The following is a 64924-nucleotide window of genomic DNA, read 5'->3' on the forward strand; positions in this document are numbered from 1 at the left end:
GATCAATAGGTAGTGCTCCAGTAGGAAGGTAATGACACTCCATGCAGTGATGCCGGCCACATGGCCTTGGAGGTGTCTATGGACAAAGGCGGCTCTTCGGCTTAGAAATAGAGATGAGCACCAACCCCCAGAGTCAGAAATGACGAGACAATGTCGGGAAAACCTTTACCTTACCTGACATGGAAGCCACCAGTTCCAACTGAATGCAATGGAGGACACAGTTGGTAAACCACTTTCTCATATAATGTCCAGTTGTTTTTCAATTATTTTTCTCATACTTTGGCAAAAAGATGGTGAAATTATTTAAAAGGCCATTCAGATGACTAAGAGAACTGGACCAGCACTCTTAGCTTAAGCCTATTCTGTACAGTTGTCCAGTTGGTACTGAATGTGGCTTGGAGTCTGTATATATTTGTGTATTCATCTGAGTGTGAATGGAAACTATGTTTCTGAGCTTTCCTAACATAAATGTTACCTATGCATTGCTCTCAATGCAATCTCCATGACCTAAATAGAGAGTGTCATTCCATTGGTTAGAACATCAGGGGTCCATTACATTTTCCATCCCCATCAAGGCAATGGGAGGGTTTGTTTTATTTTGCTTCCATCAAAATCTGTATGTAAATATAGTATAACAGTTTATCAACATAGGCTGAAATCCTACATCATAGCCTACATTTTATATCTTTGCAAATCTTTAGTTAAGTTGCTGGAATGAAATTAAATCCTTTTAGTGAATTGTGAAGATGTCAGTCAGTGGACCAGTAATAAAAGTGTTTCAAAGTACATTAAGTCCCTGAGCATATCTGGTATACATTTGATACACATTGGACATTTCCTGTGCTCATGAAGCACTTTTGATGCACAACAGACTCTTTTGAATCGCATCTGAAGTTCTCGTTGTGATCTGGATGCATATTGGGAAGCTCCCGAATAAGCATTGGTGTCCATTGCACACTGGTTGACAGTGTGTCAGTCATTCTACTGGGTACCATTGTGCAATGGATACCTCTATACCAGTGGTTCTCAACCTATGGGTCCCCAGGTTTTTTGGTCTACAACTCCCAGAAATCCCAGCCAGTTTACCAACCATTAGGATTTCTGGGAGTTGAAGGCCCAAACATTTGGGGATCCATAGGTTGAGAACCACTGCTCTGTGTTGTAACATCATGGCATTAACTGCCCCAGGGAAATACAGATGTTGCAAAACTTTTTAATTCAATTGTGTTCACATGTAAGGCAATTTACAAAGATATGAATCCTGAACAACAGTAGCATTACTCATCGCCATCTGAAATGACATAATTGAATCAATTTCTCATATATCTCTCTGTTTCATAGCACAAATCTTTCCACTTGTCTCTTGCTATTGAAAATTTAGGCAGCGTCGACATTAAGGAAGAGCAATGAGACAAAATAATATGAACTTTTCCATGTTTCTTCTTAAGAGTATATAAATCCAAATATGATGCTCATGAAATGTGTTGTTGTTTTGTACCTTCAAGTCACTTCTGACTTCGGGTGACCCTAATAGGGGTTTCATTGGCAAGGTATGTTCAGAGGGGATTAAGTGTGACTTAAGCAATGGGTTTCCATTGGGATTGTACTCTGGTCCAGAGCCCAAAATCCCTATACCACACTGGATCTCCATTCGCAAACTAGACCAGCACTATATTTGGGGATTTTGGCTGGACAACATTGCATATTCACTCTGTAATTTATGTCCATCACCATTTTTGCCCTTTAATCCCAACATAAAACTAGACATTACTACAAAGAAATGATTAGACTGAACTTCAGTGTTTTACCTTCATCTATCTTAATGCATTTTAGGCCAAAAAATTTTTTAAAATACAAACCACTTGTTTTTGTATTGTTTCCTATTAAATGTTGCATCTGATTGTGTCATGTCTGCTCCCAGCCTCTCTGCACAAAAAATATAATCTAGAGCAACACTGAAAGATTGTATTACCTTTTGGTTTAAAAAAACCCTCAGAAGAATTAAAAATTTATATTGATATTAATTTTATTTACAAATATACAAACACATCAAACAGACCACCGTAAGATGATGGCTAACAATACTGATTTTTATTGAATCCCTTCATATTACTAAACACTATATTCAAATTTCAAATTGCAGTATCACACACACACACACATGATATCTATGGATTTGATATCCATGGTGTCACAATGTGGAAGAGGTTAATTTTTTTTTAATCAAGCAAAAAAGGAGTGGGGAGAAAGAGCATTTTTACTGCTTGGTGCAAGAAGCATGTGCACTTTAAGGAAAATACATGCATTTTTAATAAGAAACTATTCTTGGAATGAAACAGCAAGGCAGGATCATGCTGTGGTGCAAAGCAAAGCCATCTCCTTGTCCATACGTACACTGGATACATGAATAAAAAGGTGCTTATCATTTATTAAATGAAAACGACTGACCAAACCCAGATATATACAGATATGTAGGCTTCCAGCGCATACAATTTACATCTAATTGTTTATTTTTCTTCATACTCTCCCACACATGCAATTTTATACAAACATTACAAATGAGAGATTGCTGTGTTACATAATCATCTGCATCCTTACTTTACCTCCCTTTTGGTGTGTCAGCAACAGTTTCTTCCCATTTAGTTGTAGTATGTTGTTTCACACACTTTGGTTACTCTCTTTACATATATTATGTAAACATTTTTGTTTTTTCAGTGTTGTGGCCATCTAGGATTTGTCTGGACTTGGCATTTGTGGTTTTGTAATTGCACAGGTCAGTCCATTTTTGAAGTCCATTTTTGAAGCCCGGTGGTGCAGTGGGTTAAATCTTCTGTTGGCAGGACTGCTGACCAATAGGTCGGCGGTTCGAATCAGGGAAGAGCAGGTGAGCTCCCTCTGTCAGCTCCAGCTCTCCATGCGGGAACACCAGAGAAGCCTCCCACAAGGATGGTAAAACATCAAACATCCGGGCGTCCCCTGGGCAACGTCCTTGCAGACGGATGATTCTCTCACACCAGAAGTGACTTGCAGTTTCTCAAGTCACTCCTGACACAGACAAAAAGCATATTCTTTGTCGTTAAGAAAACTGAGTACTCTATTTTATTTTATTTGGGATATTTAATCAATCTAAATCACAACTAATAAGCTTGTGTCTTGTGTTCTCTATATTTTAATCTTTGAATATTTTAATATATGTCTTCTACAGTTTTAATATGCATATTTTATGTTTAATGTTTTTGATGATTATGTTTTTTATCCATGTTGTAACCTCCTTTGAGCCACAAGTAGAGGCAGGTAAGAAATACAATTATTATTATTATTTGATACACAACAAGATTAGTGCACAGCAAACAAGATCACCATGCTGGCTGTTGCATTGGATCATATATCGGATACTTCCGAAGTGTCTAGAATTGTGTGATGTATCGGCAAATAATGCATGCAGATCCAAGTAGGGTGGCCTTTTGCAGATGACAGAAGGTAATTTTGTCAGCATCGATTGTTTTCAAGTGCTGACCAAGGTCTTTAGGCACTGCACCCAGTACGGGACCACCTTTATGGGCTTGTGCCAGAGTCTTTGCAGTTCGATCTTTAAATCCTCATATCACATAAGCTTTTCCTATTATTATTATTATTATTATTATTATTATGCTAAATAGTATTTACTGAGATGTGTAATGAGAGAACTGAATTTTCTTGATGTAGCACCTGGTTAATGAACACAAACTGAGATCTTCAATTTGGGTAAGTGAACCACACGAAACAAAGGAAATCCTGTACCCCAGTCCCAGATTCAAAATAAAGTGATGACAACTGTACAAGTGGGCTGTTTGAGTTGGATTTATTTAATTGTTGTACAGAGTTGGACCATTGTTTTTTCTTCTGTTGCATTGTTTACACTGTGCCTTTCAAAAGCATTGATCTCATAATTCTCCTTAGCAATCTGCCCATTGCCTCTTTGACCTGGTCATTCCTCAGACAATAGATTAATGGGTTCACAAAGGGTGTGATGGTAGCATAGAAGACGGTTATGGCCTTAGTGATCACAGTTGGTCCTTCTCCACCTGGAATTAGGTACATCCCTCCGACCGAGCCGTAGAAAAGTGTCACCACCAAAAGGTGCATAGATATGGTGGAGAAGGCCTTCTTGCGGCTGCCTTGGTTGGAAGATTTAATCAAAGTGAAAATCACCTTGCCGTATGAAAATACAACAAACAGGACATTGCTTACAAAGATAGCATGCATGATAATTCGACAGACCAGAGGAACATTTCCGACTGGAGGACAGGCCAAGGACAAGACTGGTCCAGGATCACACAAGAAATGGTTGATGATGTTGGGTCTACAAAAGGACAACCTAGAGATCAGAGTCACTGGGACAATGTACCCCAGGAAGCCAAGGATCCAACAAGTGGACACTAAAGCATAGCAGAATTTAGGGGACATGATTTGCAAGTAATGCAGTGGGTGGCAGACAGCCAGGTACCGATCCAAAGCCATGGCCGAGAGGAAGAAGAATTCAGTGCTGCCAAGAGAGAATAAACTGTAGAACTGGAGCAAGCAGGCCTGGAAGGAGATGGTCCTATGGGAGGCAGTCAGGTCGAAAAGCATTCGGGGCACGGTGGTGGTCACGTAGCATATCTCCAGCCAGGAGAAGTTGCTCAGAAGAGTGTACATGGGGAGCTGGGACAAGTGGGCATCCAGGAACACCAGGAGGATCACGATGATGTTCTCCACCAAAGTCAGTATGTAGAGAATGGCAAAGAAGATGAGGAGCAGGAATCACTTCTGTGCTGTGACTCCAAATCCCAGCAGGACAAACCCCTCAGTGGTGCTGCTATTATCCATCGCCATCTGGAATCAACAGGTCCAATAACTCTCACACAGCATAACAAGTTATAATATTCTTAAAGGATCTTTATCCATCTATTTCCATCAAAAGACCAAGGGTACATCTACATCATAAAATTAATGCAATTTACCACCACTTTGCAGGGACATGAGAGAAGCCTCCTACAAGGATGGTAAAAACATCAAAACATCCAGGCGTCTCCTGGGCAACGTCCTTGCAGACGGTCAATTCTCTCACACCAGAAGCAACTTGGTGCAAGTCACTCCTGACACGAAAAGAAAACACCACTTTCACTGCCATGGTAGGGGATTGGCCTGGATGGTCATTATGTTCTCTTCCAACTCTATGATTTTATGATACTGTGACACTGTGTTATGACAAGGGGCACATCTACACCAGTGGTCCTCAACCTGTGGGTCCCCAGGTCCTTTGGCCTACAGCTCCCAGAAATCCCAGCCAGTTTACCAGCTATTAGGATTTCTGGGAGTTGGAGGCCAAAACATCTGGGGACTCACAGGTTGAGAACCACTGATCTACACCGTAGAATTAATGCAGTTTGATACCACTTTAATGTTACAAGGTTCAATGCTACAGAACCCTGGGATTTGTAGTTTGGTGCGGCACCAGTGCTCCTTGGCAGAGAAGGCTAAAGTTCTTGTCAAACTACAAAATAGTCCCAGCCCTGAAATTTGTTCATACATAGGCACATTCATACATATGTAGATAGGGCCATAGAGTGAGGTTCCTATTGAGAATTGTTGTGTGTTTACTTGTGTAAGTTTGTGTGCTCACATCCATGCTGTTCGATCTGTGGTTTGCAAAGGCAAGCATGGTTGAGTCACTAGAAATAGCCAGGAAAAAAAGTAAAATCAGAATAAATTATATTTACAGCCAAAGGCATAAATTACTGCTGCCTTCTGATGCTGATTGCTGGGCAATTCAATTGCAAACCATCCAACTAGAATCAGTTTCCGGCTCTAGAATAAGATAGTTTCCCAATGCCACAACAAACTGCTTCATAAGAGAGCATCACAGAATTATAGAGTTGGAAGAGTCTCTAAAGGCCATCCGCTTTGACCCATTCTGCCATGCAGGAAAACACCATCCAAGCCTTCCTGACAGACAGCCATCCAGTCTCTGTTTAAAAATCTCCAGTGGAGGAGAGACTCAGATCAGATTAGGATTCAAATAGACAAATATGCTTGTAAAATGGCATTTCATAGAATCACAGAATCATAGAGTTGGAAGAGACCTCGTGGGCCATCCAGTTCAACTTCATTCTGCCAAGAAACAGGAAAATTGCATTCAAAGCATCCCCGACAGATGGCCATCCAGCTCTTGTTTAAAAGCCTCCAAAGAAGGAGCCTCTACCACACTCTGGGGCAGAGAGTTCCATTGCTGAACAGCTCTCACAGTAAGGAAGTTCTTCCTAATGTTCAGGTGGAATCTCCTTTCCTGTAGTTTGAAGGTTTGTAGTTTGAAGGTCAGACATGCCACACTCTGGGGCAGAGAGTTCCATTGCTGAACAGCTCTCACAGTTAGGAAATTCTTCCTAATGTTTAGATGTTCTAATGTTCAGTTAACTCTCTTCACTACAAGAAAAGGAAGGCTATGAATATTTTAGTATGGCTTTAATTTTATGAATAGCCAGAAATTGTCCAGTTTATTTTAATATGTTCACTGCTGTATGCATTAAATATATAAATCTGTCTCTACAACTGTGCATAAACTCCACAGGGAATAAAAAATAAAACATATTGTTCTGTCTAAGGGTGAAAGGGAGGACTAGACCGAAGATGAATTGTATGGACTAAGACTGGTTTGCATGTGTTTAGTAGCCATCACCTGGGATGGAAAAGGATGGAAAAGTCTGGTGAGGTTTAGCATGTCTGACCTTCAAATTACAGACCTTCAAACTACAGAAAAGGAGTTTCCACCTGAACATTAGGAAGAACTTCCTTACTGTGAGAGTTGTTCAGCAATGGAACTCTCTGCCCCTGAGTGTGGTGGAGGCTCCTTCTTTGGAGGCTTTTAAGCAGAAGCTGGATGGCCATCTGTTGGGGGTGCTTTGAATGCAATTTTTCTGCTTCTCTTCCAAATCTATGATTCTATGATTGCAACAAATATTTAGGTAGCCATAAAAACGATGACTTTTTATAACCTTTTCTGAATCTCAATAACGATAGTCTTTCCAAACACAATGGGATATAGTAGTCATTGAAGGATAGGAGTTCCTACATTACAGATCACATAAGAAATTATTACATTTTTTTGTTTATTGAGCTAATTCAGGAATGTAGATGAGAGGCATGGGAACATCCATGGCCTACACTTCCAATTCCAAACTCTCCTTCTTCACCTTTCCTATTCTATCATTAAATTAAAATGGAGAATCAAATTTTCATTGAAACGGGTATTTTTCTTCCCTGAGGAAATTGTCAGAAACCTGCATTTTCCACCCAAGTTTTCTTAGCTTTGGGGAAAAAATGCCTCCCATTTCCATACCTCAGTAGGAGTTCAATGATTGATCAATCCCGCCAAAGTTTACTCAAAGAGTTACAAACAGATTTGGAAGGAGTGACGCCGTGGTGTTCAACTTGCATTGGTGTTCATCAGCAGGACTGAAGGAGCGAAGAAATGAAGGACCATGCTGGGAGTTTTGTGGGTAGTAAAAGTCATCATGTCGATCTGCAGATTGGAGCTGAATTCATTATTTTGACTGCAGTTTTGTATCCAAGGCTGAAATGAACCTTGGGAATGTATCTCACTGGAACAATTTCACTTTGAGCTATGGTAACACCATCTCCTGGGAGACAGGATCCTCCTGTTACATATCTCTCATTTCTTTCTCCCATTTTGGAACTTGGTTTCTATCTACCAAAATATTGTTTCTTCCTAGTGTTACTAAATGTGGAGAACAACACAAATGGCACAGGCCCAGAGAAACCTGTTGGGGAGCTAGTTTGAATCCTATTGCTGGTAATTCTGCCAATGCTGTTGTTGTCATTCTTTTGATAGTCACGGCTCCTATTTGTTAATGTTGGCTACCTAAAATGTATCGAATGCTATTGACTAAAGAGAGTTTCCTCACCTTCTGCCTTTCACTCATCCATAGGAAGAATCCAGGGAGAGTGGGTGAGCTCCCTCTGTCAGCTCCAGCTCCCCATGCGGGGACATGAGAGAAGCCTCCCACAAGGGTGGTAAAACATCAACATCCAGGTGTACCCTGGGCGTCATCCTTGCTCACCAGAAGTGACTTGCAAGTCGCTCCTGACAGAGAAAAAAAAACCCTTAGAAAATACCTTGTCCATTCTTTCCACACTGAAGCAAATCTCATCTTAAGACATCTCGATGTACTGGGGATGTACTTATTTAAATTATTCAATACTGCAGGGTAATTTAAACAAACTTTTCCTTGCTGCAGGAATGTCCAGTAAAACTGTGTAGTTTTCCATTTACTTGCAAGGAGGAGAAGTTCTTTATCCCAAAACTCACTTTTTTCTGGTCTTCTCCATAGACATTTAATCACCAAATGAGAACAGAGCGGGGCAGACAGCCAAGATGACCCATTGATGGTCGTCATAGCCACTGATGGACAGGTCTTACTCTATCTCTTGTGTTGGCAAGAGGAAGCAAGACCAGATGTAGGTCAAGAATCACCTGTCAATGGCTCATGTAACCAATGGTGGGAAGTCTTCATTTGACTATCTCCCACTTCCTCCCATTGGAACAGGCCTGTAATGCCCAGCAGGAGGGTCAGGCAGCAACTGGATAAGAAGCCATTTGAGGAGAATCAGCCATCAATGCCTATTGTAAGTAACTGGGATATGATGATGCAAGTATTCTCCAACAGCTCCACTTAATCTCCTGCAGGTCCTGGAGAACAACATTATGTTCTACTCTCTATTGCAGTGGTTCTCAACCTGTGGGTCCCCAGGTGTTTTGGCTTACAACTCCCAGAAATCCCACCCAGTTTACCAGCTGTTAGGATTTCTGGGAGTTGAAGGCCAAAACATCTGGTGACCCCAGGTTGAGAACTACTGCTATAAGAGGCAGAATTGTGTAGTGGTTTGAGTACTGAACTACAACACTGGGAGATTAGCTTTCAAACCCTTGCTCAGTGGCTTTGAGCAAGTCATGGTCCCTTAGCATTCAAATAAAATAATGGCAAGCTCCTCTTAACAAACCTTGCTGAGATAAACGTATGTCAAGCAGGCTGTGGCGCAGGCTGGTGAGCAGCCTGCTGCAATAAATCACTCTGATCTTGAGGTCATGAGTTTGAGGCCAGCCCATGGCGGGGTGAGCACCCGTCAATTAAAAAATAAAGAATAGCCCCTGCTCGTTGCTAACCTAGCAACCCGGAAGATAGTTGCATCTATCAAGTAGGAAATAAGGTACCACTTATAAAGTGGGGAGGCAAATTTAACTAATTTATGACGTTGGAATGAGGAAGTGCCATCACAGTGGATGATGAAGCAGCTGCTCCCCCCTGTGGCCAGAATCGAACATCCCCTCAGGAGAAGGTTAAATTGCCTCTGTGTCTTGTCTCTGTCTCGGTTCTATGTGTATATGGGCATTGAATTTTTGCCCTATATGTATATAATGTGATCCGCCCTGAGTCCCCTTCGGGGTGAGAAGGGCGGAATATAAATACTGTAAATAAATAAATAAATAAATAAATTTGAAGACACACAGTAATAACCCATATATTATCCAGACCAGTCCAATCTGACCCAAGGTAAGTATCCAATTTCCCAGACACACAAGGTCCAGGAAAATCTGGATTCAGCATGAGACAGCAAGTATCTTATGACCCACTCACACATACTAGTCACCTGAATGAAATTATGAACACGTAGATGGTGATAAGCTCAAGGTGGGATCCCCAGGTGGGATTTCTGGGAGTTGAAGGCCAAAACACCTGGGGACCCACAGGTTGAGAACCACTGCTCTATTGGGACATATTTAGTAGAAATCCTCCTCTCTCATTTGGCCCTGCTTCATGTCAGCCACTATATGCCCATGGAAGAGGGGAGAAAATAAGAGAATATGAGCTTGAAGGGAAAGGGTGTACCTGAAGCCCATCACTAGGCTACCAACCAGTTCCCAGACAAAGTGCAAAATGTTGGTTGTTACCTTTAAACATTCATGTCATCTGGTCCCAAGTTACCTACAGGATTGTTTCCTCCCATATAACACGTCCCTTATCCTCAGGTATACTCTGGGGGACAGTTACTCCTGTCAGCCAGGACTAGACTAACAAAGGTTAAACAGAAGGTGTCTTCTTCAGCCATCCCTAGCTTGTGGAAGGACCTACTGGAAGAGATTCAATAGCTGAATATGTTATCTGAATTTTCAAGTATGGAATAACGTTCAATATGTATTGGTCTCATATGTCCTTTCAAACTGAAGTTATATGTTTTTATTGGTTGGAATGCTTTTAATCAATGATATGGGTTGTATTTAGTCTGTATTCTTCCTGCCAAGAAATCCGGACAAGAAATCACCATCACCTTCATAAGGCATCGACCATTTGCCTATGAGTAAAGCTGCCTTGAGTCCCCTTCGTGGTTGAGAAAAGTGGGGTATAAATATGGCAAATAAATAAATAAATAGATGGTGCACTCACATTACAAAAACTTGGAATAGCTCAACAGAGGAATTCATCAGACAATGGAGGAAGGAAAGAACTGTGAACCATTATTCTCCTGCCTTGTGCCTTTGCCCCTTGGCTTTTGTAGTCATTGCCTGTTGTGCATTGTAGTTTAGTTGTTGCACAACTCTAGCTATGAAGCACATTCACATGTGGTCTTTGAACTACACTAAGAACTGATTGAATTGAGGCCCATATCTGCTAAATAATGCTTCAATAATTTGTAGCTTGTTTTCTCATCTTAATGGGGAAATTAATTTTAACCACAAAACTTTTTCCTGATCCACCTTAGATTTTAATGAAACTTGATTGCCCCGTATAACATACCAAACAAAGTAAATACATTTCATCCAATGAGGGACTCCGAATTGTATTTTATTAATTCTACCCCACTGATCTGTGCCTTTTTAAACTTTGGCTTTCACAAATATCCGTCTTATAATTCTCCTTAGTGCCTCTTTCACTTGACCATTCCTTAGACAGTAGATCAAGGGGTTGACAAAAGGCGTGAAGGTTGTATAGAAAAGAGTTATTGCCTTAGTGAACTCAGACTGGCTCTCTCCACTTGGAATTAAGTACATCCCTCCAACAGAGCCATAGAAAAGCGTCACGACCAACAGATGCATAGATATGGTGGAGAAGGCCTTCTTGCGGCTCCCTTGGTTGGAAGATTTCATCAGAGTGAAAATTACAAAGCCATATGAAATAACAACGAAAAAGACATTGGCTAAAAACAGAGTGTTTATGACTATTTGGCAGAGAAGAGGAATGTTGCCAACTGGAGGACAAGCCAAGGACAGGATGGGTCCAGGATCACACAAAAAATGGTCAATGATGTTGGGTCCACAGAAGGACAACGTTGAGATCAAAGTCACCGGGACAATGTATCCCAGAAAGCCAAGGAACCAACAAGCTGCCACGAGAACATAACAAGAATTCGGAGTCATGATTTGGGAGTAATGCAGTGGGTGGCAGATGGCCAGGTAGCGATCCAAAGCCATGGCTGAGAGGAAGAAGAATTCTGCTGTACCGAGAGAAAATAACACATAGAACTGGATTAAGCAAGCCTGGATGGAGATGATGCCATGAGAAGAAGTCAAGTCAAAGAGCATCCGGGGAACAGTAGTGGTCACATAGCATATCTCCATCCAGGAGAAATTACTCAGCAGGATGTACATGGGAAGTTGGGACAACTGAGCATCTAGGAGCACCACCGTTATGATGGTGACATTTTCCACCAAAGTGAGTACATAGAGAATGGTCAAAAAGATGAGGATTATATATTGCTTCGAGGGATCCAATCCAAATCCAAGCAAAACAAATTCCTGAAGTGTGGTCCCATTAGCGTTCTCCATCTGGAATCATAAGATCTAATTGTTATCACACAGCATACAAAGGAATAGTTAACATAACTTTAACTGGTCATCTCTTTCCATTGGAAGGAAAAAGCTAAGCAGGCAGGTCATCAAACAGTAGGAACAACCAATCTTTTGTTTCTGGTTGACAGTTCTAACTAAGGGCCCTTTCACATAGTCATATAACCCAGAATATCAAGGCAGAATAACCCACAATATCTGCTTTAAACTGGGTTATCTGAGGCCCCTTCCACACAGCTGAATAAAATCCCACATTATCTGCTTTGAACTGGATATATGGCAGTGTGGACTCAGATATCCCAGTTCAAAGCAGATAGTGTGGGATTTGCTGCCTTGATATTCTGGGTTATATGGCTATGTGGAAGGGCCCTTAGTCAAACTGAAATGTCAGTCCAATATACAACTCTTGCCAAATCCAAAAGACAAAATCCAGCAAAATTATCAGGTATTCATGGGAAGCCCAAAAAGAATGATGAGAATTACATTTTTGACAGAGAGATTTTGAGAAGCTGAAATGTGTCCAGAGGAGGGTAACTAAAATGATCAAGGGTCTGGAGAACAAGCCCTAAGAGGAGTGGCTTAAAGAGCTGGGCATGTTTAGCCTGCAAAAGAGAAGGCTAAGAGGAGACATGATAGCCATGTACAAATATGTGAGGGGAAGTCATAGGGAGGAGGGAGCAAGCTTGTTTTCTGCTGTCCTGGAGACTAAGACGCGGAACAATGGCTTCAAACTATAGAAAAGGAGATTCCACCTGAACATTAGGAAGAACTTCCTCACTGTGAGAGCTGTTCAACAGTGGAACTCTCTGCCCCGGAGTGTGGTGGAGGCTCCTTCTTTGGAGGCTTTTAAGCAGAGGTTGGATGGCCATCTGTCGGGGGTGCTTTGAACATGATTTTCCTGCTTCTTGGCAGGTGGTTGGACTGGATGGCCCATGAGATCTCTTCCAACTCTATGATTCTATTCTATTATTCTAAGTAAGCTCCATCATAGTCAACCACAAAATAATAATTACTGTACGTTTCCACATCATAATCCCATTGTTTACTCCAAGGCTGGAAAGATAAACATTCACTGTCCATTGTTTGAAGGCCAGATCTTTGCTGCATTAGCTATTTTATAGACATTCATTTCAAGAATATGGCAAGCTTATGTCAGTATATATGATGTTTGTATGTCATGGATTTCCCTTTGTTCTTTTCTTTCCATCTTTCTTTGTCTTTCCCTACATCATATTTTGAAAACTAATTGAAACAAAATTCTACCAGTTCTCTTAAATACAGCTATATAGTTGTATTAAACCTTGATATACGATTCAAAATATATCATATGTTGTGCATGTAAAAACTACTTTTCCCACAAATTTCTTTCAAAACATCTGGATCAAAATGTGAGTGTTTGGAATTGTCATGTTATTGCTAAAAATAGGGTCTAAACCAGGCATGGGCAAACTTGGGCCCTCCAGGTGTTTTGGACTCCAACTCCTACAATTCCTAACAGCCTACTGGCTGTTAGGAATTGTGGGTGTTGAGGTCCAAAACACCTGGAGGGCCCAAGTTTGCCCATGCCTGGTCTAAACACTTTACTATGTTCTGTATTTGGATGGCTTTTGAAATAAGTATTCAAGGGGGTCTCATAAATATTTAAAACATTTTTATCAATACTTACTTCAGCTTTTTGTGTATATTGTTAGTTCTGGATAAAATACTTGCTGAAACATGTTGAACTGCTCTTATTTATTTTGTGATGTAGAAAATTGTCTTTATTCTCTATTCTTTCCGTGTTATTTCCTCATCTGGTGATAAAGTTACTGATATAGAAATAATACCCAGAGCATGTCTATTTCACTTAACTAACCTGTGCAATTGAACTTTCAACTTGTTGTTTTGGAGGGATTTCTCTAACACCAGGATACATAAGAAACATATGCAAGCCAGGCTTTGAAACTGCAAGGCTATTCAATGCTAATCAGGGTGACGAATTTCAACATTCATGCTTGGCTCAGGCAGACAAAAGTTCTTTTTCTCACCCTGAACATTATTCCACAGATATATAAACCCCACTTGCCTAGTTTCCAACAGACCTCACAACCTCTGAGGATGCCTGCCATAGATGTGTGTGAAATGTCAGAAGAGAATGCTTCTGGAACATGGAAAACTCACAGCAACCTAGATGTAAGCATTTTGGGGGTTTAAAATGCAATGCCATGTTAGGATTTCTGCCAAGATGGGATCCAAACCAGCTTACAATACAGGTCAAAAATAAGACAGGAAAAGCAGTATGTGGTACAAAAATTGAACATGCATAAAATATCACTCCAATTAAAACATTAACTTAAAAAGTTTTTGATAATACAACATACATTACATATGGGTTTGTGTTGAGATCTAGTTCGTGTTAAAATCTGGATTGTAGGAGAGAAATAGGTGAGTATTTCAAGACTCATTTCCCCAGCTCCAGTCTAAGCCTTAGCTCCCTGTCTGCTTTCCTAAATTTAATACCGGTATGGTTCTCCAATTTTCTTTGGAAGGAGGGGCTCTTTCTGTCTGGAAACTAACAACAGTTTTCAACCTTCTCTTTGTATTTTTCACATTATCAGACACAACTGATGGCTTCTATGCGAATGAACTGGGAAATTTGCCCTACATTTATGCTTAAATCTTAAGAAAGCTACTTAAATTGCATAAGCCAAGCAGGTGAACATGTTCAGCACCATGGACAGCTCCTCTTGAGTTCAATGCAAACCTTGGGATGCATTTACTGTCCCACTGTCCGCAAAGCCATCAGCGACTCAAGTTCCCCTTGTTCTGATAATAATTGCCATTTCTGTACCTTAATAAGAATAAAAATGTTGTTCCATCCACATGAAGATTCATTAGAAGGACTGAGATGATTTGGAGAGAAGGATGTCAGGATTTTCACACTGTACGCTTGTATGCAGGGTTGATACAGCAAAGACATAGGGGATCTTATTCCTTGAGATGCAGTTTTTAAACTAATAGTGGAAGTGAACCTTGGGGATGTGTCCCATTGGAATAATTCCATTTTGCACTAAAGCAACATCCCTTAAGAGACGCCATAGTACGTTATATCTCCCTTCCTCCAAATTCTTGTTTTCCAAAGTTTTACCCATTATAAAGAACTAAAATATTCCAGGACCACAGAAACATAAGAGATCTAGTGTTGTTTTGACTATGTTTAGTACTGCTCCTGTTGTCATTTTTTTTGTTAATAATGACTGCCATTATTAATGTAGCTTTCCTAAAAAAAAATTCCTCATACTGCTGCCTAAAATGAATTAAAATTGTACAATATGTAGAAACATGTCAGTCTCTGGTTATAAGTTTGTAAGGTGGAAGAATTGGCACCAACAAAATTCATCAAGAAAGAGAACAAACAAATCTGAATTTTTTTAAAAAATGTATTTTATTTTGTTTTTTAAATTGTAATATTGATGTTTATTTTTAGGACCTCCCCTCCCCCCAAAATAAATGATTACATTATGATTTTAGGATGCATCATGTAATTTGCCTTGATGAAATACTTTTCCATGAAGTTTACAAACTGGCAGTAGGTACGTAGTAATTCGTATATAAATACAACTGCTCATGATAGTTAATTTTTTACATTTATTTTCTAAGTTACATGTACTACGTCTAGTTATATGTAAGGAATGATAGGTGACATTTTCATATTTTAAAAAGAAAATATGGAAACTGGTATGGTGCCATTTTTATTGCTTTGGGGTGCATTAACCATGTTCACTATGTTAGCTTTATGGGAACCCTGGAGACATCACTTTCAGCTGATTGAATACAACTTTAATCGCCTTTCTTCATCTTGGTGAGCTTTATTTCAGGCTTCTTTGCTTGCCAAGCACACGGATCCACCTGCCGCTCAGGTCTCACTATTTGTGGCTGGCAAGGCAATAATTGTGACGAAATGATAATCATGCGTAGTTCACGCTTGGCCAAGTCCACACACTGTCTTGCCAGAGAAAATATATGCCACGTCGATAAACAATACATAACCAGAACTTTTACTCTTTGAAATGCAGAGCAACATATATACATTTATATGAGCATTTGCATTAACTCACACAATGTCCATTTTAAGAGAGCTCAAATAGTCCTCTCTTGATAAGCTCCCTCCCAACTATTGAGCTCCAGCAGAAACTGCAACTGTATCTAAAACTCCCAGGCTGAGTTGGCTCCCTGGGTGTGGCCCAGCCAATCAGCTTGGTGCTTTGCAATTTTCCTGTTCTCACACACACCAACTGATTTTTACATGCTGTAATAATGACTTCTCCCATTTCAAGGATAGCAGCACACCTTTTAAACAGAAATCTTTTCAATCCTGCCTTCAAACCCCTTAACAGAAACACCTTTCTTAAGGTGACACTGGGGCCATTTGCACTTAAGCCACTTCCATTGAAATAGAAGTACCTTTCTTAAGGTGTCACTGGAATCGTTTGCACTCAAGACCCTTGACTCAAACAGAAGCACCTTTCTTAAAGCGACACTTTCCTTGGGGCCATTGGCACTGAGATTTCCTCCCATTGTCCCTCCAGGACTTTGATTATTTATCTTCCATATCGTAGGAAGTAGTTTTAAATTAACCCTCATCTTACCCAGCCCTTTGCATTGGTGATCATAGGAAGCAGTTCAAAAATAATCCTGATGTTTCCCTAAGCCTCTGCATTGACAATCTGGGAAAATGGGCATTTTAGCTCCTACCACACAGCATCATTGTTTCATTTACAAGCAGGCAATAAAAGTGGGGCCACGGTGATTAACATCACAGTGGGAAATTGGGCATTTACCTCATCTCTATGTGGGGGAATTTAACAATAAGTCACTTGCCAATCAACTCAGGAATCATTGGAAAAAATCAACATTTTAGAAACAGCAAGATACCTCACCCAAACAGTTGAAACTTGCGTCGTGTGAAGGGCACAGTGAGTTGCCGTTTCTTAAATGTGTAGAAACACTGATTTTATTTTTTGATGATGTCAGTGGTCTCTCCTCTGTTGAAAAAACCAGATTTAGATCATTTGGTTCCCTCCAGCTACCGCCCAGTTTCGAATCTTTCATTTCTGGGCAAGATGATTGAGAGGGCAGTAGCGGTGCAGCTGCAGCAGTTCCTAGACGACACAGCCGGACTGGATCCTTTCCAGTCTGGCTTCCGTGTGGGGCATGGGACAGAGACTGTATTGGTTTCCATCACAGATCATCTCCGATGCCAGCTTGACCGGGGCAGGTCGGTGTTGCTTGTGTTATTGGATCTCACAGCAGCATTTGACACAGTCGACCACAATCTTCTGACCCACCGCCTTGCCGTTGCTGGAGTTAGGGGGACAGCTTTAAATTGGCTGGCCTCCTTTCTTCACAACCGTGGACAGCGAGTGGAGAGGGGAGGCCTGGTCTCTGAGAGGTCCCCTCTACATTGTGGGGTTCCACAGGGGGCCATTCTCTCCCCTCTGTTGTTTAACATCTATATGCAACCACTTGCTCAGCTGGTCCGAGATTTCGGGCTCGAGTGTTATCAATATGCTGACGACACTCAGCTTGTGTTAAAGATGGAAGGCCAACCGGAGTCTGTACCCGACAGTTTTCACCAGTGCCTTGAGGCCATTATTGGATGGTTGCATTCCAGTAGGTTGAAGGTGAATCCAGCAAAGACGGAGATCCTATGGCTGGGCCGACAGGGCAGTGGGGATATCCAGTTGCCAACCCTGGATGGCGAAGTGCTATGCCCGTCTTCACTAGTAAAGAGTCTGGGAGTCCTCTTGGACCCTTCACTGACAATGGAGGCCCAGGTCTCCGCCGTTACCAAAACTGCATTTTTTCATCTTCGGCAGGCTAGACGGCTAGCCCCCTATCTATCTAGGGACAACCTGGCTACAGTGATCCAGGCTACAGTCATCTCGAGACTGGATTACTGTAATGCCCTTTACATTGGCCTTCCTGTGTCGGTGATCCAGAAGCTCAAATTGGTGCAAAATGCAGTTGCCCGGCTCCTTACGGGAGTCCCGATAAGATGCCACATAACACCAATCTTACGGCAGCTGCACTGGTTACCAATTGAGCACTGGATCACTTTCAAAGTGATGGCACTTACCTTCAAGGCCTTACATGGTCCAGGGCCGATGTACCTGAGGGACCACCTCACCCCCTACAAACCCCAGAGATCCCTCCGTTCTGAGGACCAAGACCTTCTGGAAGTCCCCAGTTTTAAGACCTTGCGTCTAACTGCAACTAGACGCAGAGCCTTTTCAGTAGTGGCGCCATCTCTGTGGAACACCTTGCCACCTGAAGTCCGTGCCTTGCGGGACTTGTTGGCCTTCCGCAGGGCATGTAAGACACACCTGTTTCGGCAGGCTTTTGAGTTCGGTTGCTGACGTTTTAAAAGGTGCTTTTAGGATGTTTTTAAGATTTTTTTTTAAAAAAATGTTTTTAAAATGTTTTTTAAATTGTTGATTTTAGCCGGTTCTTGTAAGCCGCTCCGAGCCCTAGGGGAGTGGCGGCATATAAGTTTGAAAAATAAATAAATAAATAAAATAAATAAATATGTAGGAGAATTAGCAAAGTGACCAGTATTGGGACTAATGCACAACAGGAAAGATAGGGTGGAATATAAATAAATGTATTGTTGATGATGATGATGATGATGATGATGATGATGCATAACAAGACTAATGTGCAGTAATCCCAATTCCTATCGCTATGGAGTATTGCACTGGTAGAGACTGACGCTCACCAGGATATTCTTGTCAATGTCTTATTATGCATCATTGCAATTCACTAGCAGGGTTTCTTAGCAATGGAGTTGCACACATGGGATAAAATCTCTCCTACTTGATTCTGGATAAAGCAGTGTTATCTATTCAAATTGGTTGGTTTGGGTTATAACTCCCCCTTTCATTTCTATTTAGAATTGTGCCTTTGGAAAACGCTCATCTCAATGTTCTCCTTAGCAATCTGCCCAGTGCCTCTTTGACTTGATCGTTCCTCAGACAGTAGATCAGAGGGTTCAAAAAGGGTGTGATGGTAACATAGAAGACTGATATTGCCTTTGTGACTTCAGACTGGCTTTTCCTACTTGGAATTAAGTACATCCCTCCAACTGAGCCATAGAAAAGTGTCACCACCAGCAAGTGCATAGATATAGTGGAGAAGGCTTTCCTACGGCTCCCTTGGTTAGAAGATTTCACCAGTGTGCAAATCACTTTGCCGTACGAAAATACAACACATGTGACGTTGCTTACAAAGATTGCATGCATAGCCATTTGGCAGACAAGAGGAACTTTTCCAAGTGGAGGACAAGCCAAGTTCATAATTGGAACAGGATCACATACAAAATGGTCAATGATGTTGGGTCTACAGAAGGACAACCTAGAGATCAAAGTCACTGGAACAATGTAGCCCAGGAAGCCAAGGATCCAACAAGTGGACACCAAGGCATAGCAGAAGTTTGGGGACATGATTTGGGAGTAATGCAGTGGGTGGCAGATGGCCAGGTACCGATCCAAAGCCATGGCTGAGAGGAAGAAGAATTCAGTGCTGCCCAGAGAGAATAAAACATAGAACTGTAGAAAACAAGCATGGAAAGAGATGTTGCTATGAGAGGAGGCCAGATCGAACAGCATCCGGGGCACTGTGGTGGTCACATAACACATCTCCAGCCAGGAGAAGTTGCTGAGCAGGATATACATGGGAAGCTGGGCCAAATGGGCATCTAATAACACAAGTGCTATAATAGTGATGTTCTCAGCTAAAGTAATTACATAGAGGATGGTGAAAACAATGAAAAGCAGTAATTTCTTCTGGTGCTCCGCTCCAAATCCCACTAAAATGAATTCTTGGATTGTAGTGCCATTGGCCAACTCCATCTGGAAGCAAACAAGGGAATCAAGACTGAATGTCATGTGGAAATATAGAGCATTTTGTATATGATATCTGTCGTGTACAGGCTGACTCAGTTGAGATAATTAAGTTCTCAAAGTGTGGAAAGATAAATGAATTGCTAACTGACTATACTACAGACATTATTAGATCTGAGAAGTAAGTGTCCACACAATACATTCATAGCTAAAGCACTTCAAATACTTTAGAGGGCTTCATCCCATTTGTCAATATACAACATCAATCTATCTTGGGTGAGTTTGTCTCCTATTGGCTCTTAGACCCAAATATTTTCTAACCTCCCTCCTTATAAGATCATCCTTGAAGCTGTTGGCAATATTATAGCTGCAGAATACATTTTCTGGGAATATATAAATACTTCTCAAATAATGAAGATTTCCCACTGCAAATATCAGCATTGTCAAAGCATGACAGCACTCATCAATACCTATTGACCTATTTTTGCACTGGAAAGCAAAAACTGCATATATCCTCTTCTGACAATGCTGCAGGACATTCCTTCTGCCAACCCCAGGTTTCAAATAATTATTTTTTGGTTTGATAACTCTATGATCAATTCATGAACTACTCAAAGTGGTAGCCGATTGACTAGTCTCCAAGGCATTGGCTGCCAGTCTCTGATGAGTTTTCATGGAAGTAAAACCAGCTGTAGTCAATAGTCAGGACTATAGCACAGAGCTCTGATATATTTGGGGAGGGAAATCCCCATTCTCCAACATCAGAGAGCTTAACGTACACTGGCATGTCATAACAAAGACAAACAGATAAAATAAATGTACTTACAAAATTGCAGAATTTAGACCACTTTTAAGTCAACTAACTCTGAATACATCCTGGACTCTTGCCGCAAATATTTGGTTCCAAATTCCAATGAGACATCTTCCCTATGCCTGTTTCTAAACACAGGCAAAAAATGCCAAGCTGAATCAGTCCATGATTGATGTGATTTTTAAAGAGTAAATCTAGGGTCATTCATCATATATTTGACCCTTATTATACTGCTAATAGGGCTGTCTAAGGTACAGCTCTGAAGCATTGGCACAATCTCCTGATACCTTCAGTCTTCTCCAAACTTTCAACCCATCACAATTTTAAGATGGTCTAGCAAATGTTCCATGGAAATTACATCTGCTATTGTCCCTTGGAAATAAGCATGGCATTAACCACATCCCGTTTACATATCCCATTTCAGTTTATTTTGCTTTGGTATTTAATCCCATTTTCATACCTGAACAAAAGTTAGAAGGTTGGTCCATCCAGCAGAAGATCCACTAGACAAGTTTTTACAGAATTATAAGAGAAAGATGCTGATGTCTCTCCATGAGGTGGATGCTTGTCCACAAAATCAGAAGGGCATTGTAGGCTAAACTATGGACTTCTTGTTAGAAAGTCTCACCAAACATATTCACACATTAGAGCTCCAAGGGCTTCAATTAGTTCTTCTGACTGGAGTTTTAAAATCAGTGATGGAAATGAGCTTGGAGAATGTTCCTCATGGGAAAAAAATCCACTCTGTACTAAAATAACGACTCAGGGGAGATAGCGTCACCCATATGACAACGTTTCTCAGAGGAGAAAGTGAATGATCATATAAAATAACTTTATTTCCTGCCTTACAAAAGAAACCCATATTCTAAATAGTCTAATATCTGACAAAACTAAAAGTTTTGGGATTTTTTAAGATGCAGTTTGATAAGGTCTTTAGCCTTTTCTGTCAAAAGTGCCTCACCAAACTATAACTCCCACACTTCCATAGCATTGAAAGTGGGATTAAACTGCATTTATTCTATAGTGCAGATGCACCCTAAATTCTCTTATTTCAAGGGATCATTCTTCACACGGATTACTAGTGGGGATGCAGAATTGACCCTTCTTGGTAGCTTTCCATATCTTCTCAAACTCCTTTTCAAGGAAAGCTAGTTTGGCAACCGTTTCTTTTTATCTTTCCTACAAAAAGCAAACCCTTCTTTTATTATGATAGGCTTTGGGGCAGTGAAGGTTTTTTAAAGAAAGGGCTAATTGTTACTAATTCAATTCCCTTTTCATGTTGAACTTTTGTGTGCCTTAGCTGTCAGTTTAATGCCTATATTAATTTGATTACTCATGGGAATAATACCTAATATATATCATATCAGGACATGTGATTCATGTCATTTTAGAATGCAGTTACTAGGAGGCACACCCGGTAATAGTATGGCGTGAATATCCCTGATCCGAAATGCTTGGAAGCAGGAGGATTTGAGATTTCATATTTTTTCACATGCATACACAACCTTGGAGATGGTGCCCAAATCAAAACATGAAATTTCTTAATATTTCATATAATTTTTGCATGAAAGAAACTGTGCAACTAAAAAGCAAAAGTGTGACTATCTCAGCTTCCCTTGTGGATAATTTGGGAATTTTAGAGTAGTTTTGAATTTGGAATCCCTGATATGGGATGCTTGATCTGTGCCTGGATTAGATTCAATCAAGAATTTGCCCTTTCTTGTTCTTCTCTTGTTTAAGAGAAATGGCAAAATTGTTGTCTAGCTTCCATCCATGGAGGTTCTTCATCCCGGGCAGAGCTCTCTTTGGACAACTGTTGTGATGTAGCTATTTGGAAGCAATACCCCTTGGGCTTTGAGAGGAAATGCCCACTCTCTGGATAATAGTGAACTACACTTTATCTAATCCTTTCCTGAATTGAATATCTCTGGATGAGAGATAAATATACACGGCTTATATTTAATCCTGTCTTAATGTTTGCATATTTTTGTATTTTAAATTGTTAAGCCACTTTGAGTCTCCTTTAGGAGAGATAAGGTAAAGGTAAAGGTTTTCCCCTGACATTAAGTCTAGCCATGTCCGCCTCTGGGAGTTGGTGCTCATCTCCATTTCTAAGCCGAAGAGCCGGCGTTGTCCGTAGACAACTCCAAGGTCATATGGCCGGCATCATGGCATGGAGTGCCCTTACCTTCCTGCTGAAGCAGTATCTATTGATCTACTCATATTTGCATGTTTTCGGGCTGCTAGGTTGGTAGAAGCTGGGGCTAACAGCAGGAACTCACCGCGCGCGCCCCCCCACCCCAGATTCGAACCACCAACCTTTCGGTCAGCAAGTTCAGCAGCTTAGCAGTTTAGAATCATAGAATCATAGAATAGTAGAGTTGGAAGAGACCTCATAGGCCATCCAGTCCAACCCCCGGCCAAGAAGCAGGAAATCGCATTCAAAGCACCCCTGACAGATGGCCATCCAGCCTCTGCTTAAAAGCCTCCAAGGAAGGAGCCTCCACAACAGCCCGGGGGAGAGAGTTCCACTGTCGAACAGCCCTCACTGCACCACCGAAGGTTCCTTGGAAGAGATAAAGCGAGGTATAAATAAATATAATAAAATTTATAGTAATTTTTTTTCATGTCAGGAGCAACTTGAGAACCTGCAAGTCACTTCTGGTGTGAGAGAATTGGCCGTATACAAGGATGTTCCCCAGGGAATGCCCAGATGTTTTTTCAAAAAAACATTTTACCATCCTTGTGGGAGGCCTTTCTTGTGTCCCCACATGGGGAGCTGGAGCTGACAGAGGGAGCTCATCCGCACTCTCCCTGGGTTGGATTCCCATTGGAAACCTTCAGGTCAGCAACCCAACCTTCAAGTGAGCAGTCCTGCCAGCACAAGGGTTTAACCCATTGCGCCACCGGGGACTCCTAAAAATAATGAGTTACAGCATTTATATGGTTTCGGCATGGTTCATGAATGTACAGTTCGTGCAGTGTAGCCTGATCCAGTTAGAGACTTTACACATGATTTTAAAATGTATTTATTTTGCAAAGAAATGTTTATCTCACTTTTCTAGGTACACATGCTAGTATGCACACTGATGTAAAATTACAATGCAATATAGAATGCTGCATTCTGTTTTCAAAAAGGCAATAGAAAAGGGCAGGCAATAATATGTAATAAGAGAAGACAAAGAGCTGAGCAGACTTTGCCATTCACATGATGCAGCCTGCTCAGGGTTTGGCAACTTGTGAACTACAAAAGCAATAATAGCAGGAGTATTACCTTTGTGGCTGACCTAGCATCCCACCTGATGTTCTCTAAATATCTGTACAAGACCATAAGAGTCACTCATCTGTGTATGGGGATGCCCAGGTCACTGAGGAGAGAGGCAATACAGTTTACCATAAGTGATAAAACGGGTCTTAATTTATTCATAAGGCAAGGCTAAAAGGCATATTTATTAGATTTTCACAGAGCATATAAAATTGCCGAAGCATAAGTATGTTATAATCTATAACTCAGAAGTTAGATTCACTAAGAATCATGGCTACGACCAAATTTAATTCAAAAGTATATGTTCAAAAGTATCTTTCCTTTCCCTCATTTGGATAATCTGTCTCTTTCCCCACTGTGCAAATAGTTTACTTGATTTTCTTCCAGACTCCTTTTGAGAGCTCTGATGTAGCCCAATACATCCCAAGGAAGTATCTTTTGCCCTCTGTCTCCTTTTTATTATTAATAATAATAATATTGTTATTGGAATGTATGTAATGATGGCAGAAAATGAGATTTTTAAAAGATGTCATCCCTACCTGGATATGTTTTTCCATCTCTCCGGTCTCTTTTTTCCTCCCTCTTGTACAAATGTATATGTCAAACTTTTGTGCTTGAATTCAGAATAAAAATGTCGAAACTCTTTAAAAAAGAAGTATCTGATCACTTCCTTGTTAGTGCAACACTGAAGCTTTTAAATCTGTTTGTTAGTGCAACACTGAAGGTTTTAAATTGCTGTTTGATGTTGTTTGATGTTGTTTTATGTGGCCATAATGTTTTAATTTTACTGATCTGTTTTAATCTATGTTGTTCGGGCTTGTCTCCATGTAAGCCGCTCCGAGTTCCTTCAGGGAGATGGAGGTGGGATACAAAAATAAAGTTGTTGTTGTTGTTGTTGTTGTTGTTGTTGTTGTTATTGTTATAAGCTCCTGCAGGTTTTAGCTTGCTTGACTTTTAAATGTGTTATCCAAGGTACTGAGTCTGTTGGGACATAGGGTTCAGTGCATCAGATAGCACTGTCCAGATTAAAATCCAGAGTGGATTCAAAAACTCATTAATATGAAAGCCATCATATACCATGGTCAAAAGCTGGAAAATGAAGATAAACAATAGTGTCTGCAGTAATGAAATAGAGGTTTTATTAAATATGGCATCATAGCACAAGACACTCACCCAACATGGCCCAAACTATTTTGGTGGTTCTTCCTCCATTGGAGGGAAATCCATTTTTAATTCCAAATTAAGAACTCTCCCCTCTTTTCTCCTGCTTTTTTAAATGTACCACTTTTTTCTCAAAAACCTGAGCAGAGCTTCTTTTACCTGATCATTCCTCAGACAGTAGATCAGAGGGTTAAGCAGAGGAGTGACCGCAGAATAGAAGAGAGTCATTATTTTAGTGCTCTCGGTATGGCTTTCCCCACTGCGCCCTCCTACATACATGGCAACCACGGATCCATAGAAGATCGTCACAACAGCTACGTGGGACGACACTGTAGAAAAGCCTTTGACAACCGTACCTTTACTGGATGCTTTCACAAGTGTGAAAACCACACTTGCATAGGAGACCACAATAAAGAAGCAGGTGGACAGGAGCACAGAAGAAGTGACAATGTAACAGAAGAGGGGAAGGTGCCCCAGTGGCGGGCAGGCTATTAGCAAGCAGTTGGCCAGAGTCACACGCAAAGTGGTCAAGGGTATTGGAACCACAGAAGGACAACCTGGAGATCAAAACCACTGGTGCAATATACCACAGGAAGCCAATGGCCCAACAAGACCCCACCAGGGTGTGGCAGAAATCTCGGGACATGATTTGAGTGTAGCGCAGTGGGCGGCAGATGGCCAAATAGCGGTCCAGGGCCATGGCAGAAAGGAAGAGGCATTCGGTGGTGCCAAGGGAAAAGAAGATGTAAAACTGGAGGAAGCAAGCATGGAAGGAGATGAATCCACCTGGGATAGCTAGGTCAAAGAGCATCCGTGGCACGGTGGCACTCACATAGCACATCTCCAGCCAGGAGAAGTTGCTCAGAAGCATGTACATGGGAAGGTGGCCCAAGAGGTCATCTTGAATGACCAGCATGATGATGATGAAATTCTCAGCCAAAGTGAGGATGTAGATGACTATGAACAAAATGAGAAGAAGCTGGCGTCCCTGTGGCCGAACTCTGAAGCCAACCAGGATGAAATCTTGCCCTGTGGTTTCATTCAGCAGCTCCATGTGGCAAGCACGGTCTCAATCTGCTTCTCAATTTTTCAGCAGTAACCTGAGATGTCTGATCTGATGCTTGATATGATGATACAATGTGAGATACCTTCGTGATAGATTGTGCAGCTGTTTCCAGTAAAAGTGCCACTGCCTGTTAATTTGCAAAAGAATTCATTTTTATTCTGTTATGAGTTTCTATACAAACAAATGAAGCATCAGAGATCAAGGCTGAGCTGACTAATTTTTCACCGCCTGTTCCTTTTGACTAGCAATTTCTTCATTGCATGTTTGTAAAACTTCCTAGCAATGGTTCACATAGACAACTATGAACAAATATGTATTACATCTCACACTTGGTGAGAGCTTGGACCTTTATCTTTGCAGAACATCCTATCAACCAGCAACCACAAAAGGTCCATTAGAAGCTGACTGACCACCAACACTCCACTGTGGCTTATCCTTCCTTCAACTCCAACCCAACTTCCAGTAGTTGAAATAAGTAGTAAAGCACAACCCATATTTATTTTAATAAAGTCTTCATCTTCCAGAATGGCAGAAAGTTACCAGAATCTTTAGATATGTCCTTCAGAGGCTGAATCTTAACAAGTCTAAACCCTCTCTAAGATAGCCACCTCATACACTTTTGATATGGTAATAAATCAGTGATTCTGTACCTCATTTCCACACTGTGAGATGCTCCAGCCAACCAAGGACATGAAGTTTCAACATTTGAATATATTCTCCTTGAAATTGTGTCCTCTATCCACAATTGACATTGGTTCTGGGGAGAAGAAAGCCTGCAATGAAGGATGAAGTTGGACATCTCAGATGTGGGTTTCAAACAGTGTCAGAGTCTTTTATTTTTAAATAGCTTCCTGGAGCCTTCATCTAAGAAAAGGCATCCCTTGAGAACTTGGCCTATTGAGGTTAGTTCTTTCCATCATCAAAACAAAACCTCTCCAGAGATACAGAAGAGCTGGTAATTTAAGAGTATGGATGGCAATGTATTACGCAGACAAGGGCAATTCCAATATCCTAGGCCAACATTAGAGGTCACCATCCTATAATAGAGCCAAATGCAGCCCTATGAGGAATCCAACTCTGACTTCTGGGATTGCTCTATTTCTTATTACAATAGAATTTAGACATCACACATTCTGAAAGTTTGAATAAAGGCTTAGTTAGTAACAGTAAGAATTTCTTGTTAAAATATGATGGCAGTCTCATATCCTCCAAGTTTCTTGATTTGATACAGATTTTCTATATGTGCTTGCTTATGTATTTGTGTGTTATCCCTTTAGTCCTTGTGATCTCTTCCAGCTTTAGGTTTCTATAGTTCCATTTTTTCACCTGCTTTTAAAATGGCCCGGTTTCACTCTTCTCTGCCTGATTTCCTTCCTTGTCCTCGGTTTACTTGAATAGCTGCAAGCTGAGTTCAAAGGGCAAAAATGTTGTGGCCAATAGGAATGGTTTATTTTAAGGAAAACCAGCTGGAACTGACTCTAGCGTGGATTGCTCCAAAAGGCACTAGAGTAGAGGACAAAGGGCTGTCCTCCTTTATTTATACATTTTCAGGATACCGACAAATAAAGAACATACTTCTACATATGTATCATCATCACTACGTCACGTTACATGTCATAAAAAGTTCATTTTACCTTTTCTGCATACATGGGGTATATATAAGCATGTCTCAGCATTTTCCTATCTAAGGCATTCTGAAAGCGGTTTGCAGCAAGTTAGAGATAACTAGGGCTCAGCTATAGACATCAATCAGGGGCCTATTTTGACCTGTCAGGGGAGAGAAGTCCACTATCCCTCCATTAGCCGTACCAGGGACCATCTCGCACTGGAATGTATAAATAACAGGTCTCCCTTCTCTTCCCTGTCCTGCCAGCTTGCGCATCTCCAAGAATCGAACACACAAAAAGGCTGGTTTTTCCACATTTCCACAGTGCTTCTAATGTGTATACAATAAAGGTAAAGGTTTCAGCCATGTCTGACTCTGGGGGTTGGTGCTCATCTCCATTTCTAAGCCAAAGAGCCGGCGTTGTCTGTAGCCACCTCCAAGGTCATGTGGCTGGCATGACTGCATAGAGCACCGTTACCTTCCCGCCGGAGTGGTACCTATTGATATACTCACATTAGCATGTTTTCGAACTGCTAGGTTGGCAGGAGCTGGAGCTAACAGCGGGCACTCAGGCTGCTCTCGGGGTTTGAACCTGGGACCTTTCGGTCTGCAAGTTCAGCAGCTCAGTGTTTTAACACACTTTGCCACCGGGGTTCCATGTGTGAATATCTATATTTTCCATTCCCTATCAAAATTAGTTTGCACTCAAGCCATGTATTGATGCAAAAGAAAACCCCAGCATCATGTATGTATTGATAAGATCTAAGCTGATGGTAACTGATCAAGAGAGAGACCTTGAGATTTTGGCAGTATCAATTATGGGCAACTGCAGGGGGGCATTCCTCAAGGGTCACATTGCAGCACAGTGGAAGTGGGTAAAGATTGCTTCTGGCCACCAATTTGGTCAATCTTTATCTGGATTATTTTGTTTGGGGTGGAATTGGGGGCTCTTTGATAGGAGGGAAGGAAACTAATGCATTTGCAGACATTTGGGGACTGCATTTGGTCTGTTTTGTGTGAAAGCTACCAGGAAAGCAGCACATTTTTAAAAATTGGTCATCTGGAGGGCTTGAGTAGACTTCAGGGAACATGTCTTGAAGTCCCAAGGGTTGTATTCTGTGGCCCATACTTTGCCCACCAGTCGTATTTGTGGCTTCTGCAAAACAAATATCAATTTGAGGTTGGCTGTCATTAGAAAAAGAACCCAAAATAACAGTATCATAATGCTCATGGAACTCTGATCACCACGTCTAAAACTAGTATTTTGGAGCCAGAGAAAATGGTCATCAAAATAAGCAATAAGGTAAATGCCCAAGAGAAACCAATGTTGGGGAAATATGGAAGGAGGAGGGAAGAAGTGGGACATTTTAAAAGCAGCTGACACAACAGAAGATTAATTGGGACTGTCCTACAAATCAAGACAATGGAAGATCATGCATTTGAATCAACATGTTGACCAATTTAGGAATCATCCTTAGCATTTCAGGCTGTAAAAAAACAAAAACAATTGGTGGCAGCAAGATTATGAGCTCAATATTTTGGCAACTATCAAAACAGAGTGAGGAAGACTGCCACTCAGTTTGAGGACCCGAATCTAAAGCATAAATGTTTTGGATGGAACATTATCCCGATATAATCCATCCTATGATGTGATAGTGAATGTTACCACCTACTCTTCTGTTCCAGCTGTAGATGCAGATATTGTATCCTGAACTAAGACAGTCTGTGAAGTTAATTCTGCTAGTCTTTCCTGAACCTAAAGTAATTCAACTTTCATTTTTGCCTGGCTTCTTCTCTTGAGTACCCTGCATAACAAGTGAATTATGTATGTAATCAATAAAACAACACATATCCTTTTTACAAAATGTGTCAGACTGTCCAGTGATTCTTCTATTGATATGTGTCTTTAATTCATGTTTGCCCACATGCACCAGGAATTAAGAAATCAGCCTATCTCTAGACTGAGTCTGAATCAACACTGCCAAATCATGCAGTTCAAACGGTATGATTTGGCAGATCCAGCCTGGATAAGGTTTACATGTCTAAAATCAAAATCCATTTCTTCCATTCATGTTTCTTCCTGAGGATTGGAGATCACATGTGAGGGATTGGAAACAGCCATCAGCTGCTTCTTGAGTGAGAGGAGAACAGATCTCTGTCAATAGCAACTATATCCTGGAACATACAACATCAGCAAGCTACTCAAAGATTCTCAGTCATATTTTTTGTTCTTCAATGTGCAATAAAATAATCAGAGTAAAAGTAAAAAAATGTTTATTTATTTATATATGAGGAAGAAATGAACAAACTGGACAAAGCAGGAACAAGAACAATGCCTAACTATAGGTTTTCGCAACAATTGCCCTCCTATACCAACGTGACCAAATACGGTTCCCTTTTTCTTTCTGCTGAATATATCTACAAAGTGAATGATCCTTGTTTTTTAAGATCCTACAATGTAGGTGTTTAACAAGGTAGATTGCCATTATCCTATATGAGATTTCCATATGCGTAAGCAAGCACTGAAGTGTAGTTTTGGGCACTATGCAGTGACTCCTGGCCTGACCTCCCTAATTTGTTTTCTTTTATTTATTTTATTGACAGTATTTATATTCCGCCCTTCTCACCCCGAAGGGGACTCAGGGCGGATCACATTACACATATAAGGCAAACATTCAATGCCTTAACATAGAACAAAGACAAGACAAATGTGGGGCTCCGAGCTGGCCTCGAACTCATGACCTCTTGGTCAGAGTGATTTGTTGCAGCTGGCTGCAGCTGGTTGCTCAACAGCCTGCGCCACAGTCTGGCCCAATTCCCACTTAACATGAAGCAGCTGTTGTGATTGACAGAAGTCTGTTTCCCTGTCATTTAGTACATGTCTGGAGTGCCATTTTCATTCCTTTCTGTGAGCAATCTTTGGTGCAACTGGCAGAAACAGGGCCCCAATCACAATTCCCCATTTCCCAGAAATCACTCACATAAGGAAAGGTGGGAACATCAGTTACTCGCTTCCTGAGTGACCAGGGAAGAGACCCCCTCAATCACAGTAGCTGCTTCCCATGCAAGTATGTGGTAACTGAGGAATGGTCCCTACATAACACTTCATTTAGGGGCTATGTAGAGACTGGGAATACATGACAATGAAACTTCAGGTTATACACTCGTAATTGCCACAGAGGATTCTTTGTGTGCCATCATAGCAAAGACAGACAATTTGTCTTTGGAGATATATTGCTTTGGAGGCTAATGAGGGATTCACAGTCCCAAGAGCCGTCAACTGCATATCAGAAGTGTTCAACAGGGAGAAAATAGGGCAGAAAATGTATAGATGCCAGCAGCTCTTAGCTGGATTCCTGAGTAAATTTCTGAAGGCTTTATTATGGGAACTCGGTTCTGAGGATGCATCTATAACTGTACAATTATAACTGACACCACTTTAACTGCCATGGCTCAAAGCAGTGGAACTGCTGAAATTGTAGTCTTTTAAGGCACTAACACTCTTTAGCAAAGAAGACTGAATAGCTTGTCAAACTAAACTCCCATGATTCCATAGTATTGAGCATGGTAGTTAAAGTGGTGTCAAAGTGCATTCATTCTACAATATGGATACACCCTAAAATGAGAAAATTGCTCTCAAGGTGCTACTCTAATTTAGCTTTATTCTAGGGAAGAGATGAACCAAAACTAGTGGGAAAGAAGAGATGAGAAAACGTCCCCAAGGGTATTTGTTTACATCACAGAGGTGTCAAGATGAGTAGACAAGAAAAGGACACTTTGGGCCACCCAAACTATGAACTGGGTGACTCTAAGATTTCTTTGAGACTTCGGTGCTAAGCAATGGCGCACATCTGACATGCTGAGCATAAGCTTTGAAGCATTTTCTGTTCCATCAGAGAGCTGGATTTTTTAACCAACCCATCAACACTGTGTAAAACTCTTGATTCCTCCTGAACAACTTCTTTATTTACTCATCTCTTCAATAATGAGGTAATGATTTTTATTTTATTTACTTTCCCCCCTCCATTTTTCCATCTGTTAGAGAAGCACCAGAAAACTCAAAGCGAAGTATTAGTCCTCTTCTGCAACCCTCTGTGGTTGCCGATCTCTCTACAGAAATACTAAGAAGCCAGAGACTCTTTTGAAAAGCAAATGCTGTATTGGGCTCTACACCACTCATCGGGATGGACAGTCGGCTATCTTTACCAATGATTGCCCAAAGGAAAAGTACGAAGTGTGACATGAGGGTATGGAGCTTGCATCTTTTTGCTACATCCAAAGTGATATTGTTGCACTTAAAGACCAACTAAGAGAACAAAGTTGGAAGCATAAGCTCTCACAGACTGTTTACTTCTTCAAATGCATGGTGTTGAAACCAGGTATCATCAGAAGTAAGTACACTGTGGAATTGGGGGGGAGGGGTAGCTTAAAATCTGTCATAAAGTATGATATAATGGTACCTTTTGAGGTGTGGGCACATCCCTATGGTCCTTATGACCACAGAGTTTAAGAAAATGGGCAGCTTTGTTTGTTCCTTGCTACTTGTGTTAAATAATACGTGCATTTATGTTTATGTTATTGTTGAACCCATGCATTAGTCATGTTTGATATGCGCATTTTTGTGCATGTTCAAACTTTATTTCTATATTGCCCTATCTCCCAAAAGGGATTCAGGGCGGTGAACAACAAAAGATCGGCAAACATTCAATGCCTCAGAAACATAACATAACAATTCAAATAACAATTATGTTTTAAAAAAGGAATTTCACCTAGTGTCGCTTGTTACCTGATTGTATGACAAGTGACACTCTCTAAAATTCCTTCTTCTATGCAACTACTTAAAGATACAATAGCTCTCTCCAGTTTTCATTCTAGCAACCCTATTGTACAAACACCATATCTTCCATTCCCATTCCTCAGAAACAATCATTTGAAGTATACAGTGCAAAATCCCGGAGGTTTATTAGGCTTGTGCTGATATACTGCCTATGTTTTAAGTTGCTCCTCATTGGACTGCAGCCTATGTAGCTGTCAGCAATGTTCCCTCTCCTGGAGAGTATGGAAACCATATGATTAAGTTTAGACCGGATGACAGAATAGTGGAATTCCCTCTCATTTTGTTTGCGGAAGTAGTCTCCGTGGTGGTTGACAGTGTAGTCCACAGTTCTAAGGGATGTCAGTGAACCAGTAGAATTTGCCCTAGAGCACTGGGAAGATTGGGAGAAGCTGACCACCCACTAGAAGAAGTTGAGATAGACTTTCTAGAAACCGGAGATCCTTCTTTAGAAGACACCCTTTGATCAGGTACAGTCTGATTCACAGCCAGGTCCACAGCCTGCCTCTGATTTGTCTGAGTAGTGGCACTCTTGAACTGAACAACTGTCTGTGTGCCCACTATTCTAGAGCGAGTTGTTGTCTGTGTGGTAGCAGTTGCCATTAAAATACTGGTTTGTGTGGCACAGTTGGAGAGTTCTGCCATGGGCTTCTCTTCCAATGGTTCAGTCGAATAGCTGACTGTTTCTTTAGATTTTGCTAAGGCTTCAGTAGTATTGTGCAGGTCTTCATCACCATTAAGGTATGAGCATTTAGAAATGAATCTTCCTCCATGTTATTGTTGGGCCCACACATTTGTCGAAAATTTTAAAACCCTCATTCTATCCATCCCAAGGAAGCTATTTAAAGACTCTTTAATGATTGTCAATTTGCTTTGGGTTGATTTTGTTTTTGTTTTTTATTGTATCTGATTGTTTTATTTTGCAATTGTATTGCATGGTTTTGTGATTTGTTATTAATCCTTCCACTTATGCATGTATGTGTAAATAAAAACCACTGGTTTTTAAATAAGATAAGATATTTGGGAGGAGCTGACTGATCTTGTACCTGATATAGCTTTTTTTAAAAAATAGAAATGACCACAACACCGGGTTGCTGTAAGTTTTCCGGGCTGCACGGCCATTTTCCAGAAGCATTCTCTCCTCATGGCCATAAAGCCCAGAAAACTCACAGCAATCCAGTGATTCCAGCCATGAAAACCTTCAACAACAGACCACAACACCATTTCCAGTTGGCTAACAAACAACACCATTGGGATATTAAACTACTCTGTATATGGTCAATTGCACATCCCTACTATTTTAAAGCATAATTGTATTTTTTTTCTCTGTGGGGTATCAAGTTGGAAGGTGTAGTCAACCCAAATGTAAGTGAGGACAATCTCTGTTGACTGTGGCTAGATCTACACTGATCATATAATGTAGTTCTTCTGGAATATATGGCGGTGTAGATTCAGCCTGTGAGACATTACATTGACCAAATTAGCCACTAACTACTGTGTTTCCCCAAAAATAAGACAGTGTCTTATATTATTTTTTACTCCCAAAGATGCGCTAGGTCTTATTTTCAGGGGATGTCTTATTTTTTAATGAAGAAGAATTCACATTTATTGTTGAACAAAAAAATGAACATTTATTATATACTGTACAGTAGTTGTCATCACAAACCAGCATAACCAGACAAACTGTGAATCCTTTCAAGAATTTCTTCTTACTACCATTATTTCCATGTACAACTGGTATGTACATTTACCAATCCTGCATGCTCTGGTGTTCTGTTTGGCAGGCGCTAGGCATGCTTCCAAACAAAAATTGCTAGGTCTTACTTTCGGGGGAGGCCTTATATTTAGCAATTCAGCAAAACTTCAACTAGGTCTTATTTTTCGGGGATGTCTTATTTTCGGGGAAACAGGGTAGGACTAAAATGGAAGGGAAAAGAAAGAAGGGCCAACCAAGGGCAAGATGGATGGATGTTATCATTGAAGTGACTGGCTTGATCTTGAAGGATATGGGGTTAGTGAAGGCTGACAGGGAGCTCTGGCATGAGCTGGTCCATGAGGTCACAAAGAGTCAGAAGCAACTGAACGAATAAACTACAACATGACTAATATAAAATAGGAGATAGCATGGGATGCAAATGGGACATAGTCTTTTGGTGGATGTTTGGTTACAGCAGATAAGAACATGTTAATCTTTCTTGGTATATACCATATATACTCGAAGATAAGCCGAGTTTTTCAGCCCTTATTTATGAGCTGAAAAAGCCTCCCCCGGCTTATAATCGGGTCAAGGTCAAGGCCAACAACAGAACTTGCGGGCTATTGCTTGCAATATGTGATCTATTTCTTTCTTCTCCCTACCAGTGTGTTTTCTTTTGTAAAGACTCCCTCGCTCTTAATCAAGGGAATGTTTTGCAAAGAGAAAGATACCCTTGAAAGTCAGGAAGAAGAAAAATATATTTTCATTAATCTTATGAAAGCATTTTCCCCTGAAATATTTATTAAACTCTCTTACAGATATATAGGCATTAACCCCTTGCAAGCTGTTGCCATCTCTATGTACCTTTATATGTGTATATATCAATATACATTAATTTTATATATGAATTTGCCCTCATATGTTTGTAGGTCTTTGCAAATCCTTTATACATATAGATCCATGTACCTGTGTATCTGTAACCATACAGATACATTATTTTTATATATGAATTTACCCTCATATGTTTGCAAGTCTCTGCAAATATCTATATAAAGAGAGATGTCTGGATAGATATGAATATATTCTTACCTACCTATATATAGGGCTATATGTCTAGATAGATATGAATATATATATATATGGCTTGCAAATATTGTAGGGGAAATGCACACACACACAGAGGGATTTGCAAACGTTTCAGGGGGAAATGCATATGTGAAATTAGTATCTATAATTATAGATCTATATCTAGCTCTGCATTATTTATATAAGCATTGAATGTTTGCCTATTACTATGTTGGAAGCCGGCCTGAGTCACCATGGGGAGATAGGGTGGGATCCAAATGAAGTTTTTATTATTATTATTATTATTATTATTATTATTATTATTATTATTATTATTATTATTATGTTATTGTTGATACCACATTGTTTTTGTCGCCCTTACCTTTCCACTTATAGAGCTAGTTTATTGTTTTTCTTTGAAATATGGTAAATATTCAAAAAAAATTAACCTACTGATGCCTCAATTAATGAAATGAAATTTTATTGGTATCTATTTTTATTTTGAAATTTACCCATAGCTGCAAGTATAACCCTCGGCTTATACTCGGGTCAATAAGTTATCCCAGTTTTTTGTGATAAAATTAGGTGCCTCGGCTTATATTTGGGTCGGCTTATACTTGAGTATATATGGTAACTATGATTCCATTATGTTATTTCAGATGGAGTTGGCCAACGGGAGCACAGTCAAGGAATTCATATTGCTAGGATTTGGAGTTGAGCAGCACAAGCGGCACCTGCTTCTCCTCCTCTTCACTGTTCTCTACGTACTCGCTGTGGCCGAGAACCTCACCGTTATTGCCCTGGTGCTTGTCGACACCCACTTGGCCCAGCTCCCCATGTACATCCTTCTGAGCCACTTCTCCTGGCTGGAGGTGTGTTATGTGACCACCACGGTGCCCCGGATGCTTTTCGACCTAGCGTTCCCCTATGGAGTCATCTCCTTCCATGCTTGCTTCCTCCAGTTCTATATCTTCTTCTCTCTTGGTTTTACTGAATGCTTCTTCCTCTCCGCTATGGCCTTGGATCGATATTTGGCTATCTGCCACCCATTGCGCTACCCACAGATCATGTCCAAAGTCACTTGCTATGCCCTGGTGGCTGTTTCTTGGGTCTGTGGCTTCCTGGGTTACATTGTCCCACTGACTTTGATCTCCAAGTTGCCCTTCTGTGGCCCCATCATTGACCATTTTTTGTGTGATCCTGGACCACTTCTGTTACTGGCTTGCCCTCCTCTGGATAGTGCTACCTTTATTTGGCAGTTTTCCATGAGTGTTTTGCTTATAGTAGGCAATTTTTTGTTTGTGTTGCTGTCCTACAGTGTTGTCATCTTCACCCTGATGAAGCCCTCCTACCAGGGCAGTCGGAAGAAGGCATTTTCCACCATTTCCTTCCACCTAGTAGTCGTGACCCTCTTCTACGGCCCAGTGATAGGGATGTATGTGACTCCAGATGGAGAAAGCAACTTCCAATTGGCCAAAATAATAACAACCTTCTATACGGCTGTTACACCTTTCCTCAACCCCCTGATTTATTGCTTGAGGAATGATCAGGTGAGGGAAGCAGTATGGAGGTTGTTGAGGAAAAGGGAGAAATGGATGAAAAGAAAAGTAATAATGGAAAAGGGAGGAAAAGAAAGACCCAATGTAATATCATAAAATGAATGCATTTTCGGAAGAGGGGAGAGAAACTCAACACCTGGCTCAGCAAGTAGTTTGAAGTGATATGAAACCATCTATCTGTATGGCTGACTGCTGCTTTTTTTCTTGGCCTGGGATAGCCTTGGGAGCTCATTGTTGGCTAGGTTGTTTTGAACAGGCAATGGGTTTCTACTAACAGCATGTTACATGCCCATTGACTGGCAGGCAACACACTCACACACCCAAAGTGGCCCAGATGTGATTTCCACTTTAGTCAGAGTGCTTGGTATTTAAGAAGGCATCAGAGTAAGCTCTCTTCAGTTCAAGTTTTATTGCATTGACCCTCCCAACTTCAATAAAACAAGAAAAAACAGAACAGAGAATGGAAGACTTTACTTGCATTGGAAAGAAAAGGTGATGGGAAGAATGAAAACACACTGTCTCTTTTTAGTTGAGAACTATATCCTGAAATTCAGAGGAATTTCTGTAAATGCCCTTGAGTTTTCAAAACAATGAGTCCAGAAGTAGTCGGTCTTGGTTTTCCACCCGCTGGCTCTGAGTTGGTCATCTTGGGGAGATGCCTTGAACATGAAGGGAATGATGGCTTCCAAAATAGAAACAGCATCTTGAATCAATCACACACACCCTGGGATCCCACCTTGAACTTATCACCATCTATGTGTCCATAATTTCATTCATGTGAGTGGGTCATAAGATTCTTGCTGTCTCGTGCTGCATCCTGATTTTCCTGGACCTTGTGTGTCTGGGAAATTGGATAGCCACCTTGGCTTAGACTGGACTGGTCTGGATAATATATGGGTTATTGTTGTGTGTTTTCAGGTTGAACTTGACATAGATTTATCTCAGCAAGGTTTGTTAAGAAATTTGTCATCATTTTCTTTGAATGCTAAGGGACCATGACTTACTCAAAGCCACTCTGAAAGTTCTGAGTAAGGGTTTGAAAGCTGATCTCCCAGTGTTGTAGTCCAGTACTCAAACTACTACACCATTCTGGCTCTTAAGGGGACAATGCACTAAATGAAAAAGAAAAAGAAAAAGAAAAAATTTCCTTGTCATGTGACAACAAAAGATGTGTGTACAGTAGAGTCTCGCTTATCCAACGTAAACGGGCCGGCAGAACGTTGGCTAAGCGAATATGTTGGATAATAAGGAGAGATTAAGGAAAAGCCTATTAAACATCAAATTAGGTTATGATTTTACAAATTGAGTACCAAAACATCATGTTATACAACAAATTTGACAGAAAATGTAGTTCAATACGCAGTAATGCTATGTAGTAATTACTGTATTTACAAATTTAGCACCACTTAGTATTGAAAACATTGACTACAAAAATGCATTGGATAATCCAGAACGTTGGATAAGCAAGTGTTGGATAAGTGAGACTCTACTGTATATATATATACATGCGCACGCACACACACACACACATATATTAGCCAGTTTCAGATAATTCACAGAGTTTGAAAAATAGCTTCTTTGTATGAATTTGTCCATAATAATTTGTAAAGTGATAACATTCATTATGGTGATAACATTCGTTGGAGAAATAAATGCTGCTGTTTAAAAAAGACTCTTTCTGGACTTGCACAACTTCAAAGCATCAGAAAATCGAGACTGAATCTCTAGCAGCTGTAAACCCCTAAACTTTACCATTCCGAACCCTTTAATAAATGGTGTCTATTTTTCCTGATTTTTTTTTTTTTGCTAACCTGTATCTTTCTATGTACTGCATCTATCTCTTGTATATAAAATATATAAAGTGCTTTATAAAATGTATCAAGACATAGCCCAGAAACAGTCAACTCTCCATTACTTGGGAAAGATAATTCCCTGAGAACGGAAAGGCTGGGCAAACCCCACTGGCTGTTTCCCAAGCCAGATAATCATCAGACCCATTGTTTACATGTATTCGGAAATAGGTGACTTCCCATGTCAGCCCAGATAAACCCAAAACAGCACAGATCCTAGCCTGCCTTTTTTCCCCAACCAGTCAGGGAAGGGAGCGGGAAGTCTGAATAGCTGTCAGTACTGTATAAGATGTCTTGTATTTCTCTGTTTGTTTATACTTGTACATTTTAAAGTAAATTGCATCCTTTTTGGCCAAATCGTAATCTATATATATAAAAGAGTGATGGCATCACGGCAATTCACAAAACAACAAAAGTACAGGCCCCCCAACCTCAAAATTTGACAACACAACCCATCATCCATGCCTCAAGGTTGATACAACAAAAAGAAAAGAAAAATAAAGTCCTAATTAGAGGGAGAGCAATAATTTTTTTTATCCAATTGCTGCCACTTTAGAGGGCTAATCTCTGCCCACTTGGTTGCCTAGCAACCAGCCAAGGGACAGCCAGGTTTCAGTTAGGGGACAGGCAGATTTAGGCCTCACTGAGTATTCTTCCACAGATTATCTAATTTGCACTGGATTATATGGCAGTGTAGACTCAAGGCCCTTCCACACAGCTATATAACCCATTTATAATCTTATATTATCTGCTTTGCACTGGATTATCTTGACTCCACACTACCATATAATCCACTTCAGTGTGCATTTTATACAGCTGTGAAGAAGGAGCCTCATATAATCCAGTTCTGAGCAGATAATATAAGATTAGAAATATACAGTAGAGTCTCACTTATCCAACGTAAACAGGCCGGCAGGATAAGTGAATATGTTGGATAATAAGAAGGGATTCAGGAAAAGCCAATTAAACATCAAATTAGGTAATCGTTATACAAATTAAGCACCAAAACATCATATTATACAACAAATTTGACAGAAAAAGTAGTTCCATGCGCAGTAATGCTATGTAGTATTTACAGTAGAGTCTCACTTATCCAACACTCGCTTATCCAAAGTTCTGGATTATCCAACGCATTTTTGTAGTCAATGCTTTCAATATATCGTGATATTTTGGTGCTAAATTCTTAAATACAGTAATTTCTACATAGAATTACTGCGTATTGAACTACTTTTTCTTCCAAATTTGTTGTCTAACATGATGTTTTGGTCCTTAATTTGTGAAATCATAACTTAATTTGATGTTTGATAGGCTTATCCTTAATCCCTCCTTATTATCCAACATATTCGCTTATCCAACATTCTGCCGGCCCGTTTATGTTGGATAAGTGAGAATCTACTGTACTGTATTTACAAATTTACCACTAAAATATCACAAGGAATTTAAAACACTGACTACAAAAACATTGATTATGAAAAGGCAGACTGCGTTGGATAATCCAGAACATTGTATAAGCGAATGTTGGATAAGTGAGATTCTTCTTTAATATGAAATAATTACTGGGATAGAATAATGCAGAACAATATAATCTCTAAAACCAGGACAGTAAATAAACAGGGGAAATCCACACAGGAAACAATCAGGGCCAGCTAACACCTCCCAACAAAGTATTCCCATCATCAAAGTCTGGCAAATCCTCTGTTTTCTCAGGGCCACAGACAGTAGAAGCACATAAAATATCACAAACAACACCACTCTGAAAACAAGGGAATTCCAGACAGGAAACAATCAGGGCCAGCTAACACCTCCCAACAAAAAATTCACTCAGTGAAACAGCCAGGCTTTAAAGCTGCAAGGCCATTACATCCTAATCATTTTTCCTAATTGCAGCATTCATACTTGCCTCCAACAAACAAAAAAACCAATCAGAAATATTGTATATTCACAACCTTTAGGAAATAATATCCCCTGATGGCACAGCGTGTTAAAGCGCTGAGCTGCTGAACTTCTGGACCGAAAGGCCGCAGGTTTGAATTGGGGGAGCGGAGAGAGCCCCCACTGTTAGCTCCAGCTTCTGCCAACCCAGAAGTTTGAAAACATGTAAATGTGAGTGCATCAATAGGTACTGCTCCGGCGGGAAGGTAACGCCGCTCCATGTAGTCATCCCACATGACCTTGGAGGAGTCTACGGACAACGCCGGCTCTTCGGCTTAGAAATGGAGATGAGCACCAACCCCCAGAGTCAGACACGACTGGACTTAATGTCAGGGGAAAACCTTTACCCTTTACCTTAACTACCACCAATTCCTCAATACTTTATTTCCCATACCACCAGACTTCGCCACAGCAACGCGTGGCTGGGCACAGCTAGTAAACCTCTATGGCTTGTCTTCAAACTGATGAGTTGGTTTCTCTGTCCTGACCTATCTAGTTTAGCATATGCCTACCAGGCACAGATCCTCTTATCCGCGATCCTAGCTAACCACTACAATATCAGTTAGCCAAAAGCCACTATAGATTCAAATGCTATCTGTTAAATGCCCATGAGTTTGGAACCTTCTCCAAACTCTATCCAGGTCAGAGCTTGGAATAATTATTTTTTCGAATTACAACTCCTGTAATTCCCAAGCTGATTGAAAGATTCTGGGATTTGGCATCCTAAAGGTATTTCTCCTGTCACCACAAAGGCTCTAGCAGGTATTCTCTCTGCTTTGGCTTATCCGGCAGCATCTCTCAGTAGAGGCGCATCTCGAACAATGGTTGAAATCCATGTTTGGACTCTTCATCTCACTCTGGAGACAAAGACCCTCTGAGATTTCAGTGTAGGGAGTTGAGATATCAGTCTTTCAGCAGCCAACTGCCCTTCAGAAGAAAAGAAGTGATTGTTCTCACAAGCGGAAACAGGTATGTTTGCAGCAATTTATGGTATTGTGCCTTCATCCCAATTTTTCCTCATCAAATTTCTCATCATTGAAAGAGATCTCTCTTATGGGCTCTGTCTCCTAACTGCTGCACTTAGCTATCCTTCCTAAAGGCAGGAATGGGACTCAGGACACTAGATAATGCTTTTGGATAATTCCAGATCTTTAGACAGTTACTTTTGGGGACCATGAATCCCAATATCCCTTCCAAGTGTCTCGGCAACTCTAGGAGCTTGTTTCTAGAAAACAGCATTTCTAAGATCTGGGCAATTGAGATAGTGTCAGTTCTAATGGTGAAAGGAATAACAGGTTTCTAAAGCTTTATTGGCATACATTCATATAGACCTAGAACTCATTATATATTGGATAATAATTGAATTCAGCCTTACAGAAATTGAAATAATTGATTTTTAAGTATATAGCTTTTTATATGCTTATAATTCAACCAATGAAAACAGAATCTCCTTAATTTCTCTCTGCACTCATTTGGAATGTCAGAAGGTAACATTACCGATGTCATCTCTGAAAGTGTCCAAACATGCGGTAAGGTATTTTATTAAACCTGTCTTTGCAGTTTATTGTTTTTTGTTCTCACTTGTAAATCCAAAGCTGGGTGGGATGGAGTATTATTGAATCATTATGCTAGTGTCTGCAGCTTTTCCAGTCACCCAATGGCAGTGGAGGAAAGCAGGTATAATTTGCTCCAAACAATCCATTTTCTCCAATGCCTACCTTATTAAATGACCACAGTCAGAATGACTTGTCCCAATGTCACCATGGTCTAAGTGTTGGACTCGGACACTGGGAAGTGAGGGTTCAAACACTTGGGCAAATCACATACTGTACTCTTAGAGGAAGGCAATGGCAAACCTCCCTTGAATACAGCTTTCTAACAAAACCCTGTGATAGAGTTTCCATTAGTCAGAGTTCAATTGAAGTCATATAACAAAAACAAAAGTCCTCTACACTACAGTGTTTAATCCTATGCTAAAGATAAAAAAGCATAAAACAATAATAGGCACATAAGCCATACTTAGAAAAATTATGTTGGATGTACTATAGGTCCTAGAACTACTTAAGAGGACTACAACCCTGAAGGCCTCTAGGCAGTTTAGATGGTTTTAGTCCATCCAGAGTAAGGTTTGCAAGTACAGTAGAGTCTCATTTATCCAAGATTCTGGATTATCTAAGGCATTTTTGTAGTCAATGTTTTCAATATATCGTGATATTTTGGTGCTAAATTCGTAAATACAGTAATTATAACATAACATTACTGCATATTGAACTACTTTTTCTGTCAAATTTGTTGTATAACATGATGTTTTGGTGCTTAATTTGTAAAATCATAACCTAATGTGATGTTTAATAGGCTTTTCCTTAATCCCACCTTATTGTCCAAGATATTCGCTTATCCAAGGTTCTGCCAGCCTGTTTAGCTTGGATAAGTGAAACTCTACTGTACTGTTAATGTTCCTGAAGTTTTTGGTTTTTTTTTTTTTTTTGCTTGTGCTTCTTCCTGGACAAACTGGTAGGAATGCAACAAGAATTAAGAAGGGGCACATTGCTGTGGAAGTTACAAGTGGGATGTGGGGGGATTGCATGTTTTAAAATTCGTTTTAATTATATTTATTGTATTTTAGCTGTATTTTTAACCTAACATTTACAGTAATGTTTAATTGTTTATTTGCTTTTGTTTTACATTTATCAACGTGTGTAGTTTTAAGCTGTCTTAAGTCCCCTCGGGGAGAAAGGTGTGGTGTGAATAAAGTAAATAATGATGATGATGATGATTTCATGAACCTTTCAAATAATCTCTGTGTGTGTGTGTGTGTGTGTGTGTATTTGGTCATTTATTGTGAGCCAAGAATTTCACAGAATTTTTTTAGCCAAGGAATTCATATTTTAAAGTTTGACCCTTTTTCTCTTCTCTGAACATTTTTAAACAGGGGCTCAGGGCGTTATCTGTCGGGAGTGTTTTGATTGTGTATTGCTGCATGGCAGGATGAGGTTGAACTGGATGGTCCTTGTAGGTCTCTTTCAACTATATACAGTAGAGTCTCACTTATCTAACATAAACGGGCCAGCAGAACGTTGGATAAGTGAATATGTTAGATAATAAGGAGGAATTAAGGAAAAGCCTATTAAACATCAAATTAGGTTATGATTTTACAAATTAAGCACCAAAACATCATGTTATACAACAAATTTGACAGAAAAAGTAGTTTAATACGCAGTAATGTTATGTTGTAATTACTGTATTTACAAATTTAGCACCAAAATATCACGATGTTTTGAAAACATTGACTACAAAAATGCGTTGAATAATCCAGAACGTTGGATAAGCGAGTGTTGGATACGTGAGACTCTACTATATATAATTCTATGTATCTCCCTCTTTGCTTCTTGCAAAATCACAGGGCCACCTCTTTTCCAACCAGGCAAACGAAACCGACTTGGTGACTGGCTTTGTTCTCTTGGGCTTCCCATCCCTCTCATGGCCATTCCACCTGCTGCTTTGCTCTCTGCTCTCCACCTGCTATGCCTTCACCTTGTTGGGCAACCTGTGCATCGTGTGGGCCATTCTCTGGGACTCTCGCCTCACCCGCCTCCCCATGTACATCCTCCTGGGCAACTTTTCAGGGCTGGAAATGTGCTACGTAACCACCACGGTGCCCCGAATGCTGTCAGATCTGGTGTCCCTGCAGCCAAGCATCATCTCCTTCCAAGGCTGCTTCCTCCAGTTCTACTTCTTCTTCTCTATGGGGACCACCGAGAGCTTCCTCCTTGCTGCAATGGCCTTGGATCGCTACTTGGCTATCTCCCACCCATTGCGTTACCCCATCCTCATGTCGCCACGCTTTTGTGTCAACTTGGCGGCTTCCTGCTGGGTCTCTGGGTTCCTTTGGTTCCTGGTGCCCATCGTGCTGATTTCCCAGCTCCGTTTCTGTGGCTCCAATCTCCTCGACCATTTTATCTGCGACCCGGGACCACTGCTGTCTGCGTCCTGCTCTCCAGCTCCCCGCACAGAGTTGGCCTTCTACTGCCTCAGCTCCGTTGCTATCTTTGGCCCATTCCTCTTCATCGTGGGATCCTACACCGCAGTCCTGCGGGCAGTGATGAGGTTGTCTTCTACTGTGACGAGGAAGAAGGCCTTTTCCACCTGTACCTCCCACCTGGCCGTGGTGAGCCTTTTCTATGGATCCATCATGGTCACCTACGTCACCCCCAAAGCTTCTGGAGGCAGCAACAAAGTGGTGACCCTCTTCTATTCAGTGGTGACCCCTATGCTCAACCCACTTATCTACAGCCTGAGGAACAGGGAGATGAAGGATGCCCTAAGGAGGACAATATTAGGGGGAAACTAGGTGCAGTGATCCAGGGATGGTTGGTGTGGATCTTGGCCAGGAAATCAGGACCTTTCTACCTGTAGAACATATCACTACTGGTTGAAATAGTTCCCCACTCCCCCAAATATGTTATTAATTTGTATATGACCACCATACTAGCAGGACCAGTACCTAGTTTCTATCCAACACAATATCTCTAGTAATTTTCTAGTCCTCACAACCTCTGAGGATGCCTGCCATAGATGTGGGTGAAACGTCAGGAGAGAATACTTCTGGAACATGGCCACACAGCCCGAAAGACATACAACAACCCTGTGATCCCGGCCATGAAAGCCTTCGACAACACAATTTTCTAGTCTGCTCTGAACTACTTTATTTCTTATATTGATATGCATTTCCTCCCATATAAACATCTCTAAAAATGGTAAGCGTCTTAAATTGAGAGGGTATATATGTGTGTGTATATATAGGGGTTTTTTTCTGTCAGTGGTGCTGATATTAGTGTGCATCTTACAATCGATAGCATCTTGGGATCAAAGAAATGCGGTATTAATACAGAATATTTAAAAAACATAAAGATCTATTGTATTTGAAACACCATATGGTACGTTGTTGGTATTTGTACATTGCCGTATCTTGTTCATGATTCTCTTTCTATATCATCATTTCCTGCCCCAGATATTTAATTATAATTTGTTATACTTTGAACTATAACACCCAGGATCCCCCAACTAGTCCTGCCCCAAGTCTTGAAGATTTCTAGGAATTGGAATCCAACAAAGTGACTTTCCACTCTCTGAGAACGCAGGTTGTTAAAGGCATTAGTTGCCACATTCATTTCAGAAAGAGGGGCAACAATCAAAGTCTTGGGCTGGAATTGGGAATATAATACAGCGATTCGCTTTAATTCTCTATCCTATCAAATTGGGGGGATTTGTAAATAAAGGACACTAAATAAAGAACAACACTCAGAAGACAGGGGAATTCCAGACAAGAAACAATCAGGGCCAGTTAATACCTCCCAACAAAGGATTCCCCCAGGCAGGAAGCAGCCAGGCTTTGAAGCTACGCTATTCAATGCTAATCAAGGTGGCCAAGTGCAACATGCACACTTGCCTCAAATAGACAAAGAGTTTTTTTCCCCACCCTAGACATTATTCCAGATATATAAACCCAAATTGCTTAGTTTCCAAGACCTGACAACCTCTGAGGTTGCCTGCCATAGATGTAGGTGAAACGTCAGGAGTGAGTGCTTCTGGAACATGGCCATACAGCCTGGAAAACTCACAGCAACCCAGGGGATTTTGTAGTTTAGAGAGCGGTTGTTTAGCATTCTCAGCCAGGGAAACTGTGGTGCATCACCAAATTGAAAATCCCAAAACTCCACAGGATGCAGCCATGGCGGTTAAAATTGGAATTATAGTATTGTATTTGCGTAATGTGAAAATACCCCTGGTCTCTCACACTCCTCCAATTCCCAGTATAGTAGAAAAGAAACTGCCGTCTCAAGAGGAAATAGTTGCAGAAGTTCACAAGAAAAGTTACCATCAGGAAGAAACAAATGTGTCCTGACATAATTAGCTTATGCCCACATTTGCACTTTTCTCCTTGCACTTCCCTGAGAGAGCCAATTAAGAAGGGAAGCCTTGAGGAGGAGCAATTCCATCCCAAGGAGCCAAAGTTCTGCCATTAAGCAAAACTCAAGTCAGTTCTTTACGACTGTAAATGAGAACAGGTCATAGAAATGTTACTTTAGTTTTCAAGGAAAAACAAATTTATGGATTGGTAAACTGTGTAGGGGAAAACCTGCGAGTCAAGAGGCAAATATTGGGCTGAATTTGGCTCCGACACACCTACCCGTCTGCAACTTAAAACAATTAGACGTAGTCCTCTCTTTTGGAAGAGTAAAGAACAAGCTGAACCCTTTAGATATTTAAAGAGTGAAATCACGTCAGCCCTCAGCCTTCTCTTCACTAAGTGGAAATAAAATTTATTTTCAACTTGGTTGAGCCATTCTATTTGTGTCACTTATAACTGATTTTTTTTAAATTATGTCAGAAGTGAATTAAGTATGTACTGCAAGTCGCTTCTGGTGTGAGAGAATCCGTTGTCTACAAAGACGTTGCCCAGGGGATGCCTGGATGTGTTACCATCCTGTGAGAGGCTTCTCTCATGTCCCCACATGGGAAGCTGGGGCTGACAGATGGGAGCTCACCCTGTCTCACAGATTATAATTGCCGACCTTCAGGTCTTCAGGTCAGCCGGCACGAGGGTTTAACCCATTGCACCACCGCAGCTCCTACTTCTAATTGGTAAGCAATATACTGTATATACAAAAACAAAGCACTCCTGAATGGTAACAAATACAATTTATTGGTAGGGGCAAGGGGGAAAAAAGGCCAGAAATCTGGAAAATTATATATAAAATTACAGAAACAATCTCATCATTTTACCAAATAAATATGGATATTATTATTGCCTATATATACAAAATAAAATACATCGGATTGGATCCTGGTTCGTCACATTTACAGCAGACCCACTGAAAACACTGGCATTTCAGTACTGTCTTCAGTGGTATTTCCAATAAATATGACTCAGATGGGATTCAACCCAATGGAGCTTACAAAAACACACACACAAAGATAAACAAACAGAAGAGCGCAAGGAAAGTGAGTGCCTACGTTCAAATAAAATGGGCCGACGGTTCCCAATGGGAAGGGTCAGAGAAAAAGAGAAGCAACGTGGCTAGGAAAGCCTTTAACCTGGCTCAGGAAGCATAACTTTAATACAGCAATGGATTAAGGCACAGGGTCAGTTGCTGTGGAATTGACAAGGAACAAAACAAGAGGGTTAAAAGCCTAAGTGGGGGTTACGCCCCCTGCGACCCTTTTCTCTGCTTCTCTTACTCCATTTTCTAATGCCCAGAAATGTTATAAGTTTAAAAAAAAAGATTTTGCATGTACAAACTTTGGCCCTCCGGGTGTTTTGGACTTCAACTCCACAATTCCTAACAGCCTACCGGCTGGGTTGTTGTGTGTCTTTCGGGCTGTTAGGAATTGTGGGAGTTGAAGTCCAAAACACCCGGAGGGCCAAAGTTTGCACATGCCTGGGTTAACATCTTCTGAGAGGTAGCAGGGACCAAGCACCGCTGGAGGGAGGGAGCAGTTCTCTCTTTGCAAACTCTTTTCTCCTCCATCGCGTCCTCATTCGCTCTGTGCCTGGTAGGCCACAGTGGCAGCAGCCTGGCTCTGGGCTCCTTGCACTTTGCTATTCACCACCAGCAGCAAAGGGGTTTCCACCCGGATGCCAGAGAAATCGAAACTCTGAAAAGGTGGAAGAAGAAAAAAAAAAGGGGGGGGGGATGGCAGTCAATCAAAATGCAACCAGTTCGATCCTAAGTCTACGGACAACTGTGAAGTAAGGAATCTCTATTCCACCAGATTCCCTTTCATAAAGGTGGAAGGTACTCAAGGGCCACATAATCCAACCCCAACAGGCAAGGAGGCACAACTAAAGCAATCCTGGAAAAAACAAACAATAATGTCCAATGTGTTGTCGAAGACTTTCATGGCCGGAAGCACTGGGTTGCTGTGAGTTTTCCAGGCTGTACAACCATGTTCCAGAAGGATTCTCTCCTGACGTTTCACCCACATCTATGGCAGGCATTCTCAGAGATTTTGAAGTACCGTATATACTCGAATATAAGCCGACCCGAATATAAGCTGAGGCATCTAATTTTACCACAAAAAAACTGGGAAATCATTGACTCAGGTATAAGCCAAGGGTGGGAAATTTCAGAAATAAAAATAGATACCAAAAATTACATTAATTGAGGCATCAGTAAGTTAAATTACTGTAAGTTAAGTTAAATTATTAAGTTAATAATTTTTAACTGATTTATATGGCACTGTATAATTTTTATATATGCGTTTTATTGTAAGCTGCCCTGAGTCCCCTGTTGGGTGAGAAGGGCGGGATATAAATATTGTAATAAATAAATAAATAAATAATAAATGTTTTTGAATATTTACATCAAGCTCTAATTTAAGATAAGACTGTCTAACTCTGATTAAATCATTATTCTCATCTTCTTCAATGTAAATGTGCTTTTGTATCCTTTTAATAATAATAGAGTAAAATAATACATGTAATAATAATAATAAATACAGGAAAATAATACATGTAATAATAAATAGAGTAGAATAATAAATGTCATAATAATAAGATCAGAGTGAAATAATAAATGTCATAATAATAAAAATAGAGTAAAATAAATGTAATAGTAGCACCAATAATAAAGTACAATAATAAATGTCATAATAATAGAGTAAAATAATAAATGTAATAATACCAATAATCATAGAGAAAAATAATAAATGTACCATATATTCTCAAGTATAAGCTGACCCAAATATAAGCCAACCAGGATCCTCACCCGAGTATAAGCTGAAGGGGGCTTTTTTAGTCCTAAAAAAAGGGCTGAAAAACTAGGCTTATACTCAAGTATATACAGTATATTGGAAACTAGGTCAGTGAGGTTTATATATATGTGGAAGGTACAAGGTGGGAGAAAGAACTCTTATCTGTTGGAGGCAAGTGTGAATGTTGCAATTAATCACCACGATTAGCATTAAATAGCCTTGCAGTTTCAAAGCCTGGCTGATTCCTGCCTGGGAGGAATCCTTTGTTGGGAGGCGTTAGCTGGCCCTGACTGTTTCATGTCTGGAATTCCCATGTTTTCAGAGTGTTGCTTTTTATTTACTGTCTGATTTTAGAGTTTTTGAATACCGGTAGCCAAATTTTGTTCGTTTTCATGGTTTCCTCCTTTCTATTGAAATTGTCCACATGCCTGTGGATCTCGGTGGCTTCTCTGTGTAGCCTTGACATGGTGGTTTTTAGGGTGGTCAAGCATGTCTGTGTTCTCAAATAATATGCGGTGCCCAAATTGATTCCTCAAGTGCTCTTCTACTCTGCTATGGCTGACTTCTCTGGTTGAGTTAGTCTGCAGTGCCTTTCATGTTCCTTGATTCGTGTTTGGGCAATGCTGCGTGTGGACCTTCCAGATTTATAAACTTCACTGGCCTAGTTTCCAATATACCTCCCAACCTCTGAGGATGCCTACCATAGATGTGGGCAAAACGTCAGGAGAGAATGCTTCTGGAACATGTCCATGCAGCCTGGAAAACTCACAGCAACCCAATAATATCCAACTTAGGTTTAAAGGCCTCCAAAGAAGAAGGGTCTATTGCTCAAAGGCAATCCACTGTTGAATAGCAATTGCATTAAAAACAACAACTTTGTCCTACTGTTTATTTATAGCTGAATTGTGAAGGCTGTTTCCCAAAGGTACCACCAAATCCATCTGAACTAAAAAATTCATAGGATTCAGGGGGAAATTGTGCTGATGATGTGCATTCTTTTGCTATAAAATGCAATTTTCCAAGCTCTGGAGTAAAGTGATTTCATATAATGTGTTGTCGAAAGATTTCATGGCCAGAATCACTGGGTTGCTGTGAGTTTTCTGGGATGTATGGCCATGTACCAGAAGCATATGGAACATGGCCATACAGCCTGGAAAACTCACAGCAACCCAGTGATTTCATACACTTCAATAGTTTTGATCTGTGCATAATATTTTACTCCTAGCCAATGTTTCTGGATTTACTACCTCTTGGAAACAAACGCCACAATTGTGTTTTAAGTTTTTTTATAAGCAGGTGTTTAGCTGTGTTTGGTTTTAATCTTGTTGTAAACTACTTTAGGTCCCACTTCAGAAGAAAGGCAAGACTAGATAAGTCCATAGGTGAAACTGAAGATCTTTAAATATATTGTCACAATATCAGCCAGAGATTGTCTACAAAGACTTTCCCCCTTTTTCTTCTCTCTCACTCTGAATGGTTAAGTTCTACTAGCACCAAAAACAAAAAAAAACCTGTATGGGCAAGGGTGAAAATCCATGCCAGATTGGACAGAGCTGTAAGCCTTGAATTCCTGAATAGTTACAACCTTAGATCACACCCCACTCTGAGGACAAGAATCTCACTCTTGAAACATCATACCACTTTGGGGTGAGCTGAACTTGCCTTGCCTTGATGCTGGATGTGATGGTGCCGAAGATGAGGTTCAGGAATGGCCACAGAGTCTCCAATCAGAACCCCCCAGCTTTGTGCCATGTTGTAAACAGTAACAGCAAAACAAGGGCCGTCGAAGGAGTCGGTCAGGCCAAACGTACTATCAGAGGACAGAAAGGCAGGAAAAGAGATAATAAACAGCACCAAGAATGATAAACTGAGTGAATGGACAGGCAAGTGAGACATTTTGGAGGCAGGACTGTTATTACTAATTCAGTCTTGGAAAAGCATATAGGTTAGGTATGGGCAAACTTCTGCTCTCCAGGTGTTTTGGACTTTAACTCCAACATTTCCTAAGTTGGTTAAGGTAAAGGTAAAGGTTTCCCCTGAGGTCCGTAGACACCTCCAAGGTCATATGGCCAGCATGACTGCGTAGAGCGCCGTTACCTTCCCGCCAGAGCGGTACCTATTGATCTACTCACATTTGCATGCTTTCGAACTGCTAGGTTGGCAGAAGCTGGAGCTAACAGCAGGCGCTCACTCAGTTCATGGGATTTGAACCTGGGACCTTGCGGTCTGCAAATTCAGCAGCCCAGTGCTTTAACACACTTCACCACCAAAGTTGGTTAGCTGCTAGGAATTGTGGAAGTTGAAGTCCAAAACACCTGGAGGGTAGAAATTTCCCCATGCCTGATAAAGGTACTACAGGAGTTTATTCTTATGATGGCTACCCTTTCCACTGAAGCACTATCCTGAATGCATTTTGGAAAATGTCTACAATTATGTAAGCATTTTGTAGCTTCCTTAGTAATTACAAATGTGTGTTTGTAGTGTCATAAATATTAAAAATTAACTCGGTATTTTTAATTACAAAAATATGAGTCAAGCACTGAAAGGGTTAAATAAGCTAGCATTAGTGGGCCAAAGCTAGCGTCATCCTGAGGACTGTGAGAAGGTCTCTGCGGGAGAGACTTTGGTGAGAGAAGCCCCAGGTTGAAGGCCTCATGTGTGAAGCTCCAGTGTGAAGGTTGCTGTATAAAAGCTACTGTGTGTAACTCCTGTGTAAGGTTGGCGTGAGAGGAGGCTCTATGAGAGTGAAGCTGTTTATCTGCATGAGAAAGAAGCCCAGCATGGAAGCAAAGATGGAGGTATAAAGAACTTTGTGTTATGGAAACCTTGTTTTTGTTAATAGTGCAACCATATTATTTTACTACAAAGAAAAGCCTCCAAAGGAAGAGATAACACTGGCCTGTGCATTTTTGTTCTTTGTATCACTTTTGGCTACACGTGCTGGGTCATGCTGCTCCTAGTAAGTTACTCTGCTGTACATTTATGGGGAGGGTCTTTTGTTAATAAGCCCACTTGCCCCACATGTAGGAGGTGAGATGGGTGGGGAAGTGCCATTTTAATTAACAGATATGTTTTAATAATAATAGTAATACTTTATTTATATACCGCCCTATCTCCCAGAAGGGACTCAGGGAGGTTTACATAACAATATAAAAATATATTACACAAAATAAAATTTACATTAAAATAACAATCAGTAAAATCACAGCAGCTTCCAATTGGGGTCAATAATGCCGTAGGTAACATAGACCATGATCAGGAAAAGATGAGACTGTACAGTATATTTCATGCCAACCTTTACCTTTTTCAAATACAAATTGAGAATTCCTTCAAGCCCCATGGTTAATGTAGTAGTGTATAAGCCAGAACGGGCAACTGAGGGACATCAGGAGGCTGCATGAGCCCTTTAAGAGATCTGGGAAGGCTGCCTCCCTTTCAGCCATTAATGCCCACTGGGAAACCTTGCAATAGTAACAATGTTTTCAATACATCGTGATATTTTGGTGCTAAATTCAAAAATACAGCAATTACTACATAGCATTACTGCATATTGAACTACTTTTTCTGTCAAATTTGTTGTTAAACATGATTTTTTGGTGCTTAATTTGTAAAATCATAACTTAATTTGATGTGTAATAAGCATTTCCTTAATCCTTCCTTATTATCCAACATATTCGCTTATCCAACGTTCTGCCGGCCCATTTATGTTGGGTAAGTGATACTCTACTGTACTTTTTTTAAAGGCATCTTCTGAGTCTAAAATAGCCTGGCAGGGGATTTGGCACAAATATCACTCATATTTCCTAAAGGGCATTTGGAGACAAAACATGTATTTGATTGCTCTTGTGCCCTTGAGAGCTAAATGCAACCTGCGGCACACACTTTGCTCACCCCTGATATAAGCAAATCAGACTTGAAAGATAGTAAGGAAGGCTCAATGGATACTCACAAGGGCACCTTTTCTTCTGTGGTCAGGCTGAATAGCACCTTTCCCAGCACAACTGTGCCGGAGTTAGCACCAGGCCGTAAAGCACTGAGGGGCCGCTGCTCTAGTTCCACCTTCTGACCCGAGGGCCCCTGATAAAGGCCGTCACCACAAGGGCCCAGTTGGGAGGGACGCAGGCTTCCTATCATGCTTTGCAGCTTCTTGCCTTTTACCTTTCCCTATGAAGGAAAAAAGAAAACAGCAGAAGACATCAGTGTAAACGAGTCAACGTCACCTTGTGTGGACAAAGCAGCTGGAAAGAAAAACAGCCGGCCCTTGCTGCCTTAAATACCTTGTTTTCCAGGAGACTAGTTAGCCTGCCTAGGAAATCTAGGAGCTGCTGCTCTCTTTGCCGTGGTTCGGACCAAGCTGGGTCAAGAGCTGCGGCCCGTGCAAAACCCTCCAGCGCTTCCATGTAGTTTTCTTCATATTTATGCAGCTGTCCCAGGAAACAAAAAACAAAACAAAAAAAATACAGAATGAGAAGCGAACTGCAAAACTAAGTCTCACAGGAGCCAAAACCTTTCACGTTCTAGTTTTTGAAAAGATAAGAAAGGGAAGCTGAAAGCAAGAAAAACGGGTTCTTTTTCCAAGCCTTGGAAGAACGTCACAATTTTATGCATTTTGGTTTTTTTAGAGGTTAGGAAGTAAGGTCGGAATAACAAACCAGATCACCTTGGTCACTTTCAAACCACCTTCTCCTGGCTATGCAAAGCTTTTCATCTAGTACATGCCTTGAATGCACAGTTCCCTTGTTTACAGGATTCTTTCCTTTCAAAACTAGTAACCTCTGAATGGTCTCCTTAATGCAGGCATGGGCAAACCTTGGCCCTCCAGGTGTTTTGGACTTCAACTCCCACAATTCCTAACAGCCTACTGGAGGGCCAAAGTTTGCCCATGCTTGCCTTAATGCATTCTGAGTAAATCATATGCTGCTATTGAAAAAAGAAGATTGCACCAATAGCTAGAAGTGGAAGACCAAAACTAAAACAGAAGAGGAATGGGAGAAATCGAAATGGGTTTCCTTGACTGGTAGCACTTCTGCGTAGCCCATCCCTCAAATTCCATCAAGCATTACCAGTCTTACACATCATTCTGCTCTCACCGTAGCTCGATTCAGGTGTAGATCAGGATTGCAAGATGCAGTAGGGTCCACTTTCTCCTAAAGAGCAAAAGAAAAGCATGAACACTCAGCTTTGCTCTTTCTGCACACAGCAGTTTCTAAAAAGTACTGTTCCTAACCCTGACCATTTCTCCAGATGGAGAAACATGTTCATTCCTTCTACAACCTAAAGGAGAATGGCAGTTTCCCTAGCCCTAAGCAATCTGAAACAGGGTTCAGAAATATTCATCCAAATACCACGCCAATACTAGTGGGGTTTCCCTACTCCCATTGCTTTAAAAGATGACCAGGAGAAGCATAAATATCATGTGCTAGAATACCTTTGTGTGAATGTAAACATGAGGATGGAGATATTTCTGTGAATGGAGGTGTAAGAGGAAGCAGCTGATCCAGGGTTTAGAGATATGCTTACAAGGTGCTACTTGCTAAGATCTAACTAACCACAGTAAATGAGCACCTCCTGCCTATCTCACGTTATGTATAGCATTTGAAAACTGGCTTTTCCATAAAATACTAAGTTCCCTATTCATGTATTTCCTCTCACAGACTTAGTTTATTACGGCTGAAGTAAATGTACCTCTGATCTGAAAAATGCAATCAACTGAGCTTTGCAAGTCAGCGCGATAGTTTAGACCAGAGTTTAGCAAAGTTGCTTTTCCAAAAAAGTTCCTTTTTCTTCTGGACTACCACTCCAAGAATCGGTCATTTCCAAACTCTAATTAATAATGTTAGGAGATATATGTGCAACTGCATTAGAAAGCTGAATCCTCATATGCAGGTGGAAAATGCCTTTTAATAATCCTCTCTATGTAGAACAATACTAAAATATGTAAATAGTATTAAGCACACCCCGGATAAAGTCAAAGCCCAGACATTTCCAATCTTGCAGGAAATATTGTTATTATTTCATGAAACAATCTATTCCGTGCCTTCTGAACTGAGATATCAATGATGCTTACTGTCTATAATTCCATAACTTGCTTGGCTACTGTAGTCATCTCGGTGACCAAAAAAAATAAAATAATTGAAGGTGTATCCCCAAACATTCTCATTCAACTCTATGCAAGGTAAGATCTTTTTGCCTGGCAGTCTGGAATCCCATACAGTAGCTTAACCTGGCTCCTTATCCCCTGCCACCCTATACCACAGCCGTCACCAGAGTCCCCTCCATCACCTACTGCTTGGGCATAGGCACTCAATGCTTGCTGGGAGATCTTGGGGTTCTGCCCGGTATTGAAGAATAAGGAGAGGTAGGCATTGCCCAGAACATCTGTGGAAGAAATAAAGGCAAATTATAAATATCCATATTGTTCACTTCCTTGCTCTACTCCATCCCTCCTCAGCACACCCTTGACTCACACCAGGAGCGGCCATCGCGCACATCCATCTGCACAGCTAGTTTAGCCTGCCGCACGCTGTCCATCACGTTCTGAGCATGATCGTCGGGAGAGCTTGTGCGCAACTGACGGAGGACCATAGAGAGATTCTGCAGCGAGACCTTGTTCTTGCACTGAAGGGAAAGCATGGGAACAGGAAACAGACAAAATCATACATGGCTGAAAATAAAATATTGTGGGACAAGGCTTTTGCCTTAAATGATCATTAGAGCTATTTGGAACTGCTGGTTTTCACTATGGCATTTTGAGTAGCGATCTGTAATGAGTCAAGCAAACCCTTTTCAGAAAAAGGGTGAAGTATCTTGGAGAAACAAGCACTTGTAGTAAAAAGGAATATTCAATTTTGCATTAAATGACAATGTGATATCCTTTCTTACACCACTGCTTTTGAAACTGTGGGTCCTGACCTGAAATGGGGTCCCTTTAGCTCAATGCTGGGGTCCTGAAAAAATTGGCAACAATACGTTTACTTTTTTTCATGTTAGGAGCAACCTAAGAAACTGCAAGTCGCTTCTGGTATAAGATAATTAATTGGCTGTCTGCAAGGACATTGCCCAGGGGACACCCAGATGTTTGATATTTTATCATCCTATGGAGGCTTCTCTCATGTCCCTGTATGGGGAGCTAGAGCTGACAGACAGGAGCTCACCCCGCTCCCCAAATTTGAACCACTGACCTTTCAGTCAGCAGTCCTGCCAGCACAAGGGTTTAACTGAATGCCACCTAGTGGCTGTTTTAGACATTTACATGAATCTATAGTGCCGTGTTTAAAGTGGACTGTAACAAAAGGAAAATCACATACAGTATTAATTTACTAACCGACAGATTAAACCTTTCAATTATTTAAACAATATTAAAAATTGATAAAAGAGTAAAGAGAAATAATCTAAATAAGATCAAAGATGAACTTTTAATGAAGAATAGCAGAAGAAAAGAACATGGAATAATACAGAAACGATAAGAAGATACAACTATTACGTTTTCAAATTAGATGATAATACTATTCTTCTTTTTGTTATAGAGGACATATGAAATTTGTAACAGTTTTAATACTTTAAGTAATGTGTGTAAGGGCAGTAGAGATTTTTTTTTAAATCATGTCAGATGCGACTTGAGAACATATTGCAAGTCGCTTCTGGTGTGAGAGAATTGGCCATCTACAGAGACGTTGCCCAGGGGACGCCCGGATGTGTTACCATCCTGCTGGGAGGCTTCCCTCATGTCCCTGCAAACTAGAGCTGACAGATGGGAGTTCTGTCACAAAAACCAGCAGTAGTTCCAAATAGCAGTTTGAAACTAGAATACCCCACCTATTCATGAAAGTACAGTAGAGTCTCACTTATCCAAGCTAAACGGGCCAGCAGAAGCTTGGATAAGCGAATATCTTGGATAATAAGGAGGGATTAAGGAAAAGCCTATTAAACATCAAATTAGGTTATGATTTTACAAATTAAGCACCAAAACATCATGTTATACAACAAATTTGACAGAAAAGGTAGTTCAATACGCAGTAATGTTATGTTGTAATTACTGTATTTACGACTTTAGCACCAAAATATCATGATATATTGAAAACATTGACTACAAAAATGGCTTGGGTTATCCAGAGGCTTGGATAAGCGAGGCTTGGATAAGTGAGACTCCACTGTACTTGTAGGGAGACTTACATGACTGAGAGCTCCCGAAAAGCATGTGTGGGCAGCAGAGACGTCACCCTTTTTCCAGTAAACCTCCCCCAGCTGATTCCAGGCTTCCACCAGTTCTGGGTCAAGCTTGACGGCTTTGGAAAGCAGCTCTTCAGCCTGGGCATTGTAATCTGGAGACACATTCAAAGCTTTTCCCTTCAGCATCAGGGTCTGAGCCCGACCCTTAGAGAGGCCTAGGAGCAAAGGAGGGGAGAAGAGGGGAAAGAGAATTGCACAAGAGATCCATGAAATTCAACCTAAAATTGGGCTCAAAATAGACTTAAAGATGATCTCAAACATCACAAGTTAATCCTGCAATTAGAAGTACAATCTTTATGTGGGGGAGATGTCTATCAATGGCTCATAGCTATTATGATACCTCTCAATAACAGCCACTCAAATGAAAAGAAACAACAGGAGTGCTCTCATTCTCATATGTTGTTTAGGTCTCATCCTGCCATTAAACAGGATAAAATAGCCAACTCAAGGCACAAATATTGGATACCACAAACAGATGGCAAGCTGTTCTTTATTTTCTGTGATTGTATTTATTGATCTAGGGATGAAAAGGAACGCTTGTAGAATTTTCCATCACACGAGATGCCTGACTTTTGATATAATTAATCCTTGTGAAGGATTGCTGTGGTTTTTAGTTTTGAATATGTTTATATGGTATTCAATTGAATTTTTAAAATACCAATGACATTTAATTCTGTTTTAATGTTTATATTTGTAGATAGAATCATAGAATCGTAGAGTTGGAAGAGACCTCATGGGCCATCCAGTCCAACCCCTGCAAGAAGCAGGAAAATCTCATTCAAAGCACCCCTGACAGATGGCCATCCAGCCTCTGCTTAAAAGCCTCTGCTTCCCTTAACTATAACAAAGAAATAATATTCAAAACCCATTACTCTTATTTTTAGAAAAACTTTTATCTTCTCTATAACTGTCAAAAAAAGGTACCTGGTGTTTGTTTTTGTTTTTTTTTAAAAAAAAATCATCCAAATGTACATTACCTTCCATTGTTTCCATTTGCTGAAGAGTCTTTTCCATCTTCTCTCGCACATCCTGCTGTTTTTTCCCAGCATCTTCTACACTGTGGCTCTCAAAGTAATGATCTCGAAAATGGTACAGCTGGTCAACCAGTTCCTGCCATGGAAATTTTCCAAAACAAAGATGGTATCATCAGAGAAGAACGAAGACATCTTGGCACTATGGCAAGCATGAGCAAACATGGGCCCTCCCGGTGTTTTGGACTTCAACTCCCACAATTCCTAACTGCCTACTGACACAGAGTCAACTATAGAAACTAGTTTCCAACAGCTAAGCTCTGAAATTTATCAAGTACCATGTTTCTTTGATTCTAAGTTTCTTTGGTTTCTCTTCAGATAATTGATTCTAAGGCACCATCTTTACTGACATATAATGCACTTTTAAAATAGAATAGAATAACTTTATTGTACTTCATACAATGAAATTAAATGTCATCCCCAATCACATTATATATGTACAAAATTACAAAACAAAGCACCCATTCAGATAATTCCAGGCAATAAACAAGCAGGGCCAGCTAATCACCTCCCAACAAAAGATTCCCCCGGGCAGGAAGCAGCCAAGCTTTGAAGCTGTAAAGGATATTCAATGCTAATCAAGGTGATCAATTGCAACATTCACACTTGCCTCAAACAGACAATAGTTCTTTCCCCCACCCTGGACATTCCACAGATATATAAACCCCACTTGCCTAGTTTCCAAAAAACCTCACAACCTCTGAGGATATCTGCCATAGATGTGGGTGAAATGTAAGGAGAGAATGCTTCTGGAACATGGCCATACAGCCCGGAAATCTCACAGCCACCCACAGCACCCATCCTTCCACATTCTAATCGCTATTGCAAAACCCCTAATGCAGTTTAACTCCATTATATGAGTCTACACTGCCATATAATGAAATTCAGTGCAGTTAACCTGCCTTATATGGCCATATAGACAGGGCCTTTTATGTCATTGATATTGGTGTAAAATGCACACTGATTTCTGTTCCAAGAACAACAACACAATACATAAGATGAACCTGCAATTCCAAGGCACACCCATTTCAATAAATGTCTATATGGGTAGGAAAAGTGCATCCTTGAATCCAATAAATACAGAAATAATAAACAAAAAAATACACCTGAACATGCGCAGAGGGTTTTCTGTTCCTACTGATAATTCAGCCTAATTCATAAAGCAGTATTTCCAGTTTGAGATTTCAAGGTTTCAAAGGACAGTATGCAAGGTTTCCACAACAATATTATATACAATAATGTGATCAATGATATTTTTTATATAAAAATGGTAAAAATCACGCTTTGCTTTTTGGGGTGTTTTTTTTTTTTTTAGGGGAGGCATATTTTCAAATCATGAATGTTTGAATCCATGGAGACTGAATCCATGGCTGACTGTGAGGGTGCATCTACATTACAGAACTGATGCAGTTTGACATCAGTTTAACTGCCTTGATTCAATGCTATGAATCCCTGACCTTCTTTTGCCAAGGAAACCAAGGCAAAGCGGTTTGACAAGGATCATGCCTCCACTGACTGTGGCCACCAAAGAATGGCAACCTGGAGAGATTTTGGCTCGCCCTACCTGCAAACCTTGGCGAGTTTGCGAGTTTTCTTCTTCTTCTTCGGCCATGATCTCCCCGGATCCTCCTCCTTTTCCTGTCCTTTGCCTGATCGACAAGTTCTGCCTCTGCAGCGACATCTAAAAGTCAGGCGGCTGCATTACAGGCAAAAGAAAAAGCACATTTTTTTGTCTTTCTAGAACTGTTAGGAATCCTGCAGAAAATTTGCATTGCATTGCATTGCATGTTTTTACATGCTTTGAGACACTCTTTTGCTAAGGCTATTTCAGATCTGCATACTAGTTTATTTTATGCATTAGCTAATTTTTATCTAATGGGTTAAACCAGGGGTCCCCAAACTAAGGCCCGGGGGCCGGATGCGGCCCATCGAAGCCATTTATCCGGCCCCCATGGCACAAGGGCAGAAGGGGGTTGGGCTAAATGACCCAAGGGGGCTCTTATAAGCATTATTATTATTATTATTATTAACATTGAGGCTGGCTGGACATCTGTCAGGGGCAATACTAATGGCTTTTGGTGCACAAAGGCAGAAGGGGATTGGACTAAATGGCCCAAGGGGTCTTTTCCAACCCTCTTTATTGTTGTTTTGTTGTTGTTGTTGTTAACATTGAGGCTGGATGGCCATCTGTCAGGGATGCTTTGCTTGTGCTTTTGGTGCACAAAGGCAGAAGGGGATTGGACTAAATGGCCCAAGGGGTTTCTTCCAACCCTCTTTATTATTATTATTATTATTATTATTATTATTATTATTAACATTGAGGCTGGGTAGCCATCTGTCAGGGGTGCTTTGCTTGTGCTTTTGGTGCACAAAGGCAGAAAGGGATTGGACTCAATGGCTCAAAGGGTCTCTTCCAAGCCTCTTATTATTATTATTATTGTTGTTGTTGTTGTTGTTGTTATTATTACTATTATTAATTATTATTGCTCGGTGGCCAACTATAGTTCGGCCCTCCAACGGTCTGAAGGATCGTGAACTGGCCCCCTGTTTAAAAAGTTTGGGGACCCCTAGGTTAAACAAAGCCTCCCATGCATTTGAAGGGGATATCTTGATTCCCTTTAATTGCCGCAGAATCATTTTTCTGAATTGATAGTTAAACTCAGATGGGATTTAGAAGTGCAGTGGTCCCTCCACATTTGTGGTTTTGACTCTTGAAGCCCTGATTATTCACAAGATTTATTTAAAACTAGCTTGGGGACCGGCGATGCCCGGGTCATTTGAGAATGGTATTATTTGTCTTTTAATGTTATGTTTTCTGTTTGGAGTGGGTGAACTACAATTCCCAGAATCGTGGCTGAATCCTCCCCAAACCCTGCCAGTATTCTAAGTTGGCCATTTTGGCCATGTGTACCAGGTGTGCTGCATTACTCTCTGGATGGGGGTGAACTACTGCAATTTCTAGATTCCCTGGGCAATTGCCCTGAAATATCTATCTGTATCCACAGTAGGCAATATTCAGTCTGTGTGGCAAGTTTGGTGTAGATTCGTCATTGGCTGGGTTCAGTGGTCTTTGGATGGAGGTGAACTACAACTCCCAAAATCAAGGCCCCTTCCCACAAATACCTGCAGTATGTTCAGTAGGTCATGAGGCTTCTTTGTGTGAAGTGTGGTCCTAGTGCATTGTCGGTGGGGGTCAGTGTTTATCTGGCTGCAGGTGAACTATAACTCCCTTTTTACCAAACTTGCCCAATATGTTGTATTGGTTATGGGGGCTCTGTGTGCCAAGTGTGATGCTCATTCATTGCAGGTGAACTATAAATCCCAGTACCTACTACTCAACTTCCAGTCCAGTTCCCCTCCAAACCCACCAGTAGTCAAATCTGGGCATATCAGATCTGCATGGCAAGTTTGGCCCAGAGCCATCATTATTAGGGTTAATAGCATTCTGGGTGTAGGTGAACTACAACTCCTCTATATTCCCCAATAGGAGTGACAGTGCGCTGACTTGATGCAGGGTGAATTACAACTTCCAACATGTGGAGTCAATCCCTAAACTCCTCCAGTAAGTTTAATTGCAGCTTACCGTGTTTCCCCGAAAATAAGACTGTCTTATTTTAATTTTTGCTCCCAAAGATATGCTAGGTCTTATTTTCAGGGGATGTCTTATTTTTCCATGAAGAAGAATTCACATTTATTGTTGAACAAAAAAAAAAGAGAGAGAGAACATTTATTATATAATGTACAGTAGTTGTCATCACAAACCAACATAACCGGACAAATTGTGAATCCTATTAAGAATTTCTTGTTACTACCATTATTTCCATGTACAACTGGTATGTACACTTACCAATTCTGCATGCTCTGGTGTTTTGATTGGCAGGTGCCAGGCACGATTCCAAACAAAAACCTTGCTAGGTCTTACTTTCGGGGGAGGTCTTATATTTAGCAATTCAGCAAAACCTCTACTAGGTCTTATTTTCCGGGGATGTCTTATTTTCGGGGAAACAGGGTAGTTGTGCTCTGTTTGTTATGCAGAGAGATTGGAAAGGAAAGGGCAGTGGGCGGGGCCATGCAAATTCCAGAGCAATGGAGAACCCTGGGATGCCTGCCTGTGGTGGAAGAAAAAGCAAAATCTAGGATGAAATGGTTCCTAAACGAAAGCAGTCTTTGGGTGGTGGGCTGTAGTGTTTGGGAAGGACATTGGCAGGGGCTGAGCTGCATGTTCATGGTGCTAGCTGTAACTGCAATGTCAGTGGAAAAGAGTGACTTGCTAGATTCTTAATCCTTGAACTATAGCCTGTTTGTGGAGGTTGGAGGCTGCCTGTGTGAGCAGACATCCATGCCACATACACACATATGGGGTTTTGCTTGTAAACTGACATGTGGGAATTCTCAGAAACTGAGCATGCAGACCCCTCCAATCCCATTTTCTCTCATGATAGAACACACAACTCACTGCTAGGAGGGAACTTGAGGGTATCCTTGGGGTTCAGTTGCAGTAAGTTGCCGAAGAAGGGCAAGGGCATTGGCCCGAGTGGAAACCTTCCCTCTTTGTGCTTCCACTTCCATGCAGCAATGAGGACCAAGCAAATGCCCAACAAGATAGTCAGCACCCCTTGTAGCTCCATAGTGAATAGGTTGGTCATTCAACTAGATGCCTGTCTTGACACCTACATGTAATCTCTCCTGACAAATGAAATCAGTCAGCTTGACCTCTTGTGTATGAGAAAAACTAGGGGGGGTTTTTTGGCATGTTTACCCCTGCGGTGGCAGGAATAAGCTCTTCTTTAAGTTTAAAATGAGGGTTGCAGAATCAAAAGAATTTTTTTCTGCCTAAGGTCAAAACACCCTGCAAGCTACAGATCCTGTCTGTACTTGAAAGTTAATAGGACATCCTATGGAATTCATGAGGTCACTGTAAGTCAACAGAAGACTTGAAGTCACAGTCTCTGTCTCTGTCTGTCTGTCTCTCTCTCACATACATTACAAAAACACATACTAACCTAAATAGGGCCAGGCATGGTGGGTATTGGGAAGGGAGAACCAAAGAAATCTAGGTGCAGTAGGTTGTATTCAAAGGAAGTCAGTGGCAAAACCTCCTCTGAGTATTCTTTGCTTAAGGAAACCCAGTGAAACTCATGGAAGTGCCACAGGCAACTTGAAGGCGCATGGACACAGAAACAAATTCTGAACTTGGCCTCTTTCTTTACAATATTTGGATCTTCTGGTTCCCATACTGACCTTACATTTTCTCTTGTATATTTCAGTTGTGCAGGAAAAGGGGTCAGATGGCCGGCCCAAACTCTGGTGCCACAGCCTCACCCTGCAGCCAACTTAACTGTGATGGTTGGAAGAGAGAAACAGAGACATAGAAACAAAGAGAGTCTGAAGAGGCAGGAAAGGAAGTGAAGAAAGGGACGGGGAACTTCCTCGGAGTGCTGCCAAAGAGATGGGGGCTCTGACTGGCTGGGTCCCGGGACCCACCTCTCCTTACCCACCATTCGCCCTTCCCACCTGCCTTTTCCTTGCCTCCCTCTCTCTTATTCTTCCTTCAAGGCTTCTCTTTCTCTCCACCTTCATCTTGCTGCCCCACATTCTTTCTTAAGCTTCTTTACTGCAGTATTATCTCTTTCCCAAATTCCTCTTCTCTTTTCCACTCATCTTCTACTTTTTGCTCCTACTCCCCCTTCCCCTGCAACTACACAGACACACACTCCTCATGCAAACACATACTAACTAACCACTCCGCTCCCGGATTCGAACCTGCGACCTTTTGGTCTGCAAGTTCAGCAGGTCAAAAGGGTGTTTTTAGAAGGTTTGTAGGTTGCCTACTTCCATAGGGGTCAGATCTTGATAGGACTTTGATATGGATAGAAATAGGAAGGCCTGGGGAAAAAAACAGAAATAGTCCCCCCCCCCCCAAAAAAAAAATCATTAAAAAAAAAGGTGTATAGAAACAAAAGTCCCAGATAGCTTTCATTAAGGTCTTTATATTATATAGTTTGAATACCATTGTGGTCGAATCAGCCCGGCCATCTGCATTCAGTCTAATTTGACCTGCAGCAGAGAGTTCCACCGATTGGAAGGAACCATGCTGGGACCAATCTGGCCATGTGTGTGTGTTCCAGCAGCAGCTTAAGATGTATCTTTTGCCTCTTCCCTATCCCCTTCTCACCCTTAACTATGCAACTAATCCCTTTTCATTCCAACTTCTTCCCAAGTGGTTATTTTGTATCCTTTCCTTGACTATAGCACGAATTTCCCTCCGATCTTAGGAGCTCTGCCGCTTTCTCCCTCGCTC

General features: G+C 40.9%; 6 protein-coding genes and 1 pseudogene across 6 annotated transcripts; 2 read left to right on the forward strand and 5 right to left on the reverse strand.

The window, feature by feature from the left end:
• Positions 1-3813: 3813 nt before the first annotated feature.
• Positions 3814-5160, reverse strand: LOC100565519 (olfactory receptor 11H6). Its single transcript, XM_003223860.4, has one exon. The coding sequence runs from the start codon at positions 4675-4677 to the stop codon at positions 3895-3897; it is 783 nt and encodes a 260-aa protein (XP_003223908.3). The 5' UTR covers positions 4678-5160; the 3' UTR covers positions 3814-3894.
• A 5443-nt stretch (positions 5161-10603) lies between these two features.
• Positions 10604-12055, reverse strand: LOC107983145 (olfactory receptor 11H6-like). Its single transcript, XM_016995391.2, has one exon. It carries the CDS (start codon positions 11858-11860, stop codon positions 10913-10915), a length of 948 nt encoding a protein of 315 aa, XP_016850880.2. The 5' UTR covers positions 11861-12055; the 3' UTR covers positions 10604-10912.
• A 6686-nt stretch (positions 12056-18741) lies between these two features.
• On the reverse strand, positions 18742-20052 carry LOC107983139 (olfactory receptor 11H6). The gene has a single exon (XM_016995359.2). It carries the CDS (start codon positions 19804-19806, stop codon positions 18835-18837), a length of 972 nt encoding a protein of 323 aa, XP_016850848.2. The 5' UTR covers positions 19807-20052; the 3' UTR covers positions 18742-18834.
• Positions 20053-23615: 3563 nt separating this feature from the next.
• On the reverse strand, positions 23616-27350 carry LOC107983146 (olfactory receptor 11G2-like; annotated as a pseudogene).
• Positions 27351-35912: 8562 nt separating this feature from the next.
• LOC100565279 (olfactory receptor 11H6-like) lies at positions 35913-36930 on the forward strand. The gene has a single exon (XM_003230486.4). The coding sequence runs from the start codon at positions 35913-35915 to the stop codon at positions 36918-36920; it is 1008 nt and encodes a 335-aa protein (XP_003230534.4). The 3' UTR covers positions 36921-36930.
• Positions 36931-43976: 7046 nt separating this feature from the next.
• Positions 43977-45534, forward strand: LOC100565126 (olfactory receptor 11G2-like; the record flags this gene model as incomplete). Its single annotated transcript, XM_016995360.2, has 1 exon — positions 43977-45534. A coding segment is annotated over one exon (981 nt), but the record flags the coding sequence as incomplete, so codon positions are not given.
• A 1759-nt stretch (positions 45535-47293) lies between these two features.
• On the reverse strand, positions 47294-60309 carry ttc5 (tetratricopeptide repeat domain 5). The gene is made up of 10 exons (XM_062984382.1): positions 60188-60309; positions 58570-58702; positions 57536-57747; positions 55831-55981; positions 55650-55741; positions 54454-54510; positions 53641-53787; positions 53313-53527; positions 51026-51173; positions 47294-48265 (listed from the first exon to the last, which is right to left on the reverse strand). Exons 1-10 carry the CDS (start codon positions 60302-60304, stop codon positions 48146-48148), a joined length of 1392 nt encoding a protein of 463 aa, XP_062840452.1. The 5' UTR covers positions 60305-60309; the 3' UTR covers positions 47294-48145.
• Between the last annotated feature and the right edge of the window lie 4615 nt (positions 60310-64924).

This window comes from Anolis carolinensis, chromosome 6 (assembly GCF_035594765.1).
Source record: "Anolis carolinensis isolate JA03-04 chromosome 6, rAnoCar3.1.pri, whole genome shotgun sequence".
In the NCBI taxonomy this organism is placed as follows: Eukaryota; Metazoa; Chordata; class Lepidosauria; order Squamata; family Dactyloidae; genus Anolis; species Anolis carolinensis.

Coding starts and splice junctions, on each gene's coding strand:
- LOC100565519 (XM_003223860.4), bottom strand. CDS start 4,677: ATGTACACTCTTCTGAGCAACTTCTCCTGGCTGGAGATATGCTACGTG.
- LOC107983145 (XM_016995391.2), bottom strand. CDS start 11,860: ATGGAGAACGCTAATGGGACCACACTTCAGGAATTTGTTTTGCTTGGA.
- LOC107983139 (XM_016995359.2), bottom strand. CDS start 19,806: ATGACATTCAGTCTTGATTCCCTTGTTTGCTTCCAGATGGAGTTGGCC.
- LOC100565279 (XM_003230486.4), top strand. CDS start 35,913: ATGTTATTTCAGATGGAGTTGGCCAACGGGAGCACAGTCAAGGAATTC.
- ttc5 (XM_062984382.1), bottom strand. CDS start 60,304: ATGTCGCTGCAGAGGCAGAACTTGTCGATCAGGCAAAGGACAGGAAAA. Junction 58,703..60,187: donor AAACTCGCCAAGGTTTGCAG/GTAGGGCGAGCC, acceptor TTTCCATGGCAG/GAACTGGTTGACCAGCTGTA. Junction 57,748..58,569: donor GCAAATGGAAACAATGGAAG/GTAATGTACATT, acceptor CTTTGCTCCTAG/GCCTCTCTAAGGGTCGGGCT.